This window comes from Musca domestica, unplaced genomic scaffold (genome assembly GCF_030504385.1).
Source record: "Musca domestica strain aabys unplaced genomic scaffold, Musca_domestica.polishedcontigs.V.1.1 27, whole genome shotgun sequence".
NCBI lineage: Eukaryota > Metazoa > Arthropoda > Insecta > Diptera > Muscidae > Musca > Musca domestica.
In genome coordinates, this window is record NW_026712286.1 from 3,396,026 (window position 1) to 3,468,114 (window position 72,089).

Consider the following 72,089-nt stretch of genomic DNA (forward strand, 5'->3'; position numbering starts at 1 on the left):
GCATGCTTTTAGGCTTCATTAGGAGTATAAAGCAAAGCCTATCGTGCAGGGGTAAACTTATTAAAACCACAATATTTTGCAAAGATATTTGTGATGAGGCTGATGATGATGATGAGTTCAAAGTAAACTAACTTTTGAGGATTAATTGAATCTTTGTTTGTTTGGAAAACCACAAATCTTATTTGGGTGGGGTGCAATGGAAAAATTATGAAATTAATATTGTTGGGAAGAGGATGAATGGTAGATTTAAATAAGGAAGTTGTTTTACTTAGGGGCATATATACACTACATTCATAAATTGAGTATTGAACTAAATATTAAAAAAAAATGAAATAAGTGTTCTTTCGAAAGACCCTCTGGAGGGTTCAAGAGGAAACTGAGAAATATTGAAATATGTGTTGAAAACAGAGCGCAAATTAAGATGAAGAAAAACCAAGACTTTTCTGTCAGAGGTAAAGCACTTTGGTGTTAAATCAGTGGCCCGCAACCGCTACCTTACTAAAGCGTAACCGTCCCTAAATTTATCGGTAATTAGTCTGAGACCAAAAGACCTTGTGCTTGGATATTTAAAAAAAATCTTCGAAATTTAAAAAATTTATATGTTTAACTTTTATAATATGTTTTTTTGTTTTTTTTTTTTTTTTTTTGTTTTTTGAACCAATTTTCTGCCGCAGGTTACGCACCCCCACTGAGGTGGGGGTCCACTGAGATCATTCACAGATGGCGCTGTAAAGAATCTAAAAATATAGATAGGGGAGAATCCTGTTGGAGCAAATTTAGGTATTGCTCGGTCGGTTATGTATTGAATTATGTGTCAAAAACATCTATGAATGGTAGAGCTCGGTTTAAGGGAGTTCAAGTGGAAGTGTATTGATTGAGAGTCGCTCTCGTTCATTTTTAGTTTTTAATCGCCGAAAATGTGTCGAATAGGAATTTACGACTAAAAGGCTTGATACCTCGACACTCTTATGCGAAATTAACTCCAAAATTAAAATTGTACCATTTAAAAAAAGTTCGAAAGTTCGGAAATTACGCACCCCCATTTTCTCCTACTCATTATTCTTTAACGAAATTTCGTCGTAACACAATTGTGGCGGAGCAACCCCATTACCTCCTACTTAATGCACTTCGTTGTGCGCTTCCTGTCTATTGAGATCAAACAAAGATGGCGCTGTAAAGAAACAGAGGAGAATCGTGATGAAGTTGTATTGCTTATGTGTTTAAACTACATTTGAGTACCGGTTCAGACTTGCATTTAACGCTTAAATTATATGTTGAAAACACCTATTTGCGGTTAAATTCAGATTAGGGACGTTTAACTACAAGTATTTGTTTTCCGATCAGAGGTGAAAATGTATTGATTTAGAATTGTGATGCCACTCCCGCTCTTTTCTAAGTCCTTAAATATATCGGCTAGAATTCTCCGACCAAAAATAAGCTTCATGCCTCAATACTATAAAGAAAAATATTTTTCAAATTGGTGCCTCGATACGTTAAATCTTTAAATAAAAAAAATCATATTTTTCCAAATGTTTCATCGGAAGTCGGTAATTGTGCATCCCCATTAACTTCTACCTATTTCTGTATTTATTCTGCGCCGAAATTCCGCAACAAAATATTTATCGACTTAAATTCCCTGACTTACAATGAACTTCGTTATCAAAACTTTCAAGAAAAATAAGCTTCAAATTAAAAAAAATTAATGTTTCTATTTTTTTCTCTCAAAGTGAACAGGAATTTGTCCGCAAGTTGGCAATCGTAGCTATGTACCCCCATTTTCTCCTGCTCAATTTATTTTTTATTCTGCATCGAAATTCCGCTACCAAACAATTGTGTCTAAGCACCCCCATTGCCTACTACTCAATAGGTTGCCACCGTAAAAAAACCATTCCACTTCATTGTCTGCATCCTGTCCTTTGAGATCATCTAAAGATGGCGCTGTAAAAATACAAAAAAAAAACTGAAGAAAATCTTCTCGGGATAGATTGAATAATTGGTCGAGTGCGGGTTTTAAATCCCTTGGCAAAATTACAGACAAAACTGGTTCAATTTTTAAATAAAATAAATGTTCAGAAAAATATATGTACATAAGGTGTTCAATAGTCCATATCTCTTCATCATCCTTACATAGGCTTAAATAGTTCATACTTCAGAGCAAATTGGGGAAACGTAATTTGACTTCCGATTATTAGACTTTTGGCACTAAAAGTCGAGAGGTCAAAACCAATTTTGGTTATTGAATTTCTGTATTCGCTGAATTTCTTTATTAGATTTATGGGAGCCGAAAAGTATGAAACCCGATTCGATTCCGAAAGAACAGATTTTAACTAAGTGGACAAAATCGATGGGCCGACCTTGTAGTAAACAATTACTCTCTAATCCGAAAAGTCGAAAAAACGCAAATTCCTTGTCGATGCGACGTAAAATGGGCGCCACAAATATCTGATCTAACCGTATTTTATTTATCTTTTGCAAAAAATGAAATAACTGGGGTAATTAAGTAAAAAAAAACTCTAGATTTCAAAGGTTAACATTATTTTTAATGGTTGGACCATGTTTTATAATGTGTATGATGAGTGTGGTATTTTTTATTTTAATAAGTGATTCGATGATTTCACCAAATGCCAAATATGTCCTTTATATTGCGAGGACAATTAAAAATTGATATTTTTTTATTAAATATTTATTTTTTTAGATTTTATTATATCTTAGAATACATTTAGAGGAATGACAATACATTTTAAATTTCTCAAAACTTTTATTACTTTGTACACTTTCCTTTGGCATTTTCCGTATCGAACGCAAAATCCAAAATGCCAAACAAATATTTATGCAAACTTGGAAATTGCATTCTAACACTTTGAACATTTTTATTATAGCCAAATGCATTATATTCCACATTCTGGTAAGTTTCGTCTCGCCATTGTGCCCCTTTTGGTCTCACAGGTCAAGTGCAGTTTACAACTCCAAGTAAACGTAAGCGAAGGAAGTAAGGAAAAGTAACAACAATGTTCAAAGTTTTGCTTTTGTAAAAAATACAAAACTCCTCGGAGTGTTGTTAAGATGTTACGAATACAAAACCATGGCATGAAAAACTATATCTTCTACTTAAACTCCAAAGAAAATTAACACTTGGCTACTTGTCGATTTCTTCTGCAAAAGAGCAACAACAACAACAACGCCACTTCTACACAAAAATTATGAAAAGTAGTTACCATTTTTTCTATTTTTCTCTTCCCAGAATGAGTTTGGCAAAAAGTCAACATTGCATTTCCCCAGCAACTCTTCACTTCTTATGGCCATAGAGTGCTAAATTTAAATTAATAAGCATTTGTATGCAAAGCAAAAAAAAAAAAAAAAAAAAAAAAACTGAAAACTGAATTCAAACTTTGTTCGCAAAACTTATTCTTACGTTGATGGCCAAAAGACCAAAAGATACCTTGAGGTCCAGCCAAGTTCAAAGTTCTTTTGTCCAAGTTAAGTAAGACAAGTAAATTACAATTTAATTGCTCAGAAGAGTAAAGGCAAACACAAAATTGTTTCTTATGTTTTCCTGCTGCTGCAGTTTTTTGTGGAACATATTTGTAGAGGATGGAGAATGAGAAAATATTTAACGCATTATTAACAATTCTCGTGTGGGTATTAGGAAGTACGGTAAAGGGTCAGTTAATTACTGGCTACGTCAACATAAAACAATTACTTGTTTCTAAGAAAATTATATTCTATAGCAGAGATCTAATTTTTCTGAGGCTACAATTTTAAACCAATGAAGCAAAATTTGGAACAAATTCAAAGCTGTTTAACTTGTCTTGGTCTTATTCTAAATACCTCATGCGATGGGCCAGATAGCAAAGAACAAGAACTAAATATACATATCCATTTACAGCTTCAATGTACAAAGGAGATCTCAAATATCTAATTTAATTGGAATAAAATTGCCTCAAGAAAATTATGTGTAAGATGAAGATTTTAAGGCACCATGTTTGGTATGGTCTATCCTGCAGTCCTTACTCTCTAAATTGTTTATCCCAACAAAGTAAATACAGTTGAATTTTCGAGTACCACTTCTTTCCAGAAATTTTCGCTTTATAGGTTTTTATTGTAATTGTAAATCTCAGCAAGGTTCTTACCGGCCAATCGCTGACTGCTAGACATTTTCGGCCCATCTTTACTCAGTATTATTTATGACAAATGAATCTAATGTCCACCCTGTTAATGTATATTATTGAGTGTTGGTGTCTTTACTAAGTGTTTCATACGCATTTCACAATAACTAGTGAGTTCGCGAACCATACCTAGAACCCACAGTCCACGGATAACTATTGTGCGATATGGCATCATTGAATTTATCTAAAAAATTTTCTCTTTGTTTGGTTCATATCTGGATAAATAAATACACATTGCTTGCGTTGCCACCACCAAAATAATCACGTATTTTGAATCAAGATATATTATCTAAGAATGTTGCCAACCTTCTTTTTTCATGTCAAAGTGAGTCCAATACATTTAGTTTGTGAAATGGATTACGGCACTTATAAAACAGGGTGACTCAACTGACAAATAGGAGATTAGCTAAATTAAAGTCATACAGGGATGGAAAACAATATCTTCCAATCTCTTAAGACAGAAACCGGACTGCGTTTCCTCTCTTGACAAAAGTCAATTTATAAGGACAAAAATAGCAACCAATAGTCCCAACCGTGGCTCGAGCTGAAAGGTAGGTCCGTTTCAAAGGGAAATAGAGACAAAAAAAATCCATAAAAACATGCCAACATTGGAAAATATTGTTATATCCATTGTTTATATTTTTTCTAAACTCAGCATCCCACAACATCTCATTGTCACAATATACGCATGTAGGGTGAAATAAAAAAAATGCAACGAAGTCAAACGCCATAATTTTTACATTTTAGACCCCACAAAGTATATATATTCTCGATCAGCATAAAATTCTATGTCGATTTAGCGATGTCCGTTCGTCTGTCCGTCTGTGGAAATCACTCTAGCTTCCGAACGAATTTTGTAGATTTATGAAATTATACTCAAATATATGTTATGTCTGCAGGACTTTTGGAATTGAAAATGGGCCATGTAGGACCACGTTTTCATATAGCCCCCACATAACTGTACCTCCCAATATTCGGTATTTTGATGATTTTAGCGACATTATTCACCGGAACTGTTTCGAATTTGGTATTTGAAGTTCGCAATGGATACTACAGCCTAAGACAGAAAATTGTCTATGCAGGTCCACGTCTTCGTATAGCCACCATATACCGGTTCCTTCCGATATTCGGTATTTTGATGATTTTAGCGACATTATTCACCGGAATTGTCTCAAATTTTGGTACCTGAAGTTCATAATGGATAGTACAGCCTAAAACAGAAAATTGTCTATGCAGGTCTACGTCTTCGTATAGCCACCATATAACGGAACCTCGCGATATTCGGCACTTTGATGATTTTAACTTCATTATTAACGTTTTTTTTAGTTTCGCATTTGAATATTGTAATGGCTAATGATAAATGTTACCTATGCAGGTCCATGTCATGGCCGGCGCTCGGCGCTTGAGTTCTGGTGGCCAACTGAAGGTGCACATTTTCAGCGGACCTCTTTGGCAAGTAAACACGATCATTTTGTTTGTTTACAAACTAATGGACAACGAATGTTTTCTTATCGGAGAACGCAAAATTTGGCAATTCACCACTTTCGGCAATGCGAAGCAACTCTTTAGCTCTTTTGAGAAAACCACAGGCGGCTATCGTTAGAGCACTCCAGCATTTAAATGTGAATAAATCTTTTGTGTCTTGTACCATAGCTCGTTGCTGTGATACTGGTAGCGTAGCTTGACGTCAAGGAAGTGGGCGGAAGAAAACAGCAACATCAGCAGAAATGGTTCGAAAAGTAAAGAAGCGACTTGATCGAAACCCGCGTCGCAGTGCCCGAAAAATGGATCGTGAGCAGAATATATCGCAATATTCTATTCGGCAAATATTGAAAAATGAGCTCCGGCTAAAGCCATTGAAATTCCAAAAAGTGTAAGAACTTACACCGCAACAGAAAGAAAATAGACTCAAAAGAGCTAAAGAGTTGCTTTGCTTGACCGAAAGTAGTGAACTGCCGAATTTGGTTTTCTCAGATTAGAAAACTTTTGTTGTCCAGCAGTTTGTAAACAAACAAAATGATCGTGTTTACTTGCCAAAGAGGTCAGTTGAAAATTTGCACTTTCGGTTGACCACCAGAACTCAAACGCCGGCCATGGTGATAGTGTGGGCCGCCACAACAGCCGATGGTCGCTCTCCGCTCGTATTAATCGACCGTGGCATCGAAATAACTGCCGAATATTGTCGCGAGAATATTCTGGAGGGTGTATTAAAGCCTTGGGCATGCAAACATTTTGGCCGCAGACCTTGGACATTTTAACAGGACTCAGCACCATCGCACTCGCAACGGCCACCAAAATCTCAGGATACCAATGCGTTGTACTATTGTGTATGCAGTATTTTCGAAATCAGGGGTGGCACTAAAAAATGCCAAAGTGTCGATCACCTCAAGCAAGCGCTGCGCCGGGAATCTGCCAAAATACCGCAGAGCAATATTCGGGCAGCGTGTGACGGTTTCATTGGCGGTGCCAAAGGTGACAAATCATAAACTTATTCTAAAATTTGAATTGTGAATTTTAATATCAGATTTTTTATCTCACCCTGTACAGGGTTGCCCATATTCGACGGACCCATATTTTTTTCGATGACTCTTTGGGCCCATTCCAATTGACGAGGCTTGTCCGCAGGCAACATTCTTTGCGTCAATTGAATTTTGTACGGGAACAAATGCAAATCAATGCGAATAATCCGTTGTAAAGTGGACCGAGCCATGCCCAACTGCTGAGAACGGCGTTTTTGGGATGTTCTTGGGGACCTCTGGCTCGTACGGCAGCGATATTCCCGGCCGATCGCCTTGGTCGACTTTTATATGGCCTCTTCGGATTAGAAAGAGCCTTACCAGTCGAAAATTTTTCGTATAAACGCTTCTTCTGTTGAATGTAAATTTCAACGATTTCAGAGCGCTCGCGTGGCGTGTATTGGTTCATGGTAAAAATCTGCTTGGACTGACGCTTCAAACGCGATGTGACATCTCTGTCAAAAGTTATGGCGTTGCCAGATGGGTCCGTCGAATATGGGCAACCCTGTATATACATGTTTACCTCATCCCAAATATGTATTTTGAAACCCTCAGGAATTATGTTTGTATTTTGTTGCACAGTGTAATCAATATTTGTAGTTATCAATATCTCTAGCTGGAGAGCAATAAACTTTCGCTTTCATTCACCAAAATATAACAGCCCCAAAATATAACATTCTCCCAACAAAATACATACGTCAATATGCACCAGAATAAACTGATAAAAATATATATAAAGATTGTAACACTTATTAATTCCCTTACAGTGACAGATTATTGCGGAAGCATAATCATGACATATATTCCTTTGCTTGGCTCGTTTAATCTTGTGCCAGATTTAGTTATGAGACGAAAATAATATTCATATGAAATCGTGTTATCTTTGCCCTTAAAATTGTCTGCAAATTCGCTTAGCGCCTGCAGTTGGCTTAAACCAGCAGAAGCGATAAGTTGCTAAGATAAAGAGCTAATAGAAAGAAAATAAATTTGACAACTTTTTTTTTGCCTTTTCACCAGTTGACAACACATTTTTTTCGCAGATCCATCATTGCTTATCGCCTCTGACAAATGACATCCAAGTTTGTGGTGCTTTGCTTAGGTTCAACAAAAAATTAATTAGCGTTCAAAAGTCATAGCCAAGCGGTTTATTTGTGAGCAAACATTTTAAGGTGTGACCCGAGAGTCATTAAAATAAACAAAAACAAAAAAGGAGAAAAGTGTTAAAATTAAATAAGTAAAATATTAACAATAAAATAATAATACAGAATTTTTAATAAAATAATAATCATCTAACAATTCATTAGCGTATTTTCATATGAACACAACTTATTTGCCAACAAAAGTGCCGACCATCAATTTGTTTGTGCAGTTGTTGTTTTTTTTCCCCCGTTTTTGTTGATAAGAAATAATCACAAAAATTAAGTAAAGAGTAAATTACTCAGTTGTTGTTATTTATAATGATATAACAACAACAAATTAAAAAAAAAAAAACAAATAAAATAACCAACAGCTGTGGTTGAACAAAAAGCTTTCATTCCAAGCTTTTATTTAAGTAAAATGAACTTTTTGTTATACGTGATTTTAGTTCAGACATCCATCTCTGCCATGGCTGCCAAGTTTTATTACTTTGGGTTCGGCAGTAATATGCTGAGTAAACGTTTACACCTACAAAATCCTACGGCCGTGCGAATTGGTCCCGGTAAATTGGAGGTGAGTTTTGGTGAAACAAGTAAAAAGCTGTAAGTTCGGCCGGGCCGAACTTTGTATACCCTTCACCATTTGGTACAAATTTGGCAATTTTTAAAAAAAAAGGTTAAAATCCGGCTAAAATCTTAAAAATACCGAATGTAGCCGTATATTAGGGTCTATACGACGACGTACATAGGCATCTTCTGTCATAAGCTATTAAAATATTCAAATGCGAAAATAAAAAAAAAAAATCTGTTTATAATGTTGCTAAAATCATCAAAATACCGAATATAGGGAGGTACCATGGGGGTTACAAAACGTGGACCTGTACAGATAATTTTCTGGCATAGGCTGTTGTATCCATTACGAACTTCAAATACAAAATTTGAAATAATTCCGGTAAAAAATATCGCTAAAATCATCAAAATACCGAATATCGGGAGGTATTGTTATATGGGGGCTATACGAAGACGTGGACACGCACGGGTTATTGTCTGTCATAGGCTGTAGTATCCATTACGAATTTTAAATACCTAATTTGAAATAGTTCCGGTGAATAATGTCTCTATAATCATCAAAATACCGAATATCGGGAGGTACCGTTATATGGGGGCTGGACCTGAACAGAAAATTTTCTGTCTTAGGCTTCAGTATCCATTTCGCACTTCAGATATCAAATTCGAAACAATTCCGATGTATATTGTCGCTAAAATAATCAAAATACCGAATATCGGGAGGTACAGTTATATGGGGGCTATAGGAATACGTGGACCTACATGGCCCATTTTCGATACCAAAAGCAGACATAATACACATTTGAATAAATTTTGATCAATTTACTTTATTTCGTTCGGAAGCTAGAGTGATTTCCACAGACGGACGGACATTGCTAAAGCGACATAGAATTTTATGCTGATCCAGAATATATATATTTTGTGGGGTCTAAAATTTAAAAATTAAAAAAAATTAAAATTTTTAAAATTTCGATATGTTACAAACGAAATGACAAAATTAATGTACCCTCCATGCTATATTGGAGGGTATAAAAATGGAATCGTAAACAAATTTTAAATAAAAATTTATTTTAGAATTTCCGCTTGGATTTCAATCTGTTCACGGACAGATGGTATGGAGCCTGTGCCACAATAGTAGCCAACAAGGGAGAGCATGTTTGGGGGGCCATATGGGAGTTGGATGAATCGGATAAGGAACATTTGGATAAGTATAAAAATCTCTAAATTCATGAAAGAAGACCATTTAAAAATCCATTTTTTGCAGTCAAGAAGGTGTCCATCAGGGTATCTACACTCCCATTACAGTTTCGGTCTATTGCCCTCCTCTGGACACCATGGTGGAATGTCGAGCCTATCAATTGGTTGAACAACCGGACACAAATTTACATTCACTGTCGACCAATGAAATACCCCAGGATCGTTTAGCTTCGTCGACATACCTGAAAAGTTTGGTCAAGGGAGCAATTGAAAGTGAAATACCCTTCGAATACGTCGATTGGTTAATGCATATACCCCACAATGGTAATACTGCTGAACGTTTTGAATTTGAGCTGGAACTGGATGGTATTGAATTGTATAACTTAGTTGAGGAAAAAATGTAATCTCACGAACCAAAGATACAATGTGATAACTTTTAAAGTATTATTTAACCAAATACTGGAAAGATAAAATTAAAAAAAATCAATCTTTAACTGGAAAAGTTTTTGATGCCATTTATAGTTGGAATAAGTGTTATAAGATTTTAAATGAAAAAGAAAACACTTTCATGCTCCGAAAAACATGAAATTAAAAATATTTTCTTTTTAATATTCTTACAAAATTCGGACTTAACCTAGACAGTTTTTATTTCCTGATGCGAGTTATTCCAAATAAAACGATGGTTTCTTTAGATTATTTTCAAATTCACACATGGCCTCTTAACACGGTTCACACTGAAGATTTGAAGCTCAATTCAATTCACTTGAATTTATATATCCTCACTCACTCGTATTTATACGTCCTCATCTATACTAGGAAGCTTTTGAAAATCTCAATTCAAAATGTTCCGCAATATTCCAACGAAATGGCAACCACAGCCATTTTTCACACCCATATACAAACAAACCAATGCATTTAAACAACAAACGGTATTGTCATTATAAATACGAGTGTGTGTGAAAAGAACAATAACTGGACAAATTCAGTGGAACATGAAAATAGAGCTAAAAGCAGACACATTTATCGGTGCTTTGAAAGGTCTAAGTAGAGGTAGTAAGTTTACACCTCACATGTTCAACACTTTTTGAAATTTTAGGTATGAGATTCCTTGGAATTCGTGAATTTGGCCAAGACCCCGGAATTTCCATCTTTATGGTATCTATAGGTACTCTTTATATTAGGGATGTGCCAAAACTTGCACCCATATTGATATTATTTTTGGTAGGAGCGTTTTTACAGAATAAGAACTTAAAATACCGAAAAGTGGTGAAAAAGGGAAATTGTGACTAAAACGAAAACATATTGAAATCTGGGTCTACCCTCATATAAGAACTTTATTAAAAAGTGGATCAAAATGACCCATTTTAAAAACCAACGACACATGGAAAAATCCAAAAATACCAAAATGTGGTAAAAAGGGAAAATTGTGACTAAAACTAAAAAATATTGAATTCTGAGTCTCATATAGTGACTTTACTAAAAATTCGGTCAAGATGACCCAAAACTCTCTATCAATTTTCAGAGCTCTCTCTAAAAAGTTGCAGAATATATCTCAAAATATTAGGGTCAAGCATATATAAATGCTTAAAAGAGTTTGGCCTAAGAAATACAGGGTAAGATGAAATAACTGCAACCAGACTGACTACTGTTATTTCTACGTCACTCATCCGACAGCTGTTAAAATTTTTCCAGTGACAACTCATTATATTGTTTACAAACGTACAAAAGCAATTTGGTGAGAATTTTCCAGAAAAAAAGTTATTCGTCGTGGAATTCAAGCGTGATAGTGTGATTTCTTTATATTTGGCTGGAAAACCACAAGTGGCTATCGTTAGAGGACTCCAGCATTTAAATGTGAATAAATATTTTGTGTCTCGTACCATCGCTCGTTACCGTGATGCTGGTAGTGTAGCCCGACGTCAAGGAAGTTGACGGAAGAAAACAGCAATATCAGCAGAAATGGTTCGAAAAGTAAAGAAGCGACTTGATCGAAAACCGCGTCGCAGTGGCCGAAAAATGGCTCATGAGTTGAATATACCGCAATATTCCATTCCGCAAATATTTAAAAATGAGCTCAGGGTAAAGTCATTGAAATTCCAAACAGTGCAAGAACTTACACAGCAACAGAAAGAAAATAGACTGAAAAGAGCTAAAGAGTTGCTTCTCTGGGTGAACGTGATGAACTGCCGAATTTGGGTTTCTCCGCCTCCGATGAGAAAACATTCGTTGTCCAGCAGTTTGTAAACAAACAAAATGATTCCAAAGAGGTCAGCTGAAAATGTGCACCTTCGGTTCACAACCAGGACTCAAGCGCCGGCCATGGTGATGGTGTGGGTGTGGGCCTCCATAACAGCCGATGATCACTCTCCGCTCGTATTAATCGACCATGGCATCAGAATAAATGGAATAAATGCCGAATATTATCTCGAAAATATTCTGGAGGGTGTATTAAAGGCCCAAGCAAACATTTTGGCCTTGGACATTCCAACAGGACTCAGCATGCGCCACCCAAGAATGATTACAAAATGAGGTTCCTCGCTTCATTTCCAGCGCACAGTGGCCACCAAAACCTCCGGATACCAATCCGTTGGACTATTGTGTCTGGAGTATTTTGGAAAGCAAGGTTGGCACTAAAAAATACCAAAGTGTCGATCACCTCAAGCAAGCGTTTCGCCGGGAATGGGCCAAAATACCGCAGAGCAACATTCGGGCAGCGTGTGACGGTTTCATTGGCCGATTGGTGACCAAAGTTATTCTAATCTTATTCTAAAATTTGATGCTATTTCCGACATTTTTTATTTTCATTCAATAAAATTAAAAAAAAAAATGGATAGAATACTATCCAAGCGTTTATACAGATGGAAGATTATCCTGCGTTCTGTGTATTCTGTAGATGAAGAATTTTCCAGTGGTCTTTGGTAGATTAGAGACCTTCATATATTTTCTTAGAACTATTGCTTTACATTGGACTTCCTCAGATCTTCTTGAGGCCAAATAACTCATCAGAGAGCTTCCGTAGGGTGGATACCTTTTAGAGTTTCTCCGCAGGTGTTCTGTATACAGAAGTCGTTTCAGAGTACTTCTATTGACAAGACAGCATTTTGATGTTATTTTTAAGATAAAATGAGTGGAGGACCTTTTTCATGTCTTCAGTGGATAGAATAACATCCCCAGAATATGGAAAATATAACACCGGTTTCGATCGATCACAACATACGATTTATTTCACTATCCACCAAACAGTTTTAATACTCCTACGATTTCAATTCAATATTTGCTAATTCCAAATAATTTGACATTTTCTCAGCCACCTTGCCATTATGCTTCAAGGACTTCAGCCATTCCACATATTCACCATCAATTTCCGATTCTACGGCACCTTTCACCAAACACTGGATGTACGTTTTGGAGGGCAATCTCTTGGCAGGAATCTCTTGCATTGACATTGCTTCAAAATCACTTTCAGGTTGTTCTGTTAATAGATAGGCTCGTGACATGATAACTTCGTTGTTTGATTTCAAGGTTACTGGTACACTTTTAGCCTCGTACATGCCCTCGTGGACGCCTTCTTGGCTGGAGGGGAAAGAGAGGGAGAGAATGAGAGATGAGTATATAAAGATACTAAGAAAGTCAATATCCACTCACTGATCAATGTCATCCAGATTGGACAAATCGATTTCCCACACTGTACCCCAAACGGTCCGATTTTCATGTGGCACAATTGTGGCTGGGGCTCCATCCCAGTTTCCAGAGTAATCATTGAAATCCAAGCGATAGTTCTGTAACAGAAAATAAAATTTTTGTAAAGACAAATGGGGAGGATAACGTAATTTGTTTTTTTTTTTTCATTAAGGAATGGGCTGAGATGGCCCTTAGCCGAATAGATACTTAGATTGTAGGGAGATATAATTGGTGCAGATATATGGTCTGCTCCAGATCTGGGATAAACTTAATTCCCTTTCCTTTATGATATCAAAAAAAAAAAAAATGCAAAACTAGTAGATTCTTGCAGGTTCTGGAACATAGCAATAATTGTCAATTCAGGACACTTTTCTCAATATTTGTAAAGCTCCAGTAAACCATTCCCTGAGATTTTAATGACAAAAATTACCACAAAACACAGAATGAGAGACAGAATCCAACATTTCAAACCCCATTTTTTATACCCATTTTTCTCTCCCCTCCTCCAACTTACCTCCAATTTCCCCGGTCCAATTTTCACTGCCGTTGGATTTTGTATGTGAATGCGTTTGGTCAACATATTACTGCCAAATCCAAAATAATAGAATTTTTCGCCATGAACTTCCGGTAATTTGCGTATCTCCTTCATTTTGTCCGAATCGGAGGGGGCACAAAACACAGCGGCTATGCATAATAATAAAATTATTAAACTTGTCTTGATTAATATCATTTCGTTAGCGTTAGTGAGTTTGTAACTGCTGGCGCGCCAAAAAGAATGTCTGTACCGTTTCAATTGAAAGGGATGACTGACGGAATGAACTTAAAGGCTTATTTTTATTTCTTTATTGAAAACGTCACACGAGCAAAAGGTTTGGGTGGGGAAGTATACCCATTTGGAATAGTCAAATAAATTAAATATTGCAAAAAAATTGTCTAACAAAATACCTACACAATGTACGTATGGCGTTTATCTCCCTAAGCGATCTCTTCAAGCAAAAATTTGAAACTGATAACATGATTCCCAAATTCTGCATGATTTGGCGAAATCACCCTTTCTTTAGTTATAAAAACTAGTTCTGGTGCCGGTTCTAATTTTCAAATTAAATAATTAGTCTGCCAACTGGAAACATTTTGTGTATATTCCGGATTGTTTAAGTAGCCAAGACGTATTGAAATCTATTAAAAAATAAAAAAAAAAATATTTAAAAAGTTTATGAACGCTGTTCCATTTATTCGGCAGATAAGCGGGAATTACTTAATGACGTAGCAGCTTAAAAGTGCCGAAATTAAATACAAGCCAAATTTTTTGGCAAAGACTCACTTTATCAGTGATACCATGTAGAAGCTTAAAAATACTCACAAAAGCAACCATATCCGCGCTGCTTCATTTTAGATAGGCGAAAATAAACTGGTCCAGTGCAGAAATAATGCAGCAGCTTTTTTCCGGTTCGCGATGAATGTCTGATAGAAAATAAATAAAAACGAAGTTAAGTTGGGGTCGGGTCTGACTTTTTGTACCCTTCGCCATGAGAAAAATTAAAACAAATTACAATGCCAATTGTCTGAAAAGTAAGGTTATGGTCATACATTTTAGGGTTTTTCTATCTATAGAATGGAAGATCTTTAAAAATGCATAGGAACTATTTTTTTTGGTCTTTTACCCATAGAAGACATTTTGAAGGTCTTCTATTATTAAAGCCTTTTCGAAACTTTGAAGGCAAAATGTACCCTAAATGGTCTTTGGAAGGTCATCTGTCCTTAGAAAACCATTTGGAGGTCTTCTAACTATAGGAGACCCTTCAACAGGTTTCTACCACCTTTGACAGTTTTCTACCCCCTATACATATACCCACTGTAAGAAGTTTTCACGGTCTCCTGCTTCTAAAAGAAATCCTATCTCCGAATGTTTTTTTGAAAGTCTTCTTTCTTTAAAAAAAAAAACATTTAAGGTTCTTCTATCTGTAGAAGGCCTTCTACCTGTGGGGATCTATATAGGATTGAGTCTCTATATTTTAAAGATCTTCAATTTGTATTTAGAAGGTCTCCTTTCCATAGGCTTCGAGAATGTGTTATTTTCACACAATTCGTTTTAAATCCTTCTTTTTGGGATGGACTTAGAGAGTTTTTCTGCTATAGACGTCTTTGTGGAGGCCTTCAATATATAATACCTCCAGAGGGTCATCTATTTTTAGAAACTCCTTGACAGTTTTCTACTTAGAAAATGATATATTAGACATTTAGAAGGTCCTGTATCTATAGAATACTTTAGAGACTCTCCTCTCTGCAGAACATATGACAAAGGTGACAAAGCCATAAGCAACGTTTGAAGAACATCATTTAAATCCCCACTTTAAGGTTCCATAACTCTAGAAGACACTTTATCTCTGTAAGCCCATTTGGAAGGGGTTTTGCCTATAAAATAATTTCGCAGAGCTTCTATATATATAAGCTCTGTATTCGGTAAAATATCTGTCGAAGATCTCCAATATATATTTTGAAAGCCTCCCCTCAAGAATAGACAAATTAGAGGGTGGGATAAAAAGCTGCACCAAATGGCGTTTGACTATAATTTTTATATATTTTTTTTAAACTTTATTAAATGAAAGCAAAAATGTCGGAAATAGCATCAAATTTTAGAATAAGTTTAGATTTGTTCGAATTGGTCATCTTTGGTACGAATTATGGCCTTCAAACGGCAATGAAACCGTCACACGCCCATTTCCTGGGAAGCACTTGCTTGGGGTGATCGACACTTACTTTCCAAAATACCCCAGACACAATATTCCAGTGGATTGGTATTCGGAGATTTTGGTGGCCATTGTGCGCTGAAAATGAAGCGAGGAACCTCATTTTGTAACCGTTCTTGGGTGGCGCGTGCTGAGTGCGATGGTGCTGAGTCCTGTTGGAATGTCCAAGGTCTGCGGCCAAAATCTTTGCGTGCCCAAGGCTTTAATACAACCTCCAGAATATTTTCGTTATAATATTCTGTATTTAGTTAGCTGTCACGGTCGATTAATACTAGTGGAGAGCAAATATCAGCTGTTAAGACCCCTGAAAAGAGTTCATCAAGCGAACATTTTTTAAAATCCTTTAGAATTTATTTTAAAATCTTTCCATGACCTCTGTATTGAAACATTAACATCCATTATCCAACGGAAGACCTTCCCACTACGCCAAAAAAATTTAGTATATCAGGTAAAAGAAGTATACAATTTCAGCAGGTGATTAAAATTTGTCATGAAATATTGCAACAGGTTTTCAAATAATTTGAATAAAAACGGAAGTTTGATGAATAAGGAAGCCAACTTTTTTTTTTTTACTTTTGAATAATATATAGGTCTGAGACTGGAAATGTAATAAGGTAATTAGAATATATAATATTTGAATTATGCAAATTTGATATGGAAACATTAATAAAAGAAAGCATGGAGATCAAGACTTTTATAAGGTTAACTAGTAAGCCCATCTGCCCATAAACGTTGCGATCTAAGTAACTTATTGTGATTTGAAATTCAAAGAAACCCAAACGAAGACAGTGTAAAACCTATTAAGTTTACTGCCATTGAACAAAAACAAGAGAGAAAAAAACTGCAGTCTGTTTTTAAATAAAATTTTATAAAAATTCCAAATCTTAATTACAGAAAAAGTATTGAACACATCTTCTATAACAAACTAATCCATTGAATACCATCCCACTATTCAATACTAACATCTTATTGATAAAGAAAAACCCCTGTTTGAATTCAGTGTCAATCTAATTGCAAATTTAAATCTAAACATCTAATCAATTTTGCAAAATACACACACATGTATTTACTCATATAGAAACACATACATATGTTTGTCTTCATGTGCTTATCAGCCATAGAATATAAAACGAACTCTGAAAACCAAATGGGGTAAACAAAACAAAATCATTTCAATTAATTAGCATAAATTTTCAAAGAAAGAATATTCTCTCTATCACCCCTCTCCAGTGGGGAGAAGAACATGCAAATTTTCCATCTCAACAAATCCTTCTATCAATTTCGGCCATATTCTCCCTGCAGCAGCAGCAGCGGCAGCAACTACTACAACATCAAACGTTTAAATAGAGCCATCAATCCATCGATTACTCAATCAATCATCGTTAAAATGATTGTGCTTTTGTTGTAGTTTCTTTTTTTTTTTTTTGCAACTGCAAACAATTTTGAGAGCTGTCTTTGGAAAAAGATGGAAAAATCTCGCTCTAAAAAATGGCAAAGATTTATTGGGATGAGAGGAAACAAAGAGATAAAATATTGAAATATTTTAGGTAATAAAGACAACAAAAAATATTAATTTTTTATAGTAAACAAAATATAATCTTATACCAATTTTTCGTTAAACAAGTAAAAAAACATTAAGTTCGGCCGGGCCAAACTTTTAATACCCTCCACCTTAGGGTAAAAGAAACATTAGAAGAAATTTGGCAAAAACCATTAAAATGCCGAATATCGGCAGGTACCGTTATATAGGGGCTACACCAAAACGTGGACCTATAATTACAATGTTTCGCTACACGAACCAGGACCCATTATGACCCACAAATACCAATTTTCAGACAAATCCGTGAAAAAAGGTTGCAAAAATCATCAAATTACCGAATATCGGGAGGTACCGTTATATGGGGGCTATACCAAATCATGGACCCATACATGCAATGTTTCGCCACCGGAGCTGGAAACCATTATGACCCACAAATACCAATTTTTAGACAAATCCGTAAAAAAATGTGGCAAAAAAAAACTAAAATACCGAATATCGGGAGGTACCTTTATATGGGGGCTATACCACAACGTGGACCTATATATGCAATGTTTTGCCACACGCTCAGGGACCCGTTATGACCTACAAATACCAATTTCCAGACAAATCCGTGAAAAAATGTGGCATAAATCATCAAAATACCGAATATCGGGATGTACCGTTATATGGGGACTATACCAGAACGTGGACCGATATATCTCATTTTCAATACCAACCATCCTAGACACAATGCAAATAGCTCTGCTAAATTTTGGCGCTCTACGTCAAATAATGTGGGCTGTATCGTGATTTCAACAGACAGACAGACGGACAGACAGACAGACAGACAGACGGACAGACGGACATCGTTAAATCGACTTAGAATTTTATGCTGATTATGAATATAAATACTTTATGGGGTCTAAGACGAATATTTAAGGATGTTACAAACGGAATGACAAAGTTAATATATCCTCCTTTCCAAGGTGGAGGGTATAAAAATGCAATTACATCCTCTAGACTCCTTATACTTCATCTGACTTTCTTTTCCAAAGATTCCTAATTTTGCACACTTGAAGAACTCAAAAACCTCACATTATTATCTATTAACTTTTCCAACATCATTACCTTTACAAATGAAGAAAACAACTTTGTTTCACTTTTGGCACATTCCAATACATTTTCACTTTTCCAACACATCGGTTTCTTTTTTTGTTGATTTTTTTTTTTTCAAATCATTTTTCCTTCTTAAATATTCTAGGTTGACACAAAAAAGACGTAATTCCACTTGACCCGTTTTATGTGTTGCAAAGGAATCTGTTGCACTGTTGCAAAAGAGAATGTGTTGTTTTTTTGTGTTTTTTTTTGTTGTTTTGTTTTTTTTTCTCCAAAAGAAATGCAATTGACATTCCCTTTTACACATCATCACCTACAAATTGAAACAAAAAGAGGAGAATTCGACGAATGTACACATCTTTTTTTTTTCTTTTTGGAAAAATAGCAAACTGGCATCAAAGAAAGTTGGTGTAACAGAGTGGAAAATCTTGACAAGTGAAATATTTTATTTTGGATGCGAGGGTGGAGAAGGGAGTAGAGAAATGAAATTAGAAAATGGTTATGGGTAGTAATAGAAGATTTCATATCGAATATGGAATTATTGGTCACAAGATAATCTAGGAAAAGAATTGTCGATCAACACAGGATTTTTCTTTGGTAATCTCTAAGACAATCCATAGTTTGTTTATCAGACGTTCTACTACTCAGAAGTCCCACAGATCTTTTCTCAGGAGGTCCACTGATCTATAGAAGATCATAAGGACAACTGATCTGCTGTGAGAAGATCGATATATCATTCATGGAAAAATAAACAGATTTTCTCTCACAAGATCCATATATCTCTCCCTGAAGTGCCAATGGGCTTTTTCTTCGCTCAGAAGATCCACAAAAGTTCTCTCAGAAAATCATAAAATCTTTTCTTAAAATAACTTCAAATCATCTCCCAGAACATTCACAGATCTCTCCCAGTAGTGTTACTGGTAATTTCTATGAAGATCCACAGATATCTCAGGAGATCCACTGATCTTCTGTCATAAGGACAACTGATCTTCTCTGAGAAGATCAAGAGATCGTCCATGGGAAAATAAACAGATATTCTTTAAGAAAATCCACAGATTTCTCCCAGACGTGCCAGTGGCTTTTCCTACAAGATCCACAGAATTTCTATCAAATATATCCACAAATCTTCGCTCAGAGGATCCACAGATATTCTCTAAGAAGGTCATCAGATCTTATCTTATAAGACCCACAAAGAAGATCCACAAATCTTTCCCAGAAGTGCTAATGGTTTTTTCTTAGAAGATCCAAATATGTTCAATCTCAAGTCCTGCAGATCATCTCCCAGAAGACCCACAAATCTTCTTTCGGAAGATACAAAAGTCTTCTTTCAGAAGATCCATAAATCTTATCCAGAAGTGCCAATGGTATTTTCTTTGAAGATCCAAAGTTGTTCAATCTGAAGTCCAGCAGATCTTCTCCCAGAAGACCCACAAATCTTCTCTCTGAAGATCCATAAGCCTTGTCTCAGAAGATCCACAAATCTTTCCCAGAAGTGCCAATGGTATTTTCTTAGAAGATCCAAAGATGTTCATTCTGAAGTCCTGCAGATCTTCTCCCAGAAATTATACAGAACTTCTCTTAGGAGATCTATTGATCCTTCTGTGAGAAGATTGAGAGATCGTTCATGGGGAAATAAAAAGATTTTTTCTAAGAAACTAGACAGATATCTCCCAGAAGTGCCAGTGACCTTTTTCTAGAAAATCCACAGAATTTCTCTCAAAATATCCACAAATCTTCGCTCAGAGTATCCACAGATTTTCTCTAAGATCTGATGATCTGTTCTCTTTTAAGAAAATCCCCAAATCTCCTCTCAGAAGATCTACTAATCTTCATTCAGAAGATCCACAGATCTTCTCTCTACTGCAATTCTTCTTCCAGGAAATACAGAAGCCTTCTTTCAGGAGATCCACTGACCTTCCATCAGGAGATTCTTAGGCGTTTTCTCCTTCGTTCAGATCTCCTAGGCTTTCTCTCAGATGCACCACAGATTGTCTCCTACAACTAAGCAGATTTTTTCTCAGAATATCAATAGAACATTCCATAAAAGTTCAAGAGGCTTTTCTCATATCTAGTCACATATCTTCCCCTAGGTTCCAGATCTACATATCTTATCCCAAAAGGCAAAAAAAAAATCTTATTTAAAAAAATCGTATATCCTCTCTTAGAAGATTTAAATATCTTTTTTCAGAAGATCTTTAAAATTTAATTTGAAGATGCTTAGATTTCCTCTCAGAAGATTCCCAGATCATCTCTTGGAAGATCCACATACCATGTCTGATCATCTGATCATATTCTCTTTTTTTGACACACCTTCTCTCAGATGATATATGGACCTCCTTTCAGAAGATCCACAAAGTTAAACTCAGTAAATCCAATAAACTTCACTCCGAATATCCACAAATCGACACATATTCTCTCAGAGAAGATCCAAGAATATCCACAGAACTTCTCTTAGAAGATCCATAGATTTTCTCGCATACGATGCACCGATCTTCACTTAGAGGATACAATGACCTCCTCTCCTAGTAATCTTCTATTAGAATATCGGCAGAGCTCTCGCAGAATATGAACAGATCTTCTACTTTTTATTTGTGAGTTCAGCAAGCATTCGGTCAGAAGATCAAAATATATTCTCTCAGAAAATTTAGAGCTTTTCCATAGTATTTTTTTTTTTCTTTAATTTTTTTTTATCAAATAATCTTTTATATGAGCATCTAAAGAGAGATTTTGTGGATGTTCAGATTTTATATCAGAAGGTATGGGGAAGATCTAGTTGGAAACCAATATTTTTAATTTACCCTCAATCTTTCCGTGACGTATCTTAAACTTTTTCTTAATATTCCCCTATAAGATCTCCTTATATTCTTTTTTTGATTCTCATCTAAAAGATCAAATGAAGCTCTATAGGGGAAATGGGTATCTCATTTGATCTACCTATTAAGATTATTAAGAGAAGATCAAGATATATTTTAATATCATCCCATAAAAGATCTCCAGATATTCTGATCTGGCCAAAGGTGTGAATTTGATCTTCCAAATGAGTGATCTTGAAAAGAGTCTTCCAAAATATTTTCCATTTATTTAATTCTTATCTTATCAAAGAACTGCAGATCTTTCATAAAAGTACTTAGAGATTTAGATCGTTGGGAATTTTTGAATTTTAAGCCTCTAATAGAAGATCTCTAGAATCTAGATCTATATTGAAGCCTTTTAGACCTTTTAAAGAAGACATTATATATATTTTTTTTATAAATTGTATATAAATCCTCCTATTGAACTTCTCTAAATAGCTAAATCCTCAACCCTATACTACCCTCCAATACACAAGCAAATCTACATATAAAATTAATCAAAGTCTAATATGCCCCAATAAATGTATTTTTCTTTTTCATGGCATGTGAACAATTTCAGCTGCAGCAACAGCAGCTGTTACATGACACAAAATACAATGACAATAACATACTGACATGCATTTATTCATACATATGTATGAGTGTGTTTTTTTTTGTGTGTCTTCCTCATACAGCATTTTATGCAATTTTTTACTGCACACACCCACTCTCACTCTCTCTCTCTTTCTAGTTTTGAAGGAAATTGTCAATACTCTTGGCAATTTATGAAAATTCATGACCTTCTAAATTAGGATGTTCTTATGAGAAACTACGACATATATATCATGTGCGGCAATGATGACAACAATGCAACATCATTGTCAACAATGGCATCAAATATCAATAATGACGACGACGACATACATACACACGCATACTTATATAATAAGAAGATATTTGATGACTGGGTTGGAAGCAGGAACAAGGAAGAAATTCTATTATGTTCTTAGGAAGGAGGAAATTTTATCAATAATTCAGGGTAAATATATTCAAAGGGGGGAAAATTATCATTAGACTTAAATGAGCTTTATTTGATTTGAATGTATTTTAAAGAATATATGAATCGGCTTGAACTTCAAACTCATCCTGTTTGCGGTTAATTCTCCACCAAATAACCTCCAAACTGACATACGTGTTTACATCTGTTTGACATGAAATTAATTCAAGAAAGGAAAAAAAATACAATTCAATAAGTATCTGTGTGTGTGTTTTTTATTGTTCTATTTCCCTCTGTACAAATAATTATAATAAAAATGACATTGATAGCTTCCCCCACAAAATGGCAGCCATGGTTTTTTGGGCAAAAAATAATATGACCATTTTATTTTTTTTTTGAGACCACCTGTGGTTTCCCGTTTCTTGTTATGTCAAATACGGAATTGCATTTTAATTGTATTTTGTTAACTAGCTTTTTAATAGTTATTTGCGGCTTCTATTTGACAATAATAAATGAATTTCACTGTTCTCGGTTTTTTGTTGTTGTTTGTCTGTTTAAAAATGATAATAGATTTTTACAGAATTGTCATGTTCGACGCTCTTTTTTTGTTGGTGTTTACAATTGATAATAGATTTCAATAGAATTGACAGATTTAAATTAATTTCAATGATGAAGGTGGAAATCATGGTGTGGGAAATAAAGCCAGGGTGAGATGTTTTAAAAAGACTCAGGAAAATTGACGAATACTTATAAATGGGGAAAGGAAAGAATGTGAAAAAGGATTATGGAATTTATTTCCCTTCTAAATAATTTTAATTAATTGTCAGTTTTATAAAATTGACAAAAGAAAGTAATTCATTTCCACGCATTGCATCAATAGGATTTCGATGAAGATGTACGTATTTCCTATGATTTCCAATAAAAGGGAATTAAAGCCAAATATGGGTACGTGGGTAAATGTGACAAGTATTATTAAACTACCGAATATCGGTGTATATATTTAATATAAAGTACCGAACCATTATATGGAAACCGTTGACCAATATGGACAAAATTTTAACACCGCTTGTAGAACCCATTATGAAGTACAAATATCAAATTTAACACAACCCACAGGAGCAGAACTGTTTACGAACAACAATTATACATTTTTAGAAAAATCCTTTGAAAATATGTTTAAAATCATCAAAATACCAAATATTGGAGGTTATATGGGGGCTATACGAAAACGTGGACCTTTATGTATAATGTTCCGCAACTAGAGATAGAACCCATAAGGAACTGCAAATACCAATTTATAGGCAATTTGGCTAAAACCGTCAATCGGGAGATAACGTTATATGGGGGATATCCAAAAACATAGACCGATATATCTCATTTTCAATACCAACCATCCTAGGCATAAATCAAACAACGGTGCCAAATTTTAAAGCTTTTCAACAGATAGACAGACATTGTTAACTCGACTTAGAATTTGATGCTGATCATGAAAATATATATTTTATTGGGACTATGACGAATATTTAGAGGTGTTACAAACGGAATGAAAAATTTAATATATCCTCATTTCTAAGGTGGAGGATATAAGAAGAGAAGACAGGTGTATCGGGGTTTTGTCCAAGAAACCTAACTTGCCCCCTCGAGCAAGTTCCCTCCTCTTCACAATATTATGATATTTTCAGATTAAGGTTCTTTGGAATTCTTGCGTTTAAGGTGCATAGCGTCTTTAGCAATATTTCTCATAAAAATATCAGGATTATTTTGGTGGAAAATTTTAACTCTTCAGCGAGTCACCAAAGTGGTCTTTTTAGTCCTTTTTTCAAATTATAACAAAAAACTCCCATTAAACGGGATTGTAGCAATTGGACATATTCTAAACAATTATTTTCCAAATAATTCTACTATGATTCCTACAACACATCAAGGGTCTTAATCTTACCAAACGTCAGGAATTCATCAATATTTAAACACATTTAAGGGTTAAAATCGTACTTCATGCGAGTTTATGTGAAATTCACCTACATAACACCATTTTAGAAGAATCAAGCCAATGAAAAAATATTCTCCATCAAATTTCAGTATAACTCTCTAATAAGAGAAAATCTCTTTTTTCATTACACAGGGTGAGATGAAAACACTGCAACCAAATTCAGACTGCTGTCATTTCTAAGCCAGTCGCCCGACAGCTGTTAAAATTATTCCAGTGACAGCTCATTATATTGTTTACAAGCGTTCAAAAGCATTTTGTTGAGAATTTTCCAGAAAAAAAATATTCGCGATGGAATTCAAGCGTGATAGTGTGATTTCTTTATATTTGGCTGGAAAGCCACAAGTAGCTATCGTTAGAGCACTCCAGTTATTAAATGTGAATAAATCTTTTGTGTCTCGTGCCATCGCTCGTTACCGTGATACTGGTAGCGTAGTCCGACGTCAAGGAAGTGGATGGAAGAAAACAGCAACATCAGCAGAAATGGTTCGAAAAGTAAAGAAGCGATCGAACCGACCACGTCGCAATTACCGAAAAATGGCTCGTCGCCAAATATTGAAAAATGAGCTCGGGGTAAAGCCATTGAAATTCCAAAAAGAGCAAGAACTTACACCGCAACAGAAAGAAAATAGACTCAAAAGAGCTAAAGAGTTGTTTCGCTTGGCCGAAAGTGGTGAACTGCCGAATTTTGTTTTCTCAGATGAGAAAACATTCGTTGTGCAGCAGTTTGCAAACAAACAAAATGATAGTGTTCACTTGCCAAAGAGGTCAGCTAAAAATGTGAACCTTCGGTTGGCCACCAGAACTCTGGCGCAGAGCGCTGGCCATGATCATGGTGTGGGCCGCCACAACAGCCGTTGGTTGCTCTCCGCTGGCATTAATCTGGCACCAGAATAAATCCTGAATATTATCGCGAAAATATTCTGGAGGGTGTATTAAAGCCTTGGGCACGTAAACATTTTGGCCGCAAAACTTGGACATTCCAACAGGACTCAGCACCATCGCACTCACAAAATGAGGTTCCTTGCTTCATTTCCAGCGCACAATGGTCAACAAAATCTCCGGATACCAATCCGTTGGACTATTGTGTTTGTAGTATTTTGGAAAGCAAGGTTGCCATTAAAAGATACCAAAATGTCGATAACCTCAAGCAAGCGCTTCGCCGGGAATGAACCAAATTACCGCATAGCAAAATTCAGGCAGCGTGTGACGGTTTCATTGGCCTTTTGAATGCCATAATTCGTGCCAAAGGTGACCAATTCGAAAAAATCAAAACTTATTCTAAAATTTAATGCTATTTTCGACATTTTTTTGCTTTCATTCAATAAAATTAAAAAGAAATGTTAAAATGTTATCTCACCAGTTTTTATAGCCCGAATTCAAGTATTTTTTTACGCTTTTCTTTTGTTTTCGTAAAATTTTCGTAGTTTGAGTTCTTATTACGTTCAAATGCTATCAGAAACAAATTCGTGATATAGGTCCACGCTTTAGTCAAAACCTTGTGTAAAAATATCCCCGGATTTAAAATAATTTTAAAGAATATAACTGGTTTAGGCTCTTTAAAAATAATTAGAAAATTCTAGAAAATACTATTATTTTTAATCTACGGCATTTGCCCCTGTAAGGGATGTCTAAATTCAAAATGTAGGGTGTCCATAATTTTTTTAAGTTTAAATTATTTCCTGATTCAAAACTAGGCGTATGAGTGCTGCCGTAACGTATACTACATGAATCCCCTTTTAATATCATATTATTTCTCACACTTTCCAATTTGAGATAGAATTTTAACAAAAAAAAAAAAAAACTATTTCCTATTCACAAATTCACATTTGAAGCTCTCTCCTTCTTAGTGTATATTTTCATTAAAAAGGGATTAAAATTGAGACCACTCTGATTAAAACAGAACTAAGATTTCCTTTCAATACGACTTTCAACCATTTTCAAACATTAAATCCTCATTGTGACAAAAATCCTCTTTCCCAAAGATTTCGATATTTCAATGAAAGCCTTTATAATAACATCATCAACCATTCACTCTTTGCAATAAAGCATTTCGAAAATTTTCAATTTCAAAATACAAAGGCGTGGCTACACATCACAGATCACATGGCAATCAGCTAACGATTCATGTATAAATCCATTCACATTTGCGAAATTAAACTCTTGGGAGGGGGAGGCGTTGTATCACATCCCAATCCCAGAGAGGGAGAGAGGAAGGAATGAAGATTCAAATGCCTAATCGCTAGTTAAGACGCATTTCCGCATGTCTTCAATGCCAAGCGGATTTACAATAGGCAAATTGTCAAACACGATTCGAAACGGCACAATCGATGGCTGTTTGCCGATAAGTGCTAATTAAGGAAATCCAACGAAAATATTCTTTGCATCGATGTTCCTCAGGTATTAATTAAACAGAGATTGCTACATGCAAGAGATAATAAGCCACTTTGGCTTGCAGCAAAGCATTACAATCAAGTGGGATGGAGGTATGGTGACAGGGAGATGAGAGGGTAATTCATACCAACATCACGACTTTGATAGCGAATGTGAAGCATTGGGTCCTTTGATTGTAGCATCATGATACTATGAGTGTGGATATGCATTATGAAGAACAAGAGCTTTGTTCGATTTCCTCTAGAAGCCTTTGGCAAATGCTAAGAAATTTCAAAGCTGCTAGCATTCATTGAGAATGTATTTAAGATAGCTAAGGAACTAGAAATTATATCAGGATAAAGTTCAATTCGGTTCTCAATTCAATTCAGGGGTCTCAATTCTTGTCCTACACATATTTAAGCTAGTTTCCATATGATGGTAGAGTCAGATGTAAGTGGATATTTTTCACATTTTAAAAATAACACTTATGTAGCAGATTTGTAGGCGCCCCAGCTGTTTTTAAACTAAAAGGAAATGCTATGCTTTATAAAACATATTTGCTATGCAATGCTATATAAAAACATATTTCATATAAAGCATTTCCTCTGAGAATAATGTGAAGCGCCTTAAAGTATGTTATAAAAATCTTAACATAAATGTAGAACATATGGCTCTAACATTCTGTGTATACTAGCTTTTAAACATAATATTAGAGTCATATGTGAAATAATTTTTCAAATTTATCTTCAGAATTTGTATAGCATACTTTTAGGCTCAATACAGGATTTTCAAACTCAAATGAAACGCTTTGAAGCTTATAGCAACATATTTATAGTATAAATATCATATACGTATATAATATGGTATTATATAGTATGGAAGCGACTCTTTCAAGTATAAAACAGGGCTAGCCAACCACTACCAAGACAGTAGAGTTAATTGTGTATGTTTCACAGACATGAACATCGAGAGAGTAACTCTCCCTCCCTTTGATCAACATTGAGTGTGCTAATTCTTTGCGAAGTCATGAAATCAAGCTACAGAAATCTCTACGCCATTAAAAGCTGAACAGCTAATATCTGTCTGAGTTTACGGATCGATGGTGAGTTTTACACACAAAACTGATGATTGTGTGTAAGGTGTGTTGAATTGCCGATGGACGGTCTTTTGGCTAGACTGGTAGACAGAAAAATAGTTTTGAGCTCCTGAAAGTATGCTATAAAAATTAAATCTTAAAAGTTTAACGTTTTTTATAGAACAAGAATCAAACTCAATTTTTTTTTCATAAAAATTGTCTTGTCCAAAAAATATAGAAAGGGCCTAGAGTGATTTTTTGCCAAAACTATTTAGAGGCCAAGGATGTAGCTTTAAAGTGCCGTCTTTTTTTGAAAAAGGGGATATTATTCCCTTTACAATTGTAGCATATGTAATGCGAACCTACTACAATTTTACGTTCTTCGTGTATTTCATTGAAAGTTGTTTATGGCTTCTTCCTTAGCCTCTTGCTGCTCTTCAATTACATCTCCTTTAAAATATAGTTTTTTCATATCCTGAGCGAATGGAGGAAGATTTACAGAAGCCCCATCACTTAATTTCATTACATCCCTGAAAAAAAAATTTTATGAGTCCTTGTCATAAATAAATTTTCCCCGGGATTTTCAAGGGCTTATGCATAATTCATGGTTAATCCTTTCCCCCAAACTTACCACTTATTCCTGCCACCGAAGAGTAGTAATTAAATTGCCAACCAAACATATTTACTCAACATTTAAGTGGCAAGGTAAGAGGAACAACGTATGTCATCTCTCTGCCTTATTTTCATTGAAGAAAAATTTTACATTCGCAAGAAAATAAAGCACAACACTGATGCATTCCTTGCAAAATCCCTGAATACTGTCGCACCGTCTTAAGCAGATCTTTCATTCAATCTCCTTGGTGTATTGCAAGAATGCTACTCACTGTTTTCTTTGTCCATGATTTTCTCACGCACACAGCGGCGGCGGCTCCTTTTAATCCTTGCTGTGTGTTTTCCATTTTTTCTTCGCAACGGCTGCTGCATGCGAATAATATGTAAAAGGTCATGTTGATGAAATTATTGCCATCCGTAATTGTGGAACTTATTTGCATATTCATTGGGATATGGCAATTTAAGAATGTTGTTCGTCATTTAAAAAGTGAAAGGTTGGTGGGGTTATACCTAGGAAAGGCACAAGAATCCAAGAAATGCAATTTGAGGATGACATATTTTTCAAGGAAAAGAAAACAGGAAATGTCGCAAAAAGAAATGTTGGGGATATTCTTTGAAGGCAATATTTCCCAATAGAATTTCTGGAAACATATGGAGGTCTATTCATTGTAGATGATATTTCCTATGTTCAAGGATTTTGCAATCGATTCGGTTCCTTTGACATTCCCTATTAAAAAAGTAAAAAGCAACTCCTTTATAAGATAGAAAGCCTTAAGGCATTTATAATACCAAGCTGGACTTCTTAATCCGAAGGTAAATATCTTATAAGCCTTTTGTAGCTAGAAAATACCTCAGATCTACAGGGACTTTTACCCCTGCAGGTCCGATGACATTTTGAAGAAATTAGTTTTTTAGAATATCAGACTTCGGTAATTTTTATACCCTGCACCACACATAGACTGGAGGGCATACTAAGTTCGTCATTCCGTTTGTAACTCATCGAAATAATTATTTTAGACCTGACAAAGTATATACAGGGTGAGATAAAAAACTGCAACAAAGTCAAACGCCATATTTTTTTCAACTTTTATTGAATGAAAGCAAAAAATGTCGGAAATAGCATCACATTTTAGAATAAGCTTAGATTTGTTCGAATTGGTCACCTTTGGCACGAATTATGACCTTCAAACGGCCAATGAAACCGTCACAGGCTTTCCGAATGTTGCTCAGCGATATTTTGGCCCATTCCCGCCCAAGCGCTTGCTTCAGGTGATCGACAGTTAGGTATTTTCTAGTACCAACCTTGTTTTCCAAAATACTCCAGACACAATAATACAACGGATTGGTATCCGGAAATGTCGGTGGCCATTGTGCGCTGGAAATGAAGCGAAGAACCTCATTTTGTAACCATTCTTGGGTGGCGCGTGCTGAGTGCGATGGTGCCGAGTCCTGTTCGAATGTCCAAGGTCTGCGGCCAAAATGTTTGCGTGCCCAAGGCTTTAATACACCCTCCAGAATATTTTCGCGATAATATTCGGCATTTATTCTTATGCCACGATGGATTAATACGAGCGGAGAGCGACCATCGACTGTTATGGTGGCCCATACCATCACCATAGCCGGCGCTTGAGTTCTGGCCAAATTCGTCCGTTCACCACTTTCGGCCAGCTCTTACCTCTTTTGGGTCTTTTTTCTTTCTGTTGCGGAGTAAGTTCTTGCACTTTTTGGCATTTCAATGGCTTTCCCCGAGTTCAGTTTTCAATATTTGCCGAGTGGAATATTGCGATATTTTCAGCTGACGGGCCATTTTTGGCCACTGCGACGTTGGCTTCGATCAAGTCGCTTCTTTACTTTTCGATCCATTTCTGCTGATTTTGCTGTTTTCTTCCGTCCACTTCTTGACGTCGGACTACCAATATCACGGTAACAAGCGATGGTACGAGACACAAAAGATTTATTCGCACAGTTCAGTTTTTTGTGTGTTGGCAGGTCAGGTTCGAAGATGGGCTATATCGGTCCACGATATCGTATAGCCCCCATATTACGGTACCCCCACGATATTTGGTATTTAAATGATTTTAGCCACATTTTTTAATGGAATTGTCTCAAGATCCACACCAGGTGTTCCTGCTGAGTACTTTACACCCTGGAAGACCCGACATTCGGAATTTTGATAATTTTAGCTACATTTTTCAATGGAATTGTCTCAAATTGCACACAAAAGTTCCTTCTGAATACTTTACCCCCTTGAAGAGAATTGTCAATATAGGTCCACGATATCGTATATCCCCCATATAACGGTACCACCCTACATTGGGTATTTTGATGATTGTAACCAAATTTTTCATTGAAATTGTCTGAAAATCCACACCACCAGTTCTTTGTGATTTCTCCACCACCTGGAAAAAAATATATAGGTCCATGATAAAGGTACCCTCGATATTTGGTAATTTAATAATTTTAGCGATATTTTCGATCGGAGTTGTTTCAAGTTTCATATTTAAAGTTTGAAGCTCGTGTTGAGTACTACAACCTATGAGGGAAAATGGTTTATGCAGGTCCACGTCTTCCTATAGCACACATATAACCGTACCTCCCTTTATTCGGTATTTTGATGATATTACCAACATTATTGAAATGAATTGTTTCAAATTTCGTATTTGAAGTTCGGAATCGGTACTACAGCCTATGACAAAAAAATATTTATGCAGGTCCACATCTTCGTTATCATTGAAGTGGTATTTTTTGACGTTTCTTTTTTTTTTTTTTTTTGAAAATTTTGAAGATCCTTCAAAATGGTGAATGGTATTAAAAGTTCGGCCCGGCTGAACTTAGCTGCTTTTTTATTTGTTTAGATATATATAGGTCTCTTAAATAGAACTCTCTTTTATACTCCATTGTTTAACTAAATTATTGAAATTTAATCACTCCACTTCATTGCATTTCGCTCCGCACAGACACACACTTTTTTTCTCAGCTGTAGCAGATGAAGACCACCGGCATTTTCCAGATTTTTCTGAAAAATATTTTCTTCAATTAAATGAAAATTTCATTTCAATGCAAGTCGTCCGGCGAACTCTGCTCTGCTCTGCCATTGCAAATTGACTTGAAGGAAGTCTCCGTTTCTGGCAATGAATTCCATTGGCACAGCATGCCAATGGATTGGCTGCCTGGCTGACTTTCTGACTGGTTGGCTACAGTTCGTGCTGTCCCGCACAAATTCCTATTTACCATTGATCTCAATGAGCGTACCGGCAGCTTCTTTAGTTTTGCACTTTGCAATAATCACAACATTATTGCAATAGCTAAGTGATTTTATTGTTGTTTTAGCGTTAAGACATTTCTCGTTTTGCTGCAATGGTTTGTGGTGGTATTGTGGATTGGCTAATGGTTGTGTGGGTGTGTGTGTGTCGATATCTGTGATTGGAATAAGGAAGCGTGTTGAAGCCCCTTAAATAAGTTAATGTTAAAAAATTTCCACTGTCCATTGGTCCAATGACCATCTATTAACATAAGGTGTAAGCATGGCATGGCTGGTGGCCTGGAGTGGAACGTAAAGTCAGTTAGTTTGTCATTGTTTTTTTAGTTTCTTTAATTTTCTTCATTTTGCAACGTATGGGGGCGATACGATTTTAATTGTGTGTTGAATGTTTGCTTTAGAGGAAATTATTGCTACAACCTTTCGATTGCATGCCATCAACACATTTCCATGGATTTTTATTAAGTTGTTTCAACTCAACACAGCTGGGAGTGGGGGAACGGCTGAAAATAAAGCCATCGAAGTGTTTCATGGCTTGTCTTTTGAAAATCCACACAAATGTGAAGCTATGGTTCTGGCAAAGGAGTTAATTAAGGTGTGACCTTAAGTGAAATAATCAAGCTCCGAGTGTGGGAAGATATGTTTGAATAAATTATTAAAAATTGCCTTTATGGAAAAATGAAAACATCAGTCCTAATCCTAAATTGACCGCCTTCCCAAAAAAAGCATGTCAATATGTCGCTTATGCCTTGATTGCCCACAAAAGCCGCTTATTTTTTTGTAAAATTGGCCAGTCATTATGTTGCCTTGTGTGTACAGGTAGTTGTTTACTTTTAAGACTCAATTAAAATTTGACAGCTTCACAGAGGGTATAATTAATCCCCCGTATAAATTTAATTGAATAACTTGGCTAATAGCTTTTAGTTTGTCTTTTGCAAAATACTTAAATATTAGCATATTTTTAGGCGAATTGAATTAAATGATTATAACTTCCAATACTTGATGGATGATTTAGTAATTCCGTCACGTAAAGTCTAATTTACACATCACGATAAAGTTGCATGTAAATGAACTGTTTGTCATAAAAATAACAGTTTTGTAGCATACTTTTAGGTGCTCACAGTAATTTTTTTCAATTTCTTGATGAAGAATAATTTTGTTTTTGACTTTATGCTTCTGAAATGATGTTCTGTAGGAAAATTTTGCATTAACTGTCTTTTGCAAAGTACTTAAATATTAGCATATTTTCAGGCTAATTTCTTTAAATTAATATATTTTCCATTATTTGATGGATTATATAATGTTTTCTCGTAAAGTGTAGTTTACATATTATGATAATAATATATACATATAAAAAAAGTTAATATAAAAATGTTACCCTTTTGTAGCATACTTTTAGGCGCTCCGAGAATTTTTCAATTTTTTGATGAAGAATAATTTTGTCTTTTATATCAACCTTAAGAAATGATACTGTGTAGGAGATTTTTGCATTAACTGTCCTTTCCAAAGTACTTAAATATTAGCATATTTTCAGGCGAATTTAATTAAATTATTATTTACTCCATTATTTGATGGATAATTGAATAATCTTGTCGCCGAAGGGCTAATTTACACATCACCATAGAGTCACATAAAAAATAACTTTTTTCCACAAAAAAATTTAACTCTTTTATTGCATACTTTTAGGCGCTCCCAGTAATTTTTATTTGTTGATTAAGAATAATTTTGCCTTTGACTTCTCTAAGGATGCCCTGTAGGAAAAATTTGCCTAAACTGTCTTTCCCAAGGTACTTAAGTATTAGCATATTTTCAGGAGAATTGAAGTAAATTATAGTATACTCCATTATTTGATGATTCAATAATGTTGTCACATACAAAAGAAGTATTTCACATAAAAATGTAATACTTTTGTAGCATACCCTTAGGCGCTCCCAGAATATTTCAAATTTTGGAGGAAAAATAATTTTGTCTTTGACTTCATCCTCCTGAAATTATGTTCTCTAGCAGAATTTTTTTAACACTTTTATAGAATACATTTAGGCGTTCTCAGCATTTTATGTTCTCTCCACCTTAGTATGGAGGGTATAATAAGTTTGTCATTCCGTTTGTAACACGAAATTTACATTTTAGAACCCACAAAGTATCATTAATCAGCATAAAATTCTATGTCGATTTATGTCCGCCAGTCTGTCCGTCTGTGGAAATCACACTATCTTCCGAACGAAATGAAGTTGGTTGATAAAATTTTACTCAAATGTATATTATATCTGCAGGACTTTTGGTATTGAAAATTTTCCATGTAGGTCAACGTTTTGGTATAGCCCCCATATAACGGTACCTCCCGATATTCTGTATTTTGAGGAATTTAGCGACATTATTCACCGGAATTGTTTCAAATTTGGTATTTGAAGTTCGTAATGGGTACTACAGCCTATGACAGAAAATTGTTTGTGCAGGTCCACGTCTTCGTATAGCCCCCATATATCGGTACCTCCCGATATTCTGTATTTTGAGGAATTTAGCGACATTATTCACCGGAATTGTTTCAAATTTGGTATTTGAAGTTCGTAATGGATACTACAGCCTATGACAGAAAATTGTCTCTACAGGTCTCCGTTTTTCTATAGCCCCATATAATAGTACTCCCTATATTCAGTATTTTGATGATTTTTATGATACAAGTCCTCGTCGTCGTAGAGACCCTAATGTAACGGCTACAGTCGGTATTTTTAAGATTTTAACAGAATTTTTAACCGATTTTATATATTTGAATATTGTCAAATTCCTTCCAAGTGGTGGATGGTATTCAAAGTTCGGTCCGGCCGAACTTATAGCTTTTTTTCTTGTTTTTTTTTTTCATTTTTTGACAAAGAATAATTTATGCTTCTGAAATTATACTTTTTAGAATAATTTGGCATTAACTCACATAAAGTACGGTTTTAACCCTGAAATGTGTTTTTATACCCTCAACCTTTCTATGGAGGGTATATTAGCTTTGTTATTCCGTTTGTAACTAAAATTGTTCACTCATATGCATCTTGCCAGTAAGCAGTTTAAGTTCGTAAATGGGCCATGTCGGTCCACGTTTCGTATAGCCCCCATACTTCCCGACATTCGGTATTTTGGTGATTTTTGCGACACTTTCACCCGATATGTTTCCAATTTCGTATTCGAAGTTTGTTATGGGTACTTCAGCCTATGCCTAAAATTTTCGTGTAGCCCTCATATAGTACCTCCAGGTATTCGAAATATTGGTGATTTTAGCGACATTATTTACCCAATTTTTTCACATTTCGTATTTGAAATAAGTTCTAAAACCCATGCAAAAAAATCCTATGCATCTCCACATCATTGGATAGCCCCCCGTATAACGGTACCTCCCTTTATACGGGTTTTTCATGATTTTAGCCACATTATCCTCCGGGACTTTTCAACTTTTGTATTTAAAGATTTTAATGGGTACTACAGCCTATGGCAAAAAAAAAAAAAATAACTATACAGGTCCACTTCTTCGTATAGCCCTCGTATAAAGGTCATCAATACATTTGTAATTTAATTTAATTCAGATTATTTTTGATGTAACCTTTTAATATGCCGATACACTTGTCATCTATTTTTAGTCTGTAATTATTTTTTGTGTTGCACAGTGTTATCATAACACTGACTTAATATCTTCCTCAGCAATTTTGGTTATAACATAGATTTGCTTGATAAAAGTCTCAACATATTATCCTAATTGTCTAAATCAATTCAAAAACAATTGCATACTTTAAGAAGTAGTTATATTTCAATTTTAATGTATACCATAAAACGATAATTATTTTATTTAATTTTTTGTTTCAAAATTCTTTTTTTTTACTGAAACGAACAATTTTCTCTCAGACACACTCTATAAATTAAATTGCAGACAAACTATATAAATATATACTCAACTAAGTTTCGAATTTAACATATTTTCTGAAAACATTATCTCAACAAAGCGTTGTGGGAGAGGGCGGCGGGTAGTGCAGTAAACTTGCTCTTGAAATAACATTAATCAAAAGTTTGCTTCGTTCGTTTTTATGGTCATCTTTTCAATCTGTCTTCTCTGGTTATTGCATGAATAAATGTAAATGAGGATAAAAGACAAGAAAATGAACCGCAAAAAAAGAAGACGAGAAGGAGAACTTTCAAACCTTGATAAACCTTGTATTCCAAGAGCAATGCCATCTGAAAATGGATGCCGAGGTAAGTCTGCTGGTCATAGAAGAAAAACCCCGACACTTTCATTCTCTCATTCATGTTATTGGAGTAGGCCTTTGAGAAGGTATCATCAATGTCGTCATCATTATCATCTTGGCAGCAGATACGACGAAACTTGTAACGACGAGTTTCCTCCGGTCGCTGGGATACGCTCGCGGGGGTAGGGTTCGTCACAGAAAATTTATATTGAAGTGACTGAGAGTGAAAGAGTTATTTTTTTTTCTTTACAAATTCAGTATGTACCGCTTTATTGGAAACAATTTAAAGACTACAAATTTCGATACTTATATTGATCTGCTGTCAGGAGCTACGGCTTGCTGCTCCTGTGGTCGTTTTATGGCCGGATGTATTAAAGCTGATTCACTGCTGGTACTTGACGAGTGTGGTGTGGTGATTCGGCTTATGTAGGATGATTCTTCGGAGAGTTCAGGTGAGAGGAAGTGCGATTCGATTTGTAGGATCCTTTTTAGTCTTTTGAATCCACAAGGCCACGACGGCACTTGGATTACACTTCGGTTAATATCCCAGGCCCACGACGGCACTTGGATTTTCACTTGAATTACGAATTACTTTTAATGTTCCAGGCCCACGACGGCACTTGGATTTTCACTTAAATTCCGATTTATTCCTTTTAATATCCCAGGCCCACGACGGCACTTGGATTGTCACTTAAATTCCGATTTGTTTCCTTTCGATATCCAAGGCCCACGACGGCACTTGAATTTCCACTTAAATTCCGATTTATCTCCTTTAATATCCAAGGCCCACGACGGCACTTGGATTTTCACTTAAATTCCGGTTTATTGCCTCTAATATCCAAGGCCCACGACGGCACTTGAATTTCCACTTAAATTCCGATTTATTGCCTTTAATATCCAAGGCCCACGACGTCACTTGGATTATCACTTTAATTCCGATTTATCTGCTTTTTAATATCCAAGGCCCACGACGGCACTTGGATTGTCACTGTAATTTCGATTTTTCTCCTTTTTAATATCCAAGGCCCACGACGGCTCTTGGATTTTCACTTTAATTTCGATTTTTCTCTTTTTTAATTTCCAAGGCCCACGACGGCACTTGAGTTTCACTTTAAATTCCGATTTATTTTCTTCAATATCCAAGGCCCACGACGGCACTTGAGTTTCCCCTTAAACTCCGATTAATTTTCTTTAATATCCAAGGCCCACGACGTCACTTGGATTATCACTTTAATTTCGGTTTATTTTCTTCAATATCCAAGGCCCACGACGGCACTTGAATTTCCCCTTAAACTCCGATTAATTTTCTTTAATATCCAAGGCCCACGACGGCACTTGAATTTTCCCTTAAACTCCGATTTATTTTCTTTAATATCCAAGGCCCACGACGGCACTTGAATTTTCCTTTAAACTCCGATTTATTTTCTTTAATATCCAAGGCCCACGACGGCACTTGAATTTCTCCTTAAATTTCGGTTTATTTTCTTCAATATCCAAGGCCCACGACGGCTCTTGGATTTCCACTTAAATTCCACTCACCTGGTAATATTTAAAAAATCCTTATTTGTCTCGAACGTTTCACTTGTCTAGCCGGTTCACCACAGACTGATCCCCAATCTAGGCCTCGTCTGTCCTATATGCTCTCGACAGAGAATTCCAGGCTACTTCCAATGGCCTTCCCGACGTCGGCCCTCTGTTGCTGAGTCGACCAAGTGGCTTGTACAATAACGGGATCTTGTTTGTATTATTGGCGTCCGGACTAACGGGACCTTGTTTATGTCTTCATGTAAAATATTTTGGGCACAACTGTACTATTCTAATACTAATTCTTATCTCTTCAAAAAAATATAGCCGTATAATCAAAAAACTTTAGTAGTTACTATTAACTTAAATTAACATAATTCATTATAGAAATTTATTATTTAATATAACGAAGAAAATAAAATACAAAAAAAATTGAAACATAAGAAGAAAAAAAATTCAATAAAAAAAATATTTTGTTGCGGCAAAAATGAGGCACGATTTTTGCCGTCACACTTCCTCCCCTCTTTAACGAGGCTGTACGAACGCTCGTCCACTCCGCGAGATATGAATCCGGAATCTTCGTCCGGCCGCCATCACCAAAATATTGGTTTGCCTGCCTCTGCGATGCGTAGCCAAGGCTTCGCCAACCCACCGTTCCAACCGCTCCACAATGTCCACGGGTAGTTCCTCCGAGCAGACGAAATTCTGTGGCGATCTGGCGGGACTACCGCTGTTCGGAGGGCTTACTTGTGGGCTCTCTGGTACTACCTGCGGTTGGGGCTCGGCCACATATGATTCCAGCGAGGAGGCATCGAAGGAGATTACCGACGATGACGATCTGGGTGTGGACGATGATGCAATCGATGACAGGGAACTGTCATAAATGGAGTTGCCCTGGCCCCCTCGCTCCAGGGTTAGCGCCAAGAATGCGTTGTCCATATATGTGGGGGACTCGCATGACGAGGAGCTGTTTACATCGATAGGAGGCTCCTGATGAGGTGGATAAAACTCCCACTGGAACATAACCATCTCGTAGGCCCTTCTCCTACGTTCCTCCAGCGAACCTGAACTTCCATGCCATGGAGAGATTTCCGGGGTCGGACAACTGACGGTCGATTTCGCTTGTCGAGGCGGTGTCCTCACCGCATCGTCGTCGCTCGACAGCACAATCACCTCATCCCTTGCCACCCAATCTGCAAATTCCTCCTCCTCACTGGACAGTATGATCACGTCGTCCTCCGCTATCCAATCGGGCTCTGATATCGGGGACGTTATGGGACAATAGGGTGCTCGTTTGACTATCTCCGGACCACAGCTGGGCTCTATTACGACCGAACAGGGCTTGGTCATATATGCGGCAAGTTCCTCCGCCGTCAACCGTTGCAAGGCCACCCAACATTGTCTGACACCCTCGGTCGGCAGGGTCCTCACTTTTTCTAGCCGGACCTGGGGTACATCGCACTCTAACTGCCGGTACATCTCTTTGTAGAAGGCTTTGCTTCGCGGGGTCTTGTTATTGGCGGCCATTTCAATGTCGTTCACAATCTGCGAAATAAAAGAAAGCGAGAAATGCTGGCAATGAATATATGGATCGTACTTAGGTAAACTACTTCTGGGGGAATTCATGGTTAGTATCTACGAAGGGTTTTAATTCACTTAAATGGGCATTACGACTGGAGTGGTTTCGTGAGTCCCGGACGCGTGCTATTACGGGCGATGGAAAACTTATGACCTCATACGGGCCATCATACTTGGGTGCCAATTTCGCTGCGAAACTTTCTCCCGCCTTTGACAGCGGGTGTTGTTTAACCAAGACCAAATCTCCTATTTTTGGTTTCCAGGGCCTCCTTCGAAGGTTGTAGTGTCTGCGCTGGTCCTCTGCTGCTCTTCCCAAATGGTGCCGAACTATTTTGAAGATTTCCTGTAGCTCCTTTGCTTTACGATCCGGGTCATGTGTACTTGTACCGGTGCCCAAAACGACTTCATCGAAAAGCGCGGATGGTAGTCGTGGTTCGCGGCCCTGAACTAAGTACGCTGGGCTATAAGTGGTGGACTCCGAGGTACTTGTATTTAACGCCAGATTAATCTCGGGAATACACTCATCCCACTTGTTATGTTGATTGCGTGCTATTTGGGCTATCATCGTCTTTATGGTTCGATTAGCGCGTTCCGTTGGATTTTCTTGCGGTGTATATGGGGCTGTAAACTGATGACGAACGCCTATCCCTTTCATGTACTGGCCTACAATTTTGCTCACAAACTGGCTTCCATTGTCACTTACAAAGACCTTAGGTGTTCCAAAACGTGATAAGATTCGCTCTCTAAAGGACTTAACCACACCTTCTGCCGTGGCTTTACGCATAGGTATCAACTCGATCCACTTTGTAAATCTGTCAAAGAACACTAGCAGCATGGTGTTTCCGTGTTTTGTCCTTGGCAAGGGCCCAACGAAATCCGCACACACGATGGCCCACGGCTCATCTGGTATTGTAACCAACATTTCTCCGGCTGGGGCAACCTGACTGGGTTTATACTGCTGACACGACCGACATCTACGGACAAAATTAGCTACATCTCGCACCATTCCTGGCCAATAATATCTATTACAAACTCTGTTGATGGTCTTCCGTATACCTAGGTGACCTGCCGCCGGCTGACTATGATTCTCTTCCAAAACACGTTCACGTAAGTGAGTCGCCACACATAGTTTCCAGGGCGTGCAGTCCTCGTCATCGGGGTGTCTGGATATATGTCGAAAGAGTTGATCATCTACGATAGCGAAGTCTGAAAACTTCTCAGGTTTAAGTTTAACTTCTTGCATCTTCTTCTGCAACCATGGACATGCTTCCTTGGCGTCCACCATTACTCTTTGCAATGCCTCCAAAGGCTGCCGTGACAATGCATCAGCCACTACATTAAGTTTACCTTTTCGGTATTGCACTGTAAACTGATGTTGCTGTAGTTCCAATGCCCAACGCGCCAATCGTCCCGTGGGAGTATCGATAGAGTTCAACCACTTGAGCGACAAATGGTCCGTGACTACTTGGAATCGGTAACCTTCCAAGTACGGCCTCATCTTCCGTATTCCCCACACAATAGCTTGACATTCTTTCTCTGTGGCCGAGTAATTCTTCTCAGCTCCATTTAGAGTTCTACTTGCATAGGCGATTACGCGTTCCCCTTCGTCTAATTCCTGGGTCAATACAGCTCCTAAGCCACTCTCGCTAGCATCCGTCTGTAATTTAAACGTTTTCGAAAAGTCTGGGCAAGCCAAAACCGGAGCCTGGGTGAGTCGAGCTTTTAAGATTTCAAAAACGGTTTGCTGATCCTCTGTCCATTTCCAATGTTTGCCTTTTTTCAGTAGCGACGTTAAAGGATGTGCCAAGGTGGCAAACTCTGGCACAAACCGACGGTACCATGAAGCAACTCCCAAGAACCGGCGTAACTCTTTAATATTGGTGGGTGCGGGCATTTCCTGGATGGCCGCTACCTTATCCGGATCAGTATGAATTCCCTCTCCACTGACGACATGTCCTAGATACTTAGTCTCCCGCTTGAAAAACTCACACTTCTCTGGATTAATTCTAAGATTTGCGGCTCTTAGACGGCGGAATACTTCCTTCAGATTTTCCAGATGCTCTTTGAGTGTTTCCCCTGTTACTATGATATCGTCCAGGTATGCAAATGCATGAGGTTCCAATTCCGGCCCAATGACGCTATCCAGAGCTCGTTGAAAAGTGGCCGGTGCGGAGTGCAGACCGAACGGCATCACTCGCCATTGATACAAACCGCGCCCTGCTACTGTAAATGCTGTATACTTCTTACTGCTTTCCTCCATTGGAATCTGCCAATATCCATCTTTCAAATCAAGGCTACTCACGTATCTGGCTGCTCTTAGTCTGTCAAGTATGGCTGAAATTCTCGGTAGTGGATAGGCATCTGGGTCAGATTTACTATTCAGATGCCGAAAGTCCATACACATTCTCCATGTGCCATTCTTTTTCCTTGCTAAAGTGATTGGAGAACTGTAGGCACTCCGGGACGGCTCAATGTATCCATTCGCCAGAAGCTCATTGATCTTGCCATCAATAACAGCTTGCATCGCTGGATTTCTTGGCGCGTATCGCATCTTAAAGGGCCGGTCATCCGTTAATACAATCTTATGCTTCGCTGCCGTTGACAGTCCATGCATGTCTCGAAACTTCTGTAGTTCTTCTTCCAGGAAAAATTGTATTTTGTGTTGTTCTTGTGGACTGTGATCGCCTATTGAGGCTTTACTCGCTTCTTCTGAAATATCTGATGGCTCGCATGGACTCGGTGATGTTGGTATGTTCTCCGTGGATGAGAGGTGCAGATTTGCTTCAACTCCACCGTTACCTGTGGTCTGGGGGGTATCGAATTTACAAATGAGCCCGGCACAAGTTATCTGTGCATTACATTTGACCAACCAATCTAAGCCGAGTATAACATGCTCCGTTGTCTCCGGCATAATAAGCAGTATCTGTCTTGTATTTACATTTCCAAGCACGACGTCTGCTTCAACGGCGCGGTCGACAAGTTGCTGTGTGCCATCCGCCAGTGTAACAATAGAACGCTGTGGTATAGGAACACTAGATACCTCGATCCTACGGGCAAACTCCTGACTGATGAAACATCTGGTAGCTCCTGTATCGACGGTTGCGTCCACTCGAGTTCCTGCTATAAAAACGGAGGCAACCAATCGGTTCGAGTCCATGCGCAGACTGGTTTTTACTGGGGGGTTTGTTTTTCCTCGGGACTCGCGACCCCACTTCCAACACAAGTCCGATTTACGTTTCCCGGGCGCCGACGGCAACATTGTGTGGTCTTCAGATTCCGTCGACCACAAATCCAGCAAAACAAGATCGGCTCTCGTTCACAATTAAACGCAAAATGACCGTCTTCACCACAACGTCGACAGGCTGTTCTTGGGTTGATTGGTGGAAGTTGATTTTGCTGGTTTTTTTCTGGATTCATTCGGCGATGCTGTTCTCTAGTAGGCGGAGCAAGGTTTGGTATGGATTCCATGTCCTCGGCCATCTCTAGTAGGTCACTCAAAGTGAGGAAATCCCTCCTCCGGATATACCATTGGTATTCAGGGAGTGCATTCCGGAATATCCTTTCCACCTTTTCGTTCTCCGACAGATTACTGTGCCGCATCAGGTTCTGCATATGGAGCGAGAAATTCTTAAAAGACTCTCTGGGCTTCTGCCGTCTTTTGCGAATCTCGTCATCCAAGTGCTCAAAGTAACGGAGTGGGAGGAAAAACTTGAGTAAATCCTGTCGAAAACTCGCCCATGTGCTCCAATGTCTATTGTTGTTGCGGAACCACACTAGCGCTTTACCTCTGAGGACCTCTGGCATCACTGTTGGCAGCAAATTCTCCTCCAATGCATACATGGTTGTAAGCTCTTCTATTCTTTCCAGGAAATCCCATGGCTCGCATTCACCTTCGTAGAATACGTTCCATTTCCGAACTTGTTCTGCTGTAACTTTTAGAGAGGATGCCGAGCGTAGATTTCTCGTGCATTCGTGGTGGGTCTCGTCTGTCATTCTTTCCCTGCTTTCAGCACAACATTCTCCGCAGAGTCGGGATGTCTCCACTTCTCGCTCTGTTTTTTCCGGTGTGATCAGGTTACCCTCTTCATTCGTCAATGTTATCCGCGGTAGCCGTTTCGGAGTAACAGGTTTTGTTTCCAACACTTGTGGTTCATGTTTGGCTTGCAGAATTAGGAGATTCCTGAGGCGTTTCGAGTCGTGTTCCTCATTCAAAAACTGGGCAAAGCGTCTCCTCAGCTCTTCTACAGTTCCAGTAGTATCACGATCGTATTCTCCCAAATACGTGATCAATTCTTCCTTTCGTAAGCTATAGGCCCAAGATACTTTAAGTATGGCTTCCATGTTGCGATCAACCTCCGAATTTGTAACTTTTATTTTATAAACTGTTTAATTCCACTCTCATGTCCCTGCTCGGGCGCCACTGTAACGACGAGTTTCCTCCGGTCGCTGGGATACGCTCGCGGGGGTAGGGTTCGTCACAGAAAATTTATATTGAAGTGACTGAGAGTGAAAGAGTTATTTTTTTTTCTTTACAAATTCAGTATGTACCGCTTTATTGGAAACAATTTAAAGACTACAAATTTCGATACTTATATTGATCTGCTGTCAGGAGCTACGGCTTGCTGCTCCTGTGGTCGTTTTATGGCCGGATGTATTAAAGCTGATTCACTGCTGGTACTTGACGAGTGTGGTGTGGTGATTCGGCTTATGTAGGATGATTCTTCGGAGAGTTCAGGTGAGAGGAAGTGCGATTCGATTTGTAGGATCCTTTTTAGTCTTTTGAATCCACAAGGCCACGACGGCACTTGGATTACACTTCGGTTAATATCCCAGGCCCACGACGGCACTTGGATTTTCACTTGAATTACGAATTACTTTTAATGTTCCAGGCCCACGACGGCACTTGGATTTTCACTTAAATTCCGATTTATTCCTTTTAATATCCCAGGCCCACGACGGCACTTGGATTGTCACTTAAATTCCGATTTGTTTCCTTTCGATATCCAAGGCCCACGACGGCACTTGAATTTCCACTTAAATTCCGATTTATCTCCTTTAATATCCAAGGCCCACGACGGCACTTGGATTTTCACTTAAATTCCGGTTTATTGCCTCTAATATCCAAGGCCCACGACGGCACTTGAATTTCCACTTAAATTCCGATTTATTGCCTTTAATATCCAAGGCCCACGACGTCACTTGGATTATCACTTTAATTCCGATTTATCTGCTTTTTAATATCCAAGGCCCACGACGGCACTTGGATTGTCACTGTAATTTCGATTTTTCTCCTTTTTAATATCCAAGGCCCACGACGGCTCTTGGATTTTCACTTTAATTTCGATTTTTCTCTTTTTTAATTTCCAAGGCCCACGACGGCACTTGAGTTTCACTTTAAATTCCGATTTATTTTCTTCAATATCCAAGGCCCACGACGGCACTTGAGTTTCCCCTTAAACTCCGATTAATTTTCTTTAATATCCAAGGCCCACGACGTCACTTGGATTATCACTTTAATTTCGGTTTATTTTCTTCAATATCCAAGGCCCACGACGGCACTTGAATTTCCCCTTAAACTCCGATTAATTTTCTTTAATATCCAAGGCCCACGACGGCACTTGAATTTTCCCTTAAACTCCGATTTATTTTCTTTAATATCCAAGGCCCACGACGGCACTTGAATTTTCCTTTAAACTCCGATTTATTTTCTTTAATATCCAAGGCCCACGACGGCACTTGAATTTCTCCTTAAATTTCGGTTTATTTTCTTCAATATCCAAGGCCCACGACGGCTCTTGGATTTCCACTTAAATTCCACTCACCTGGTAATATTTAAAAAAATCCTTATTTGTCTCGAACGTTTCACTTGTCTAGCCGGTTCACCACAGACTGATCCCCAATCTAGGCCTCGTCTGTCCTATATGCTCTCGACAGAGAATTCCAGGCTACTTCCAATGGCCTTCCCGACGTCGGCCCTCTGTTGCTGAGTCGACCAAGTGGCTTGTACAATAACGGGATCTTGTTTGTATTATTGGCGTCCGGACTAACGGGACCTTGTTTATGTCTTCATGTAAAATATTTTGGGCACAACTGTACTATTCTAATACTAATTCTTATCTCTTCAAAAAAAATATAGCCGTATAATCAAAAAACTTTAGTAGTTACTATTAACTTAAATTAACATAATTCATTATAGAAATTTATTATTTAATATAACGAAGAAAATAAAATACAAAAAAAATTGAAACATAAGAAGAAAAAAAATTCAATAAAAAAAATATTTTGTTGCGGCAAAAATGAGGCACGATTTTTGCCGTCACAAACTGTCGAATCGTCTACATTTGAATGATGATGATGGCGGCAATGTCACCTAAGTGGAATGGTCCTGAATGTATGAATGAAAAAAGCCATACGGAAGGAAGGAAACATAAAGGAAGCGCAAAGAAAAGCATTTTCACTAGAATTTTCCTTTTCTATGATAAATAGTGGTGTCAGGCAGGAAAAACAATAAAAAAATATAAATGTGTTGGCAGAGACTCACACCCCTTGGGATGGCATAGGAAAATAGTCTTGTAGATATTTATTACAGAACTTTATGTATTATTAAAAAAATCACTGTCATTGTTTGTTGTTGGTAGCTGGTGAAAAGAAAACATTCAAGTCAATGGATTTTCCAAGAATATAATTTGCAATGATTTATTTACTTTTTACATAAATACAACAAATATGATTTTTTTGGCATCGAGAAGCAGAGGACGAAGACATGTAAGACTTGGGTAAAAAAGTCATCACAGCACTGATGAATAGTTGTTGACATACTTGTTTTCGATTTCTTGTTATCTGCACATTGATTGATGTTATTTGATTTGTTTACTTAGGATTTTCGTAGAAATTATCTTTGTTACAGAAAAAAAGAAGTCTGCCAAATAAATTGACAATTAAAAATTCCCAAAAAAAAAAATTGTTTTATAAGTTTGTGGTCAATATATTTATTAAAAAAAAAAAAAACAGAAATAAACACAAATCAATTTATATTTCAATACCAAGAAAAGTTAATTGTTGTTATTGAAGACATATAACAAGGACTTCTCAAAGTTGGCTTTTATTTAATTTGTTGCCCAAAAGTATGCAATATATTTACAGAAACAATTATATTGAAAAAAAAATGTGTTGGTTGGTTTCCAGCACTGTAAGAATGTAACATTTTTGCAAAACTAGTAGATTCTTGCAGGTTCTAGATAACGAATAAAAAATTGTATCTAAAAAAATTATCTGGTTACACAAAATACAGGGTAAGATGAAAAAACTGCAACCAACTTCAGACTGTTGTCATTCCTAAGCCACTCGTACGACAACTGTTAAAATTATTCCAGTGACAGCTCATTATATTGTTTACAAGCGTACAAAAGCATTTTGATGAGAATTTTACAGAAAAGAAGTTATTCAATGGTATTCAATCGTGATAGTGTGATTTCCTTATGTTTGGAAAACTACAAGTGGCTATCGTTAGAGCACTCCAGCATTTAAATGTGAATAAATCGTTGCGTCCTTTTCGTCTCGTACCATCGCTCGTTACCGTGGTAATGGTAGCGTAGCCCGACGCCAAAAAGTGGACGGAAAAAACAGCAACAGCAAAAGAAATGGTTCGAAAAGTAAAGAAGCGACTTGATGGAAACCCGCGTCGCAGTGGCCAATAAAGGGCTCGTGAGCTGAACATATCGCAATATTCCATTCGGCAAATATTGAAAAATGAGCTCAGGGTAAAGCCATTGAAAGTGCAAGAACTTACACCGCAACTGAAAGAAAATAGACTTAAAAAAGCTAAAGATTTGCTTCGCTTGGCCGAAAGTGGTGAACTGCCGAATTTGGTTTTCTCCGATGAGAAAACCTTCGTTGTCCAGCAAAATTATCGTGTTTACTTGTCAAAGAGGTCTGCTGAAAATGTGCACCTTTGGTTGGCCACCAGAACTCAAGCGCTGGCCATGGTGATGGTGTGGGCCGCCATAACAGCTGATGGTCGCTCTCCGCTCATATTAATCGACCATGGTCGCGAAAATATTCTGGAGGACACGCAAACATTTTGGTCGCAGACATTCCAACAGGACAACCACACAAGAATGATTACAAAATGAGGTTCCTCGCTTCATTTCCAGCGCACAATGGCCACCAGAATCTCCGGATACCAATCCGTTGGACTATTGTGTCTGGAGTACTTTGAAAAGCAAGGTTGTTACTAAAAAATACCAAAGTGTCGATCACCTGAAGCAAGCGCTTTGCCGAGAATGGGTCAAAATACCGCAGAGCATCATTCGGGCAGTGTTTGACGGTTTCATTGGTTGTTTGAAGTTCATAATTTGTGCCAAAGATGACCAATTCAAACAAATCTAAATTTATTCTAAAATTTGATGCTATTTTCGAAATTTTTTGCTTTCATTCAATAAAATTTTAAAAAAGGAGCAGTGATTTTTTTTCTTTCTGCCCCCTATGAATCAGGAACCCAGTTAAATACTAGGTTCGGAGCATAAATATAAAACTAAATATGTTTTTGGAATCAAATGGTGTCGAGTTTTTACTGAACACTTTCTTTGGAAATATTTATGGTATTAATATGTTACCCCAATCCAATGGTCTCTAGGTAGAGCTATATAAAACGTCTCTACCAGCTCCCCTCATTAGTTCCAGTACCAGGTGAATACACTGCGTCTGCGAACATGAAACAATTCGTATCAATTCCTTATCACACATTTGGGTGCCACCACCGCCTTAGTTAGGAGTAAGGACTGTTTTCTTTCTTTCTGCCTCTTATGGTTCCTGATCCCGTTTCCTTGGAGATATTAAAACAATTACTGTGATCTTATACTCAGTTATCACTGAAAAATGTGAATATAAACAGCACTCGTCGGATTCAGTACCATGTGAAAGTACTGCATCTACGAACATGCAACATGCAGGGACTTATTTCATTCTTTCTTCAGACATCCAGTTCACTACTGGGTTCGAAACATTAAGCACAATTCTATCAATTATTTAACACACATTTGGGCGCCATCACCTCCTAAGACATTTTTCTGTCTCCTAGTCCACCCAGTTCACTACTGGGTTCGAAGCATTAAACTAAAATTGATTTTTGTATGGAATGGTGTCGATTTTTTTATTGAACACTTTTCTTGGAAATATTTGGGCGATTAATGTGATCTCCAACATAGTGATGTCATAAAAAAGTGAAGACAATGCGTCTACCAACTCATCTCCTCACTTTAAGTACCAGGTGAATACACTGCGTCTGCAAACATGAAATTGTGAGTATCAATTCGTTAACACACATTTGGGCGCCACCACATCGTTGGTAAGGCAAGGACTTTTTCCTTTCTTTCTGACTCCAATAGGTCAGGCACTCAGTTAATAATGCAACTTCCGATTCTACAAGTGTATTTGTCCAAGAAGACATCAGAATATATGTATCCCATATTAAAAAACATTAAGGGTTAAAACCGTACTTCCTTTGAGTTTATGCAATATTTTCCTACAAAGCCTCATTTTAGAAGGATGACATCAAAGAAAGAAAATATTCCTCAACAAATTCCGCTATAAGTCACTGAAGAAAAGAAATCTGTCTTTCCACTATATACCAAGAAAATACTTGCATTAATGTGACCAAAAAAAGTAAAAATAGTAATAATTTTTTGAGCAATTTTTCTTCGGTCTTCTTTCTGGAGTTGATGCATGAAAGTAACATCAAAATTCGTTTTAGGCAGAAAATTTTAAAAGAAGAAATATTCTGCGCAAAATTCTGCTATAAATCTCAGAATGGACAATATATCTAAGTTTAAGAGTTTTTAAGGAAATCACATTCGAAATACATACTTTGTTAGTGAAAGTAATAAGTATACGTTTTTTACTGCAAACTTAACAAGTTTCCATTCTAAGTCTAAATCTCCATGAATACTTAATTTTTTGGAGAAAGTATCGAAGGAAAAATTATTCTAGATCAAATTTCATTGTGAGTCTTTGAACAAAAGAAATTTGTATTCTTAATATATGCTATAAAAAAATAGCATAAATTTTGGTCATTTTTTATTTTCGACCAATTCAGTCCTTTATAGAATTCACTGCCAAGTTTCTTATAATTATCCTGTCCAATAGCCTTCCAAGTGATTTTAAAAATAATACTCGGTTCGCAGATCAAAACCCCCGAAAGAATTTCGGGTTCCTAGGCAAAGTTTTTCATAGCCTTGGTCATATGCAAATTGAGTGTTGAATTTTATTTAGCTGGAATTCTAGCACCCACTAAATGGCGACCTACAAGAGGAGTATGGTCCCCCAAAATATTTTTTTTCTTTATGAGACCGAAAACCAAATGTTTATTTAAATAGAATATTCTCAGTATTCCAGGGGTTGTCCTTTTTATCATACTCCTTGTTATTATTATTACTATTTGTAGCTATTATTATACAAATGTAAATTTCATTTCTCAGAACATTCTCCCCCACACACAAAAAGACCTCAATTTACATTTTATATAAAATGCATCAAATTTGATATCAATTATCATACAGATGTTTATTTTTAGTCAGTTTCCTTTTTTTGTTATTCTATGGCAACAATTCTTGCTAAGCATTAATTGGACAAATCAAATTAGCATAAGTTTGTTGTTGTTGCTCATATTATTTTTTTTCTATGCCAGTCAACAAAAAAAGAATATATTTAAATTAAAGCAACAATGTAGCATAAAGTTGTTATTTTAGAGGAGGAGCCATGTGGAAATAATTAGGTTAATGGAAAAACAAAATTTGTTAAAAAGCAATATTTAAATGGCTTCTAGGAAATTATTAGAGGAATTTTAAATTGTATTTAATTTTCAAGGAAGTTGACATATAACATGGTGTGGAGAGATTCTATTCATAGGAAATACTCCCATTCCATATTTACGCAACGCAGTTTATTGTTGGTATTTCCAACTGGAGACTCGAATACTATTGCAATTTGACTTTTAATATTATCCGTGTCACAAACACATACACGGTTACCTGATTTTCCCCAGCCTACCATCAACAAAAAATTTCCCATTAATGGCATAAACAATATTCATCAGTAATATTCATCTCGATTCGTAGCCCAACCCACGCAAATGACAAATGATTGATTTTTACAAAACTTCGCACAGGGAATTGAAAATTGCTAGTGATAGCAATCACTCAAATATTTATATAAAAGGTAAAAACATATAATAATTATTTCAACATGATGTTGATGTTCATTAACATATGCAATCATATTTTATTCATTTGTAAAATGTATCATAAAAAATAAGCTGCTATCCAACTGACAACATGGCCAGGAGAATTGCCAAATGAATTGTGAACTCTCTAAGGTTTACCTGGGGAATACATCAATGGGGAAATACATGCAATTATTTTTATGGAATACATAACAACAAATAAATTTTGAACTTTTTTTTATTTATTTTTTAGTATTTGCTTATTTAAGTATCGATTTATTTGTCATAGTTGTAGGCATGTGGCAGGTCATGCCTTTTAATAGGACATATCTATCATAAATGCATGTATGTAACTTACATCAGTAAAAAACTCTGAAACATGCATTTATGCACATATGTTTTTCCAAACGCTATACTTAACTTATTGTTCGTTTAGTATATGACAGGTTTTCATGCAAAATTAGCCTTAAGGTTTCGTCTTCATATGTTGTAATTTTATTCAAAAAATTTATTGATTGATGATTTTTTGCGCAAATATCCAGTAAAAGAGAGTGAAAAGCGAGGGAAATGTTTCACATTTGTAAGCTCCAAATAATTTTTTTTTTTTTTTGGTTTTCTCTATTTTTAAACAAATGAGTAAACTATTGTTCTCTCTCCTCTCAAAAGAGCTTACTGAGTAAGTTTTACAAATTTGTCGTACGCCGATCTCTCGATTTTATTCCATCAACTAAAAATCGTCTGTCTATTTAGAATTTTCTTAATTTTTCCCCACAGATGATTTTGTCGTTTTGGAAGTACTCCGAGTAAGGAACCATCGGGACGATGAAGTTAATAGAAACTATCTAAATAAATGGAACCAAGGAAATAGATAAACTGCCTAGTTTTTCCTGAGGGAAGGAACGAGAAAGATCGTTTTATTCAGAGTACTATGTTGTTCAAATCTAGAGGGCATAACAATACGAAAATCGTTATTAAAAATTTTTAGACTTCCATGAAATTTAAAATTTATAGTTTCCTATCAAGAGCAGAGCTCGCCAACATTCCCCCCATGGGCAACTTACTGCACCACACACACAGTTTTTTGTATAAAACTCGCCAACTCACCACCATAAATGCTCGCTTGCCTTCTAACAACTAATTTGCTTTGCAGACAGATAGTAGCTCTTCAGCTTTCAATGAAGAAGGAAGTTCGGTCGCTTAACTTCATGTTTTTTTTGTGTTTTTAATTTCGCAAAGAGTTAGAACACACAATGCTTACAGAGAGAGGGAGAGTTAATCTCTCGGTGTTCATGTCTGTGTGTCTGAATTAAAGCTTTTGTATTGGTAGTGGTTGGCTAGACCTGATCTGGAGAAGCCATATTGATGTCTATTATCAATGGAAGACTTCCTACGGTCTTGTAATAAGACAATGCCTCTCAAGGTCTTCAACTGTGATACAATTGTTCAAGATCATATAGCTAGAGGATCTTTTATGACTTATGTACCCTCTACTAGAGTAATGTATTATGTTTGTCTCTCCGTTTGAAACACCTTGAAATATACATTTTGGACCCCACAAGGCATATTTATTACGGATCAGAATAAAATGCCATGCCGATCGGGCGATGTACAGGTTGAGATGGAAAAACTGCAACCAACTTAAGACTGCTCTCATTTCTAAGCCATTCGTCCGACATATGTTAAAATTATTCCAGTGACAGCTCATTATATTGTTTACAAGCGTACAAAAGCAATTTTGTAAGAATTTTCCAGAAAAAAAAAATATTCGTGATGGAATTCAAGCGTGAGAGTGTGATTTCGTTATATTGGGCTGGAAAACCACAAATGGCTTTCCTTATGGCTGTCTCGTACCATCGCTCGTTACCGTGATACTGGTGGCGTAGTCCGACGTCCAGGAAGTGGACGAAGAAAACAGCAACATACGCAGAAATGGTTCGAAAAGTAAAGAAGCGACTTGATCGAAATCCGCGTCGCAGTGGCCGAAAAATGGCTCGTGAGCTGAAAATATCGCAATTCCATTCGGCAAATATTGAAAAATGAGCCATTGAAATTCCAAAAAGTGCAAGAACTTACAGCGCAACTGAAAGAAAATAGACTCAAGAGAGCTAAAGAGTTGCCTCGCTTGGCCGAAAGTGGTAAACTGCCGAATTTGGGTTTCTCCGATGAGAAAACATGATGATGAAAATGATCGTGTTAACTTGCCAAAGAGGTCAGCTAACCTTCGGTTGGCCAGAACTCAGGCGCCGGCCATGGTGATGGTGTGGGTCACCATAACAGCCGATTGTCGCTCTCCGCTCGTATTAATCGACCGTAGCATCAGAATAAATGTCGAATATTATCGCGAATATATTCTGGAGGGTACCAAAGCCTCGATCACCTCAAGCAAGCGCTTCGTCGGGAATGGACCAAAATACCGCAGAGATTTTTGATTTGTGGTACTTCCACGAAAATATATCGCAATTTCAAAAAAAAAAAAAAAAAAGTACTTCGCTGCACAAAAAGAGAAAAATGATCCGATTTTGCTCCAACTTTGCAAGACCCTATATTTCTATCAGTGCTACCGGATGTGCGAAATTGACACAAAATTTTGAAAAATTATAGCTCATGAAATGTGATGTAAGAGTCCGATTTTTTGTAGCCACACACATCAAAATGTTTTTATTAACCCAAGGTCTGGTGTGAAGATGGAATATATCGGTCCACTCCTCCTGGTACCTTACTCACAAAATTCGACATTTTGAATATCTATGAAGCTAATAAAACGCGAAATAAATATCCGATTTCATTCAGACTTGGCACATCTCTATATTTCCATCAAAGGAAGGAAGAAATCGGACCATTCCTTCTGGTACCTCCCCCACAAAGAATCAATGTTTTGAATAACCAAAATGAAGTTAAATAAGAATCCGGTTCTCTTCATATTTCACACATCCCATTATTTCTTCTAACACAAGATATGCTGTGAAGATGGGATATATCGGTCCACTCCTTCTGATATCCATGATGCTCATAAAACGTGAAATTAACATCCGATTCCATTCAGACGTTCAGGCACATCTAAATATTTTCATCAACACAAGATCCGTCATAAAGATGGTAAAGATCGGACCATTTCTTCTGGTAACTCCCCCACCAAAGATTAAGAATTTTGAAGAACAAAAAGCTCAACGAAAGCGAAATAAGCATCCAATTCTCTTCAAATTTCATACATACAAACATTCTTTCTAACACAAGATCTGTTGTGAAGATGGCATATATCTGCAAACTCTTTCTGGTGTTCTGGGGTTATCTAAATATTTCTCTCACCCAGAAACCTGGGATGAATAGAATAATGCCTATACTGATATACATCTTCGTATGACTCTCATAAAACTGTGCCTTTCTGTGTTCGGTATTTTGAGGATTATAGCCCGTCTTTTTCCAAGAATTATATCGAATTCGGAATTAAGAGTTCGCAGTGGGCACTGCTAACATTTGACACAAAATTACAAATAGAAATTCTTCGAGTTTGATGATTTTAGCTATTTTTTCAACGGAATTATCTTTAACTTAGGATTTGGAATTCGTGAACGACACCACCTTCTCTGGCAGAAAATTGGCCGTAAAGGTTCAAGTTTTCGCATAGTCTCATAGTATAAAATCACATATAATATAAAATATCTGATATTAGGAATTTTTAATTATTGCTATATATTTCAATTCCAAGTTCCGGACAAATGGTGGGGGTATAAAAGTTAGGCTCGGTCGAACTTCTTTAACGTATTTTTTAGACATTTAACTCTTCTAGAGTTAAATGGCCTTTAGGGTCTTCTTGAAATTTTTCATAGTGATAAAACATACAAGCTCTCACTGACATTTATAACGGTAATATATAATATCCAGGTAATAATATAATCAGCTATAACATAGCACCATCATCTAGAAATGTTATTCTAAAAATTAAATAATATTCCATTTAGAAATTTTACAAACATGTAACTCGCATTAAGTACTAATTTTTACGGTTGACAGCAAAAAAAATATGATTAATTCATATGATTTGATTTAAATTTAAATACAGAAAAATAATTGGCCAGATAAAATGATATTAAATAGCAAATATGCCTGATGGTATGCTTTAATTTTTGATAAGCTCTAAACATTGTGTGTGAATGCCCTGAATTATGTGCGGATTTGTAACAATAAGTAAATATTAGTTTTTTCTGTTGTTGTCATTGACACTATTGAGGTTAAGTTGGATATTAAATTTTTTCAAAGCTTAATTTGGATTTATTTTCCATTATTCGATTTAAAATTTTTAATTTAATTGAAATTTTTTGGCAGCAATAGAAAGTGAGCCGCACAAGGTGATTGATGATTGAAATTGTGCTGCTTTTAAATTGTCATTGTCAAAAATTAAATTTCCATTGTGAAAAGTTAAAAAAAAAAAAAATATTTGCAATATTTCCCAGAAGTGTTTTTTTCCAATTGCTGTTTTTTTTTCTTCTAATTTTTTTGACATCAATGTTTGTCAAAGAAGATCTGTCAAAAAAGAAATGAACATCAAAATTTTGTTTTTACTTCAAATGTACGAAATCGGCTTAAAAAAACATTTGTGTTACTCGTTTTTTTTTGTTCTCTCTTTCTAGGCTTGTTCGCCCACAGCAGATGGCACCCAATATTCGGAAGAAATGTAGACATGTTTTCTTATTTTCTTTTTTTTTTCTATTTCCATTTAAGTATGTGATAATATCCCATTTTAAGTGTCCTTTTTTTGTGTACTGAAGCATTTGCTCTAAAATAGACAGGAGAGGATAATAATGTTTATTTTTTACAATATTTGATCTGATTTGAAGGCTCTTAGAAGCACGAAAAACAGCAAAAAATTTAAATTTTTAATATTTTTCAACATTTTGCCACCATTCCCCTGTTATAAGCCTAGACATCTTGTGCATGGCGGGGTTAAAAACGAAGACATTCCCTGAGCACACACATAAATCTGATTTAATAACAACATTTCCACTGTCATCAGACTGTAAACACTTGCCTTGCCATGTCAGTTTTTTTTTCTTTCTGTTTCTTTTGCATCAATATTACACATGTCCATATGTAAACATGTCAATTTGTCCCTACAAGAACAAATTGAAAATTATCCACTCACACTCCACGCACACCATCACACATATACGCACCCACAGTATAACACTCAAAGGATACCATGTGTAAGCGGGAGAGGGATTCTTTTTTTCGCATGGCTAATTAAGGTCATTGTAATAATGACGGGTTTATGACACGCCAAGCCGGCTGACTACAGCTCTTGCCCGTACACACACACACAATATCCACACATGCCTTACGTAAATGTTGTATTTTGTCGCGGAAACAAAAGCACCGTCAAGTGTAAAATAGCCACACTTGACATGGCGTCAGAAAACACCCACAATACCGAGGGCAAGAGAAGGAGGAGGAATAAACAAAACCGTGTTTCATGTCGCGGTTTTATATAAAAAAGTGATGTGTCATATGCGGGCTCTTTTTGAAATCATTACATGATTAACGATATATAATGAATGTTGTCTTTTGATAAATTGAAACAAATGATGCTAAGGGCAACGAATTGATATTGCATACTTTAAGGCTATATAAAATAAATTACACAGGAAAAATATTCGTTAAGGCAATATAAAAAATACATAAATAAAATAAATAAATAGAAAGTGGTTTCAATGCTAGGATTTCTGCAAATTTTGCACTCGATTTAGAAGACAATAAACGATAGTTTTGGGGAGAGAGAGACAGAGAGAAAAAAGAAATCGGGTGCAAAATATGCACTCAATGCAGAAGACAATAATTGATAGTTTTGGAGAGAGAGATAGATAGATAGAGAGAAAGAGAGAGAAATTAAAAAATCGATTGCAAAAATGCATTGTTCTTCGTACATCTTTAAGAATTCTCTAAAGGTCTTTTGTTCACGGGTGCCATTGAAAGGTGCCCTTTTGATAATCTAAAAAGGGTTTCTGTTTTAAAAATGCTTAGAAAAATTATTAGTCCTCCGAAGACCGCGGAAGAATTTCGGTATACATATTTAAGATTTGGAACATTCCGTCTTTAGCCTTGGTCAATTTTAAGTCTATAGAATACCTTGGGAAAACTTCAAAGAGACTCTATGTTAACAAATGACCATAAAAATTCTCTGTTTAAAAAATCTTCAATTTACCATCTATGGAAGTCATAGAAGGATATTTTCACTATAGCAGACCTTTGTAGGACTTCTATTAACTTTAAAAAGTCGTTCATCTTTGTGAGATCTTAAAGAGCCATTGAATGGTCCCTCGTCCCTAGAAGAACCCAGAAGATGTTCGGTATGTTTAAGGTTTGGAACATTCCGGCTTTAGCCTTGGGCCATTTTAAGTCTATAGAAACCTTGGGAAAGTTTCAAGGTCTCAAGGACCCTTTGTTTACAAAGGACCAAAAAGGCCTTCAATCTACCATCTATGGAAGACATAGAAGGATATTTCCACCATAGCAGACCTTAGTTGGACTTCTATTAATGGTCTATAATCAATTAAAAAAGTCGTTCGTCTTTGTGAGATCTTAAAGAGGCATTGAATGGTTCCTCTTTTGATAATCTAGAAAGGGTTTATATTAAAAAAAACACTTGGAAAAATTAATAGTATCTAGAAGGCCACAGAAGATGTTCGGTATATTTAAGATTTTGAACATTCCGTTTTAAGCCTTGGTCTATTTTAAGTCTAAGAAGAACTTTGGAAAACTTCAGTCTCAAGAGACCCTCTGTTAACAAAGGACCATTAAAATTCTGAGACCTTCAATCTACCATCTATGGAACACATAGAAGGATATTTCCACTATAGCACCCCTTAGTAGGACTTCTATTAAAGGTCTATAAGCGCTTAAAAAAGTCGTTCATCTTTGTGAGATCTTAAAGAGGCATTGAATGATTCCTCTTTTGATAATCTAGAAAGGGTTTCTGTTTTAAAAATACTCGGAAAAGTTATTAGTCCCCAGAAGAACCCAGAAGATGTTCGGTATATTTAAGATTTGGACCATTCCGTCTTTAGCCTTGGTCCATTTTAAGTCCATAGTCTGGGAAAACATCAGTTTCAAGAGAACCTGTGTTAACAAAGGGCCATAAAAATTCTCTGTGTATAAACGACCTTCAATCTACCGCCTATGGAAGACGTAGAAGGATATTTCCACTAAAGCAGATCTTAGTAGAACTTCTATTAAATGTCTATAGGCACTTAAGAAAAGTCGTTTAACTTTGTAAGATCTTTAAGAGCCTTCTGCTCTCGAAAGACATTGAATGGTTACTCTTTTGATAATATAGAAAGCGTTTCTGTTTTAAGAAGGCTTTGGAAGACCATTAGTTGACCAATTTTAAGTCTATGGAAAGACTTCACTAAAGAGACTCCCTGGATCATAAAATGTCTCTGAATTTAGCATACCTTCAAAGATGTCCTATAGGGAGATAAGATTTGTTGCTATTTACCAGGGAGTAAAATATATGCAAGTGGGGCGCTTGAAAAGAAGGAGTTTCATACGAAGTATCCTCGCCACTATTGCGTATTATGCGGCAGCTCTCGCGAGTCTCTGCTGTTTGAAGAACTACGAAAATCTCGAAATAGAGTAATATTCTGCAGAAGCTGCAAGGAGCCAGTGAGTTATAAGTAGAAAAACAACAACAATATAATATGCTTTGGTACACATACAGGACTTTAGCCCTATATATATCTTCTGTCTGTAGAAAATCTTCAAAGGCCTTCTGTCAAGTCGGATTCATCGATCTTCCAGTCTTAAAAAACTCTAAAGGCTGGAGAAACCATTATCTACCTTAAAGATCTCCTAACGATAGCAGACATGGAAAGTCTGTTAGCACTTGAAGATCCTTTAGCATAGTGGACTAACGAGATTTCAAGCAGATTTTACTCTCCCTCTCTCTCTCTCTCTCTCTCTCTCTCTTCTCAAGAATCTCGTAGGAGTACTTCCGCTTGAATTCAAGGGAGTTTTATTTTTTACTTAAATACGGGCGAGTATTTGGAGTTATGGTTCCATTTATATAAGATTATGAAAGGGAGACTTCAAAAAGTCTTTGGCCTATAGAATTCCATAAAATGACATCATAACGAGGTTTGCTGCTTGCCTTGCTCAAATTCCTTCTAGCTAACCCAAGTTCTCAAAGGACCTCTAACCATTGAAGACCTCTAGAAAACATTAAAAATCTTCTGCCTTTAAAATGCTTTGGCCATACAAAACCTAAAAGACTTCTATCAATGGAATACCTTTAAAATCCTTCCGCCCTAACGAAGTTCCTCCTCTAGAAACCTTTAAGTTCCGTTGTTGTTTCCATATATATGTAGAATATACCTAAAGTTAAAATCATTTTTTCGATTCATTGAAAAAAAGATTTTTGGATTTCCGAAATTCAAAGAATTTTTCTTTGCAGTAATTAAAGGACATAACAACCGAAAATTTTTCCATGAAATTGTTATTTGATATGCTAAATTGATTTTAATTCATTTGTCCACTGGATACTCCCCTCCAATGGAGGAGGCCCTTTAGCAAACACACACATACGTACAGGCACACACATGCGAAGTGGATTGTCTACTGGACAAATTTCAAAAGCATGGCTGTTGTTTTCACTGATGTAGCAACTGTTGGTGTTGTCTTTTGCTATCTGGGACAAGTGGATATGGTTTCAAAGGGGATGAATTTAAGGGCTATTGATATTGTGAAAAATTTCAAAAACATATTTTAAAATTATTTTTTGAAACACTTTATTTCAGCTATAATTTTATTTTTCTTTTCGTTCCAAATTAAGTTTTTTGTTTTTCATAATACCCCTTTAAATATTTTTATTATTGCAAAATATTTCCCTTTCTACTACTTCTACTACTGCGTTGAACGGTGTTTACTTTAATGTTTACGTTCTGGGAAGGATACATGAGGCACAATCAAAACATTTATATACGTATGTAGTTGTGTACATACTTGGGCAGATTATGCACAAACTTGGATTATAATAACAATTTTAAACTAAGCTCTCCAGCTAGATACCTTGAATTCACTTCGCTACGTAGATGGATTATTGTGGTTGGTCCGGTTGTGCCTGGTTTCCCTCCTCTGTGTGTACACATAATCAGTGACTTTATTCGGTACGAGATGCCAGGTAAACTATATTTACCGACATCATTTGAAAGTCATTTTGGGTGTCAAGAGCACAAAAGGCTCGGGCATCAAACTACAGAGGCCTGGAAAGAAAGGAGCACCTTGGCTTTGTTAACGATTAAATAGTCCGAAGTGGAGGGGAGATTATTATAATTTTCATATCCGCACAGAGAGGCCTCACAAACCCATATTATTTCTCTACCCTGATGACGATGTGGATTATCGTGTTTTGAAATGGAAAAATATGGCTATGCAGTGGATGGTTTGCTCATTCAAAAAACACAAATCCTTAAAATATGCACTGACTTGTCAAATGCAAACAAAACTCAACCATATGCTTTCCAAACAGGGCAATGCGGAATTCTTCAGAAAACAAAACTATGAGATGTTATATACTTATATATGTGTTGTGTGATATCCTTCATATTTGAAAAGAATTGAATTCTGTTTAGAGAAACCGAACGCACACATAACCACATTTTATAATAAATGAAAAACTGCAATGCATTATGAAATGCATATCCTTGTGTAAGGAAGAAAAAACAAAGTAAACAAAAAAAAAAAAAAAGAAATAATAGGGAATGCAAGATAAATATTCAATCAATGTGTTATGCTTATGATTTTCTCTTCTCAAAATACATGTGGAGAATCGCTCATGGATGATTGTGGTCTGATGAAATTTCTGAGATCTCTCTGTATGCGAAAAGGATAATATGGGATAGACATGACAATGGATGGCCAGAATAAATAAAGGCCAGATTACACATAATGTTAGAGGCATAAGTAAAGGAATTTTTTATGGCATTTTTATAGCATACTTTTCGGCGCCTCCAACATACTTTTCATACTATACAAAGCGATATTATTTTATACTGTATTTTACTATACTACAATATACAACACAATACTACCTATGTTATACTGTATTTATACTACAATATAAAATACTGTACTATTCTAGACTATACTACTCTATGCTGTGTTATACTAAATTATACTATACTATACTATACTATACTATACTATACTATACTATACTATACTATACTATACTATACTTTTTTATAGACGTAATTTTAGCATGCTACCAATAGTGCTCATACACAGGAACCAATACCCCGGAACCGCTTTCGGATTACTTCGGCGTACAGTTCATCGACTGGTCTATGCCTTCATATTTCATATATTATACTATACTATACTATACCATACTATACTATACTATACTATACTATACTATACTATACTATACTATACTATAGTATACTATACTATACTATACTATAGTATACTATACTATACTATACTATACTATACTATACTATACTATACTATACTATACTATACTATACTATACTATACTACCATTGACTGGTCTATGCCTTCATATTTCATATATTATACTATACTATACTATACTATACTATACTATACTATACTATACTATACTATACTATACAATACAATACTATACTATACTATACTATACTATACTATACTATACTATACTATACTATACTATACTATACTATACTATACTATACTATACTATACTATACTATACTATATTATACTATACTATCCTATCCTATACTATACTATAATATACTATACTATACTATACTATACTATACTAAACTATACTATACTATACTATACTATACTATACTATACTATACTACTATACTATACTATACTATACTATACTATACTATACTATACTATACTATACTATACTATACTATACTATACTATACTATACTATACTATACCATACTATACTATACTATACTATACTATACTATACTATACTATACTATACTAGACTATACTATACTATACTATACTATACTATACTATACTATACTATACTATACTATACTATACTATACTATACTATACTATACTTTTTTTATAGACGTAATGGTAGCATGCTACCAATAGTGCTCCTACACAGGAACCAATACCCCGGGACCGCTTTCGGATTACTTCGACGACAGTTCATTGACTGGTCTATGCCTTCATATTTCATATATTATACTATACTATACTATACTATACTATACTGTACTATACTATACTATACTATACTATACTATACTATACTATACTATACTATACTTTTTTATAGACGTAATGGTAGCATGCTACCAATAGTGCTCCTACACAGGAACCAATACCCCGGGACCGCTTTCGGATTACTTCGACGACAGTTCATTGACTGGTCTATGCCTTCATATTTCATATATTATACTATACTATACTATACTATACTATACTATACTATACTATACTATACTATACTATACTATATACTATACTATACTATACTATACTATACTATACTATACTATACTATACTATACTATACTATACTATACTATACTATACTATACTATACTATACTATACTATACTATACTATACTATACTATACTATACTATACTATACTAATACTATACTATACTATACTATACTATACTATACTATACTATACTATACTATACTATACTATACTATACTATACTATACTATACTATACTATACTATACTATACTATACTATACTATACTATACTATACTATACTATACTATACTATACTATACTATACTATACTATACTATACTATACTATACTATACTATACTATACTATACTGTACTATACTATACTATACTATACTATACTATACTATACTATACTATACTATACTATACTATACTATACTATACTATACTTTTTTATAGACGTAATGGTAGCATGCTACCAATAGTGCTCCTACACAGGAACCAATACCCCGGGACCGCTTTCGGATTACTTCGGCGTACAGTTCATTGACTGGTCTATGCCTTCATATTTCATATATTATACTATACTATACTATACTATACTATACTATACTATACTATACTATACTATACTATACTATACTATACTATACTATACTATACTATACTATACTATACTATACTATACTATACTATACTATACTACACTATGCTACTATTCTTTAAAGATTCCTGAAATTAGATCTACTTCTTTACCTGTTTTCTAACTTAATATCAATATTGATATGGAGATACTATTTTACGACTGACCAGTGTTTAGTTTACAAATAATGTTAGGCTCATATGTATCATACATTTTACCATGAACTGTAATTTTTATAGAATATCCTCTATCGAATATGAATTTAATATTTATTATTAAATATTCTTTTGTTGTTAAAGTAATGTTGTTTAAATGCCCATTTGGAAGCGCTTAGAAGTATGCAATACAAAATCTAAATATGAAACAAAAACTATTTTCTGATTGACTAAAGTCTTGTTGATGCAGAATGTTTGAGTGATATGTAAAAAAATAGTTTTTATAGCATACTGTTAGGCGGGATGTAATTATTTTAGGCTAATAGAGACGTGTATATAGTATAAGTATTGTATAAATAAAGCACACGTTTGTAATATAGAATGGTAATTTATATAGTTGGCAGCGCCTTAAAGTATGCTATAAAAATTCTATACTTTAAATTAGTAATCCTGCTATAAATTTGTTTATTTATATTGACGTTTCTGTCTTAAATTTTCAAAGATTCCGAAGTTTTGGCTATATTTTTTTATTTGTCACCGCCTTAAAGTATGCTATAAAAATCTATGATTTAAATGAATAAGCCTGCTATATTTTTTTTATACAATGTTGACTTTTCTGCCTTAAATTTTCAAAGACTCCAAGGTGTTGGAAATATTTTTAATTTCGGTGTTAACAACTCTCTCGTTTAATAAGATTCAAATTCAAATTTATTTCGAGAAAAGTATATTTTTATTTAGATGAGATTAAAAGAATGTTTTAATTTTGTTAATTTTCACAAAACTTTTTTAATCACAAATTAATGAAATTGCAACACCAGGAAGACCGTTACCACAAACAAATTAACTCAGCCCCATATACACTCCATTGTGGTTGAGGGCTTTTAGGCCAATTAAAAATTAAAACCTTTATAGTTGAGAAAAAATTGGAATTCTTGGAAAATTGTGTTTTTTTTATAATCTTTACATTTTGGAAATTGGTTTTTTGTATTTAGAATCTAAAAATACTTTTTTTATTGGAATTCTTGTTAGTGCTAATGTAAGTGCTATAACATGGAAGACATTTCAAAAGGTTTTCAGGGTCATTGAAAATTTGCCTTTTTGGGATTTTTTTGTACCAAACCAAGTAGTTTTTCTTTCAATTAAAATTCTAACTCCCCCTAAGTGTAGGCAACATAATGTATAGTTTGCATTATGCCTTTGGTTATACAACATCTTCTTTTTGTTTTGTTAAACAACAAAATTTTCCAAAATTTCATTTGTTATCACAAGACCAGAACATAGAACACATATTCCTTTTCTGACCGTAACCAGCATCCAGAACTCAAAAAAAAATCTTGCCTATTTGTGGGATATCAGTGTGAATGAAAAGGAAAACAACATAGGATTAGGAGGTGTTGTGTTTATAAACATTAATCTAAGGGGTATGTTTCTCTGTGTCGTTTCTACTGGCAAAGGAGATTAATAGAGCAATGGGGAATCATTCTGTTGGCATCATTGTCCAGAATCCTTTTGAATTGAGTAATAATTATATTAAATTCAAATTTGGGGAGTTGAGGAGGGAAAACTGGTATACAGAAAAAAGTTTCTGTTTTATAATAATTAAAAAAGTAAGCCGCAATTAAATGGTCTTAGAGACCATAACTTTCATTATTAGGGATTATGAACAAAACATGAATGTGTAGTACAGCATACTTCTAGGCGCTTCTCACAAAAGATTGAGAAATATATTTTTATGCCCTCCACCATAGTATGGAGGGTATATAAAGTTTGTCATTCCGTTTGTAACACCTCGAAATATACATTTTAGATCCCACAAAGTATATATATTCATGATCAGCATTAAATTCTACGTCGATTTAGCGATATCCGTCCGTCTGTGGAAATCACTCTGGCTTCCGAACGAAATGAAGTAGATTGATAAAATTTTACTCAAATGTATGTTATGTCTGCAGGACTCTTGGTATTGAAAATGGGTCATGCAAGTCCTCGTGTTCGCATAGCCCCCATATAACGGTACCTCCCGATATTCGGTATTTCGATGATGTTAGCGACATTATTCACCGGAATTGTTTCAAATTTGGTATTTGGATACTATAGCCTAAGACAGAAAATTTTCTGTGTTCGTAATGGATACTATAGCCTAAGACAGAAAATTTTCTGTGCAAGTCCACGTTTTCGTGGTACCACCCAATATTCGGTATTTTGATGATTTTAGCGACATTAATCACCAGAATTGTTTGAGGTACCGTATTTGAAGTTTGTAATGGATCTACGCCCTAAGACAGAAAATTCTCTGTTCAGGTCCACGTCTTAGTGTAGCCCCCATATAACGGTACCTCTCGATATTCGGTATTTTGATGATGTTAGCTTCATTATTCGCCGGAACTGTTTCAAATTTGGTATTTGGGGTTCGTAATGGATACTACAGCCTAAGACAGAAAATTGTCTGTGCAAGTCCACGTCTTCGTGTAGCCCCCATATAATGGTACCTCCCGATATTCGGTATTTTGATGATTTTGGCGACATTATTCGCCAAATTTTTTCAAGTTTCGCATTTGAATATTATAATGCCTTATTAAAAAAATTGCCTCTGCAGGTCCACACCGTCGTGTAGACCCTAATATAACGGCTACATCCGATATTTTTAAAATATCAACAGAATTTTAACGGATTTTATTTTTTATTTATTTATTTATTTATTTATTTTTTTTTTTTTTGAAAATTTCCAAATTCGTTCCAAATGTTGGAGGGTATTCAAGGATCGGCCCGGCCGAACTTACGCCTTTTTTTACTTGTTAATTTAAAAATGTTTGGGAATGCTAAAAAGTATGCTATAAAACCCAAATAAAAATGTGAGAAAGTCACTTTACACATGACCCCAACGTGATGTGTAAACTGGTCTCCAATTAAAGAAGGATTACTACTGTCGAAATATCTTATTTCTTTTGTTTTTAACCCTTGATTATCGTTTCATTCTAAAATCCCCTTCTAAATCCCATTTAACTCCCTAAAGTATGCTTCTATAATTCTAAATGTCTTTGTTTTTGTTTTTTTATTTTTTGCTGACATTCTGTCAATGATACTTGAATCCTTTAAATGTTAAAAATATTTAAAAGCAAATATAGCATCTTAATAAGCTTTTCATTGTAAATCCTTAAAATACCATAAAACGCAAAACAGAAATTCTTCAATTCACCTCCTCATATTTCAAATACTCCTCCGACAGCCATCACCAGCAACGAAGAATTCTGGAACATGAATTGTTTTTATATACTTACATACAAATACATACATACACACACACACTCATACATATGTATATAAAGAAAAGTATGTCTCGTTGTCGAGCAGTTTCTGTCACGACAGTGTCAAGGAAATTCAGTAATCTTGTTGTACATGACAAAAAGGAGGAAAGCAACAAAAAAGAATGAAGGAGCATAAAAACTCCATGGTAGAGAGAGAATGAAAGAATGTTGTGGCATAAAACAGGGAAAATCAAACGTGCTACAGAAACATATACACGAAGCAATATCATAACTGGGTTAAATGTCACGACATAAATGTTCAGCAAAACACAATAAAAGTGATCCAAGTACCGCCAGCAGTTTGTAATGGCAATAGAATTGTATAAACATTGCAGAAAACACAAAAGCAAAAAAAATAAAACTAAAACATTTTGCTCTGTTTTTCCAGGGAAAACAATGGGAAAATGTATAAATATCTGTGTTGGAAGTTAAGTAACTGCAATAATGTGACGGCAGGAAATTGAGTGGTTCTTGCTCTTGAAGTTTTTAGAAATAGATTCTTGATATCATTTTCAAAAATATCTCAGGAAATTGAAATACAATTAGATTTTACAAATAAATTTCTTTCCACGCTCCTGGGTCTGAGTTAATGGGTTAAGCATTTTTGCCAACATTTTAATTAAGACATTTTTCCACAAACTCTTTCAAATTAACTGAAAATTCTTTAGCAAAACCACAAATAAATTACAATTGCCAACCACGCCATCTAACGTGACTGAATAGAACATGACACAGCCGCAAACACCTCAAAATCTATTTGAAAAATTACCGAAATTCTTGAGGGCTGCTCGTGGCATATTATGTCAGGATATTATGGCATTAAAATGTTAGCAAAATAATTGGATATAAATTTTGCTGTGGTTAGGAATGATTTTCTCAGATTTCTTTAATACATTACACGCCCAAGCATAAAACGGGAAATATCCCACAAATTCATACGAATTTGGCAATTTGGTGGGTGTCATTTAGGATGTTAATAAAAATAAATATTTCTATTAATGAAAATACCATTGTTTTCATTACAAAGGTCAGTAGGCGATCACCAGGCCACAAAGTTAATCGAAAAAGGTTTTAGGAGAATTACACAAAGTTCTGTAGCAATAAGTTAATGGAGACCGATGGAAAGATATTTTTAGTAACATATCGAACCTTCTTGCAAGGAAACTCTTGAATATCGTGAAATTTATGAGCCTTATGGGGAAGTCCTTGAAAATGTTAAACTTTACTAGGAGCTCCCTGCAAAATGTTCCTATAAAATCCTCAATTTTTGGGGGTGATATCCTTGAAAAAATTATAGAAAAACCATGCTTTTTACAAAGAAAAAAATTAAAAAAAAAAATCAATAAAAAAGTGAATAATTTAAAAATTTTAATTAAAAATAATTTTAAATTTCTAATCAAAAGTTTTTTTAAATATTTATTAAAATGTCTGGAAAAACATTTTCAAAAAAATTTTTTAAAAGTAAGATATGGATTTTTTGTAAATTATAGTCGGCAGGTCCTTGAAAATAAATATATCATCCCGAGATCCTTTAAAAAAATGTACGATATCCATTATATTTATGTAAGTCCGGAGATCGCTGATATATATTTGCTGGCTGGTTCTTGAAAAGTTTTTAAAAAACCACAAAATCCTTGAAATTTTGAGAAAATAAATATATACACAATTTTTTTAAAGCCGGAATGTCCCTAAAAGTATAGATGTCTCCCTTTCCTGGGAATGTAAATCAGATCAAAAGTTGATCAAATCAGAAATTAAATATGGTCTGTAAGATGGTGAATGGACTTCGGAGGTGCTCGGGAATTTGAAGCAGAGTAGTTCAGTTTATGTCGGATGTCTCGTAGGCAAGAGGGAGTAAGACTCGTGTATGATCGAGCACTATGATGTAGCGATCTCGGGTTGTACACGATTGGTACTCAAGTGGTTGATGTGAACTGTGATTAGCCGAAGGCAATCGGGAACTTATGGTCGTCGATTTACGACGGGTTAAATGTTATCAGAAATAACGATGTTTGTGTTATGAGTGACGCCGGCGTTCAGGATGTTGAAGGTAATCGAAAACTTCAACGATTGGTCATCGGACTGACGAGTGGTAGATAATCAGGGTTTACGATGTTGGATGGTGGTTGGGAAATTGCTGTCCAGGTCTTCAGAGAAGGATTGGGGACTCGTGGTATAATTGATCGGGGACGGCAGTTTAGACACTCGGGAGAAGATATCCAGGTCGTCCAAGATGGGTTTGGATTCGTTCGGGTTCTGAAGCTCCTTGATGGTATTTTTGACTGCCGATGTCAAGGATTCTCATAAAATCGGAATTTTTTTAGGTTCGTCAGATCACTGTGGGTTTAGGTGTTTGGGTCGTCTACAATGGCTAGGAAACTATTCTAGCTAGCGCTACGGCATATGACTACCTCTAATTAACTACCAATATTTAAGCTATGATATGGTACAACAAGCTCCTATGGGGCAACGAGCCGAATCTAATGTGGAGTAACGAGCCGAAATTCAAGTGAAACAAGTAACTGAAACTCCAACGAAACAATGCGACGAAACTTCTGGGTAATTAAATTACGCCCACTTTAGTCGGTTCAAAAAAGGTATTTCCAACTAAGGATTCTGTGAGTCGGAGGGCAGAAAATTATTCATAAAATTACAAACTACTTTTACTACGGCCTCAGGGCTTTTCATAAAACATTACAGGCTATAAAAACCTGCAGACTATATACAAAATTTTACAAATATTTCTCATGGATTTCCCGAAGACATAAAGTTAAGTTGGTCCTTATGGAGTTCGTGGATACTTCTTTTTACCTCACACTTATATAATCGGAAGGTCCTTAAAATCTTATGAAAAGTTGGGAGGCCCTTGAAATTTTTTCTGACTGACCCACGATTTATAATCTGGAGGTCCTTGAAAATTATTTACAATAATTGCATGATTTCTAGTCTGAAGGACCTTAAAATTGCCTTTAAAAAGTAAACTTAAAAAAAATCCATGACTTTTAAAAAGGAACATGTAAAGAAATGAGAACCTTTAATACTTTTAACAAATATGCACGATTTTCACATAGTCGGAAGGTCTTAAAGAATTTTGTCTTAAACATATTTGTAAAAATCCTCGATTAACATAAAGCCCGAAGTTTCTCAAAAATCCACGGGAGGGATTCCCCTTATCGGCACCGGGGGGATTCCCCTTATGGGCCCCGGAGGGATTTCCCTTATGGGCCCCGGGGATTCCCTTATGGGCCCCGGGGATTTCCCTTATGGGCCCCGGGGATTCCCCTTATGGGCCCCGGGGGGATTCCCCTTATGGGCCCCGGGGGGATTCCCCTTGCTATCACAGGGGAATATTTTTGATTTTTTTTTGTTTTTCGTAAAAATCCTCGATTAAAATAAATCCCGAAGGTTCTTAAAAACTTTACAACCGGAACATCCTTCAAAAAATCCACGATTTAAATATATATTAAGATAATAATTATAAACTTTTAAAAAAATATTAAGATGTTTGTATAGCCAGGAAGGTTTTGAAAAGCATTTTTGAAATAGTCTCCACTTATTGTCGGGGCGTGTCAATTATTTTTTATTTCCACGATTTGTTTACACGAACTCTGTGAAAAAGACCTGGTAGTTTAAAAAAATCCTTATAAAATCTGAGCTCTTGTGTCTTCCAATTTAAAATTTAAAAAAATACTCTCATTTATATACCAAAAAAAAGACAAGAGACCCAAATATAGATAATTGTATCCGAAAAAAATATTTCTCGTTCAGAAATTTAAGGTATTTGCGCCACTCTCACTCCTTCAAAGATATATTGCTTCATTTGTAATTGCATACATTTTTTACAATTATACCCCTACACCAATTACTTTATGACCTCAGTCATTTTTTATAACACCCATAGTCTTATAAACACCAAATAATTTTGATACCTTGTAGCGTATGAGTGCTTTCACAATGTATACGCCGCAAATGTTCCCCTAATTTTGTAATCTATCAAACAAATTTTAATTATGAAACATATTTGAAAATATTGCGAGACAACACAAACGAATATTTGCATATTGTTGTAGGCCTAGATCACAATTTTTAATTACATCAACCTAACATTCCATTCTCTGGCTGAAACATTTTTACTGATGGTCATAAAATTCAATGTTGTATGAACAATGGCAATCAATCAGGAGGCTATGGCAAAACAAATCCAATAATTTGTATTTAAAATGGATTGATGTGGCAAATTGGTTATGGGGGAGGGGGTGAATCGAATACTGCAGTATAAAGTAATTCCTTTAAAACCCATTTAGAATATTTAAGCCATTTATATGGTTTATAGATTTGGGTATGAGAAATTATTCTTTTATATTTTTTTCCCTTTCGCTTAATCAAAGCCTTGCAGATTTTCTCATTTTACAGCTTTTCAGAAAATGTATATGTATGCTTGGTCGCGTAACTTAAGTACGGCCAATAATAATAACTTTAATGAATCAATTTTCTGCAGAAGTTGCCTTTCCCCCTTTTGTTCAAACAAATTACACAAATTAAGTTGCACTGATTAATGGGCAGACAGTTGTTTTTTCTTCAATGCATTTGTAAGTGTGTATGTACGTTGAAACGTATGTATGTGTGTACAGCATTAAAATTAATTCACAACAGGATTACAGAAATGCATTAAGTGGAAAATTATAATTGAATGACAAACGGAAAGGTATTTTTCCGTTAAAAAATATAAATCAATGCATCGATTTATTGGCGGTGGCACATTGAAAGCCTTTTGTTATGCCACAGGGGGAAATGGAGGCTTTTCCCCATTTATACTTTATGCGGCTTATTGGCACATTTTTCGGTTAATATTTTTGCAAACAATTCAGATACAATAACAACAATGCCTTGAGGCATAAATATTTTTTACTTTGCGTTTTTTTTTTGTCTCTTTTGTATTGTAAGAAGCTTAAATTGTTATTGAAAGGCCGATAAAAGCAGCGTTTTCCCGTAAGAGCTTTGTGTGGTCTTTTCAACATATTTTATTAAAATGTAATTTTTACTGATAATGACTTTATTTTGTGGATGTGGCCTTTTAATGGCAAAAAAAGAGACCAAAAAATTCACAGAATGATTAATTGTTATGAAAGTCTCTATATTTTTTTTTTATTAATTAAAATTATGAGTTGAAGGGCTGGTGTTAATAAGATCTGGCATTGAGGTCCTCTAAGAGAGATATATCAACATTTTTTCTAATGTACAAAGGTAGAAAAGGTAGAGGTCAGAAAGTCTTTATGGATGAGCTGGAGATTCAGGCAGCCCATATAGGCGCCCTGTATACAAGTTTGATGCCAAGAGAGTATGAATCATATGGAGGACAAGAGATTCTAAATAGGCGATACAGAGACAAATGCCATACAAAAATGCTAGCTAGAGTCCAAGGGAGTCTGTATAGAAGACCTGGATGCCAGGGAGCCTTTATAAACAAGCTGGAGGCCAGAGAGTCTGCGTAGACGAGCTGGAGGCCATAAAGTTGTTCGATGAGCTGGAGGTCAGAGCTTCTATATAGACGAGCTGAATGGCCAGGGGCCTTTATTGACGACCTGAATGCCAGGGAGTCTGTATAGACGAGCTGGTGACCAAGGGAGTCTGTATATAAGAGCAGGAGGCCGGGCAGTCTCTATGGACTAGCTGGAGGCCAAAGAGTCTCCATGGACGAGCTGGGGGACAGAGAGTCTCTATGGACGAACTGGAGGCAAGAGAGACTGTATAGACGAGCTTGTGACCAAGGGAGTCTGTATAAACGAATTGGTGCTCAAGGCAGTCTGTATAGACTAGTTGGTGGAAAAGGGATTCTGTATGCACAAGCTATACACATTGAGTCTGTATAGACGAGCTGGAGGCCAGGTAGTCTGTATAGACGAGCTGTAGGACAGGGAGTCTGTATAGAGGAGCTGGAGGCCAGGAAGCCTGTATAGACGAGCTGGAGTCCAGGGAGTCTGCATAGACGAGCTGTAGACCAGGGAGTCTGCATAGACGAGCTGTAGGCCAGGGAGTCTGCATAGACGAGCTGTAGGCCAGGGAGTCTGTATATACGGGCTGGAGGTCAGGGAGTCTGTGTAGACGAGCTGAAGGTCAGGAAGTCTGTATAGACGAGGTGTTGGCCAAGGGAGTCTGCATAGTCGAGGTGTTGGCCAAGGGAGTCTGCATAGACGAGCTGGTGGCCAAGGGT

The 72,089-nt window shown here is 36.0% G+C and overlaps 2 protein-coding genes across 4 annotated transcripts; one reads left to right on the forward strand and one right to left on the reverse strand.

The window, feature by feature from the left end:
• The first annotated feature begins 7,588 nt into the window (after positions 1 to 7,588).
• On the forward strand, positions 7,589 to 10,055 carry LOC101889069 (gamma-glutamylcyclotransferase-like). 3 transcript variants are annotated; one of them, XM_011294519.3, is made up of 4 exons: positions 7,589 to 7,916; positions 8,268 to 8,392; positions 9,460 to 9,593; positions 9,650 to 10,055. In XM_011294519.3, the coding sequence occupies exons 2-4, from the start codon at positions 8,288 to 8,290 to the stop codon at positions 9,984 to 9,986; spliced, it is 576 nt and encodes a 191-aa protein (XP_011292821.1). In that variant the 5' UTR covers positions 7,589 to 7,916; positions 8,268 to 8,287; the 3' UTR covers positions 9,987 to 10,055. The 3 variants fall into 3 exon arrangements, with proteins under 3 accessions (XP_011292821.1, XP_005184303.1, XP_005184301.1); XM_005184246.4 differs by having other exon boundaries at positions 7,589 to 7,851; positions 9,650 to 10,054; XM_005184244.4 differs by lacking the exon at positions 7,589 to 7,916 and having other exon boundaries at positions 7,998 to 8,392; positions 9,650 to 10,054.
• Positions 10,056 to 12,778: 2,723 nt separating this feature from the next.
• On the reverse strand, positions 12,779 to 14,379 carry LOC101889641 (gamma-glutamylcyclotransferase-like). The gene is made up of 4 exons (XM_011294518.3): positions 14,213 to 14,379; positions 13,778 to 13,947; positions 13,228 to 13,361; positions 12,779 to 13,155 (listed from the first exon to the last, which is right to left on the reverse strand). The coding sequence occupies exons 1-4, from the start codon at positions 14,295 to 14,297 to the stop codon at positions 12,837 to 12,839; spliced, it is 708 nt and encodes a 235-aa protein (XP_011292820.2). The 5' UTR covers positions 14,298 to 14,379; the 3' UTR covers positions 12,779 to 12,836.
• Between the last annotated feature and the right edge of the window lie 57,710 nt (positions 14,380 to 72,089).

Excerpts from the sequence above, each read along its gene's own strand:
- LOC101889069 (XM_005184244.4), top strand. The coding sequence starts at position 8,240 with ATGAACTTTTTGTTATACGTGATTTTAGTTCAGACATCCATCTCTGCC. Across the intron at positions 8,393-9,459 it reads TTGGTCCCGGTAAATTGGAG|AATTTCCGCTTGGATTTCAA; the intron begins GTGAGTTTTGGT and ends AATTTATTTTAG. Across the intron at positions 9,594-9,649 it reads GATAAGGAACATTTGGATAA|TCAAGAAGGTGTCCATCAGG; the intron begins GTATAAAAATCT and ends CATTTTTTGCAG.
- LOC101889641 (XM_011294518.3), bottom strand. The coding sequence starts at position 14,297 with ATGCAGAATTTGGGAATCATGTTATCAGTTTCAAATTTTTGCTTGAAG. Across the intron at positions 13,948-14,212 it reads AAACGCCATACGTACATTGT|CCGCTGTGTTTTGTGCCCCC; the intron begins GTAGGTATTTTG and ends TATTATGCATAG. Across the intron at positions 13,156-13,227 it reads AATCTGGATGACATTGATCA|CCAAGAAGGCGTCCACGAGG; the intron begins GTGAGTGGATAT and ends TTTCCCCTCCAG.